The sequence below is a fragment of the Hyperolius riggenbachi genome, chromosome 6 (genome assembly GCF_040937935.1).
Source record: "Hyperolius riggenbachi isolate aHypRig1 chromosome 6, aHypRig1.pri, whole genome shotgun sequence".
NCBI lineage: Eukaryota > Metazoa > Chordata > Amphibia > Anura > Hyperoliidae > Hyperolius > Hyperolius riggenbachi.
Genome location: NC_090651.1, coordinates 388,639,226 through 388,711,024, shown reverse-complemented (window position 1 = coordinate 388,711,024; position 71,799 = coordinate 388,639,226). Strand labels below are relative to the sequence as shown.

General features: G+C 50.8%; 1 protein-coding gene across 1 annotated transcript; it reads left to right on the top strand.

Moving 5' to 3' along the window:
* Positions 1-11,818: 11,818 nt before the first annotated feature.
* Positions 11,819-40,299, top strand: LOC137522001 (zinc finger protein 107-like). The gene is made up of 4 exons (XM_068242004.1): positions 11,819-11,832; positions 13,102-13,172; positions 21,499-21,616; positions 35,518-40,299. The coding sequence occupies exons 3-4, from the start codon at positions 21,533-21,535 to the stop codon at positions 38,074-38,076; spliced, it is 2,643 nt and encodes an 880-aa protein (XP_068098105.1). The 5' UTR covers positions 11,819-11,832; positions 13,102-13,172; positions 21,499-21,532; the 3' UTR covers positions 38,077-40,299.
* The last annotated feature ends 31,500 nt before the right edge of the window (positions 40,300-71,799 follow it).

Sequence of the window (71,799 nt, the reverse complement as noted above, 5' to 3'; positions counted from 1 at the left end):
GTCCAGGCTCGCACATGCACAGTACAGATGTCTCCGTGTTCATAAGGGCCTACCTCTGCAGACACGCACGTCCAGGCTCGCACATGCGCAGTACAGATGCATCCGTGTTCAGAAGGGCCTACCTCTGCAGACACGCACGTCCAGGCACATGCGCAGTACGGATGCATCTGTGTTCAAAAGGGCCTACCTCTGCAGACACGCACGTCCAGGCACATGCGCAGTACGGATGCATCTGTGTTCAAAAGGGCCTACCTCTGCAGACACGCACGTCCAGGCACATGCGCAGTACAGATGCCTCCTTGTTCAGAAGGGCCTACCACTGCAGACGCGCACGTCCAGGCTCGCACATGTGCAGTACAGATGCCTCCGTGCTCAGAAGGGCCTACCTCTGCAGACACGCACGTCCAGGCTCGCACATGCGCAGTACAGATGCATCCGTGTTCAGAAGGGCCTACCTCTGCAGACACGCACGTCCAGGCTCGCACATGTGCAGTACAGATGCATCCGTGTTCAGAAGGGCCTACCTCTGCAGACACGCACGTCCAGGCTCGCACATGTGCAGTACAGATGCCTCCGTGTTCAGAAGGGCCTACCTCTGCAGACACGCACGTCCAGGCTCGCACATGTGCAGTACGCATGCATCCGTGTTCAGAAGGGCCTACCTCTGCAGACACGCACGTCCAGGCTCGCACATGTGCAGTACGCATGCATCCGTGTTCAGAAGGGCCTACCTCTGCAGACACGCACGTCCAGGCTCGCACATGTGCAGTACGCATGCATCCGTGTTCAGAAGGGCCTAACTCTGCAGACACGCACGTCCAGGCTCGCACATGTGCAGTACGCATGCATCCGTGTTCAGAAGGGCCTACCTCTGCAGACACGCACGTCCAGGCTCGCACATGTGCAGTACAGATGCCTCCGTGTTCAGAAGGGCCTACCTCTGCAGACACGCACGTCCAGGCTCGCACATGTGCAGTACGCATGCATCCGTGTTCAGAAGGGCCTACCTCTGCAGACACGCACGTCCAGGCTCGCACATGTGCAGTACGCATGCATCCGTGTTCAGAAGGGCCTAACTCTGCAGACACGCACATCCAGGCTCGCACATCTGCAGTACAGATGCCTCCGTGTTCAGAAGGGCCTACCTCTGCAGACACGCACGTCCAGGCTCGCACATGTGCAGTACGCATGCATCCGTGTTCAGAAGGGCCTAACTCTGCAGACACGCACGTCCAGGCTCGCACATCTGCAGTACAGATGCCTCCGTGTTCAGAAGGGCCTACCTCTGCAGACACGCACGTCCAGGCTCGCACATGTGCAGTACAGATGCCTCCGTGTTCAAAAGGGCAGAGGGAAGCGACTACCTCTGCAGGCAGCCCAAAGACTACGAAATTGTTACTGACTTGTGGTTACAAATGCTCCCATCGGGCTGCATTACTCGGCAGACAACTGAGCCGATAAATGGCTGTTACAGTCACAGTGTGTTCGTGCATCATGGCCATGTTGTAGCGCATGCATTACACATGCTGTCAATTTATCCTACACTCAGGGTCTCCCGCCATGTGGCTGCAGTGCTCTGCCCTGCAATGGGGGGTGGTAATCACCAGCACTCATAGGCTCTCATAAACATTGATGTATTTATTTTTTTCGTATTAAAAAGCTTTATTGAGCATATCAACAAATATACAAAGCTTTTGAAAGCAGAACAGATAAAACATAAGGTATAAGCATACCAACTAAACATCAAGAAAATATGGGGGAGCATCTAGAGGACATAGTGTAGATAGTTGGGCCGTCCGGCCTGGGAAATGGGGTACTCGGAACCTCCTTCTGAGATCCCAGGGGTCAGTCCATCCTACCTGTTTTGGTGTAAGATTATATTGCTCCCTCTAACACATACATAAAACTTAAAAAAAAAGAGAAAAAACCACATACATAAAAATAAGAAACAGGATAAAAAGAAAGAATGAACTATCAAGATACATTCCTGCATAAGGTATTTGGTTACAGGAGTCCTGAATAAATCCAAACCTGAACATCATACTATAATGAATAAACACATATGTCCGAGGGAAATTAAGCACTCCTATATGTTTTCCAGGATTCCCAAATGAGATCAAATCTTGCCATATTTTCAATACTATAAAAATAAACCCGATCCATTATCATCATTAGGTCCAGGCGTTGGGTAACCAGTGATAACTCTAGTTCTGTGGTTTTCCATTTGAAGGCTATTGACCACTGAGCGGCTAGTAGCATGTATCTATATAAAGGTCTAAATCTGCCTGGCACATCATCATTAAAAGTATATAACAGGGCCTGGGAGGCGGATAACGAGACCGGAAAGCCAAACACTTCTCGGATCATGGTTTTCCATGCGTTCCAGAACCGCTGTGCTCTGGGGCAGTCCCAAAAGACATGCAGTATCGTTCCTTCCAATCCACATCCTCTAAAACAAGTCGATGGGACCGAGGGATATATTTTATGAATTTTTGCCGGGGTGTAATACCAGCGGAATAAGATCTTGAGTGCCGTGTCTTTGACCATATTAGATTTGACTACACCAGAGACAGCGGTCCGGATATAAGACCAATCTGTTGGCTCAAATTGAGTACCTAAGTCGCGCTCCCAAGCTCTCATATATATCAGTTTATTCTCACTGTCACAACCTATCAGCTGGGCATATAAAGATGAGATTAATCCTTTTTGTCGTGAAGATCCAAAATAGAGTGACTCAAACAGTGAGGGTTCAAACTCTGGGGGTGAAGAAAAGATGGAGGAGAAGTAATGTTTTATCTGACAAAAGCGAAAAACCTCCTCTGGGGGGGCATTTTGACTAAATCTGAGCATATTAAAGGTAACTGGAACATCTCTGATCCAAAATGTATTGGCAGTTGAACGGCCTTTATCTCTCCACCAGGAAAACAACTGTGGGTTCCTAAAAGCCGGAATAAAGCGAGGATTTCCAAAGATGGAGATCCTGGAGGAGGGAAAGGTCATAAGCTTATATGATGAGGCAATCGAGATCCATAGCTTAGTCAGTGACGAAACAATCCTGTTCCTGCCAGCAAGAGTTGATGTATCTCTTTTAGTTACAACCGTGACCAAAGTAGATAGGTAAAATGGGAAAATTGTGGTAGATTCAAATTGGTACCAGGTGGGAGGGTTAGATTTTATTCCCCAATCTAAGATTTGACTGAGCTTAGAGGCTAAGTAATAATGCCATAGGCTGGGTAAACCGATACCACCCTGTAAAGGGGGTCTGTACAGGACTTGTGCTCGAATTCTGGCTGGTTTGCCGTCCCAAATAAACTTGTTAATTTGTGACTGTATGCTAGATAATGATTTTTTAGTAATAGTTATTGGGAGCATGCGAAACAAATATAACAATTTGGGGAGAATAATCATTTTACATGCTACACATCTGCCTAGCCATGAAACCTGAAATGAGGACCATGTTTTCAGAAGTTGAGTAATATTATTGACCGTATGTGAGAAGTTAGTTCCGTATAGATCCCCATAGTTGGGTGTAAGAAAGACTCCCAAGTATTTAAATTTAGTTTTACTCCATTTGAACCCGTAAGTAGAGTCTAACCATTTAATTGTATGTGGATAGAGATTAATCGGGAGGGCTGTGGATTTAGAGGGATTTACCTTAAGGCCAGAAAATTTTGCGAATTTATCTAATAGTTGGAATAAGTTGGGCATGGTTGTTATAAGTCTAGTCAAGAACAGGAGAGCATCGTCCGCATACAGAGTTAATTTGATGTTGTCGATTCCATAACCATGGATGTCAGGATGTCGCCTAATCGCCACCGCCAGAGGCTCTAAAGCAAGAGCGAATAGCAATGGGGAGAGAGGGCAACCCTGACGGGTCCCACGTTTGAGCTGAACAGGAGCGGATGATGCACCAGGGATGCGGATCACTGTAGATGGGGAGTCATACAATGCTGAAACTGCTGTAATTATAGGGCCAGTTAGGCCAAAGCCTTCCAAAGCAGCGGTCAGATACTGCCAACCCACTGAATCGAATGCCTTGCTAATGTCTAAACCCAACATCATAAATCTAGAGTTTTTGAGTTCAGCATCCTGTAATATGTTAACAGCTAACCTAACATTATCAGAGCCTTGCCTACCTGGGATGAATCCAGTTTGGGTGGGAGCGACAAGATCCTGCACCATAGAGCCTAATCTAGTAGCCAGGATTTTAGCAAAAAGTTTGATGTCATTGTTAAGGATAGATATGGGTCTGAATCCTGCCGGGGTAGAGTGATCAGTATCTGGTTTAGGAATCAGGGTCATATTGGCCAATAGCATATCTGAGGGGAGTTTTTCACCTTGGAGAACAGCATTAAACATAGAGGTCAGAGGGTGCAATAGTGTGTCAGCAAATTTTTTATAATATAAGGGTGAAAACCCGTCAGGGCCCGGGGCAGTAGAGGATTTAAGCAGCTTAATTGATGCTAATACTTCTATGGGGGTGATCGGAGCATTAAGAGTATGCAACTGATCTGGTGAAAGGGAGGGCAACTGCAGAGTATCCAACCATGCTTTAAGTTCACATTGATGTATTTATTAGGTGATGGTCCGGCGTTGCCCAGGTATGCATTTGGCTGGTGTTGGCTCCGCCCACTTTTTCTAGCCCTTTGGCAGGGAACACACTTGTCTTTCAGTTTTCTGCGCACGTTTTTCTGCACACCAAATGTGTTTTTATGCAGTTTCACAGCAGCTGATGTAATTTATAGAGAAAACTGACAAAATGTGCAGAATCAGGATGCAGAATGTCAGTTTTTTTTCTGCGTGCGAACAACATATTGAGTGTGTACTAGCCCACTGATTAACATGAGTTCTCAGTTTTTCTGTGCAGAAAACGTTCACGAAAACAGTCAAGTGGGTTCCCTGCCTGACACACAATTACTCAATGACCAAGTTTGTGAGCTTTGCGGTTTTTGGCATCAATAATTTGCATTGAAATGAAACACATCTGATTGGCTGTTTGTGGCTCTGTCTCCTTTTCTGAATTTGAACCCCAGTCACGCAATGATCAACTGTACCAGGTTTGAGGCTTGTGCCATTAACAGTGCAAGAATGGCAGCAATTACATATTCTCCATGAAAATCAATAGGTGAATTTTGATTGTTTTTTTTTTGGGTTTTTTCCACCCACTTCTCTGAATATTAATCCCAGTCACCCAGTGATCAACTGTGCAAAGTTTGAGAACCCTGCCATTAAAAAGACACTGAAACAAAAACAAAAAATGATGATATAATGAATTGGTTTTGTAGTATGGATAATTACTGGAACATTAGAAGCAAAGAAAATATTCTCATATTTTTATTTTCCGTTATAAAGTGTTTTTTATAACATTGCATCATTCTCTAATATTTGCAGTTTACACACTACTCAGCATTCTAAATGATTTTACAGAGCAGGTTAGTGAACTTTTGACTTGTCCTCTGGAGAGAACAAGAAAATCCTTGACTGACAGTTGAGATAACAAGCTTCAGAAGACAGAGCTCTCTGCGACTTTGAAAGTCATGGAGCTCAATGACTCTTTTGCATAGATAACAACTGGAGTTTCTTAAACGCTTCCTGTACTGGAAACGATATTAGTCTCATGTCTCTGCTCCTAATGTTTTATTTCTTAGCTGTACTACACATACAAATCATTATATTGCATACATTTGAAATCGGCGCAGCCGGTATATGGCTGATTCTGCTGCACCAGTCCCGGCCGCGGTAATTACTATTCCCCCTCCAGGCCGCCATGGATAGTTGGCTGATGGTGTAATGGTTAAGGGCTCTGCCTCTGACACAGGAGACCTGGGTTCGAATCTCGGCTCTGCCTGTTCAGTAAGCCAGCACTAATTCAGTAGGAGACCTTTGGCAAGTCTCCCTAACACTGCTACTGCCTATAGAGCGCGCCCTAGTGGCTGCTGCTCTGCTCTGGCGCTTTGAGTCCGCAAGGAGAAAAGCGCAATATAAATGTTATTTGTCTTGTCTTGTCTAATTCAGCTTCCAGTGATTGCTGGAGCCCGAATTATTGTGTTTTTGTAAGCAACTTCAGCTCAGTCTTCTGACAGCGCCGACGTTACTCACTGAGCGCCGTTATAGCTGTGATTCCCTTTATAGTCTAAAAGCACTGCTCCACATTATATCATATTATTATTATTTCGCTTCAGTGTCTCTTTAACAGTGTAAGAATGGCTGCTGTTTACATTTCCCAGTGAAATTTGTATTTGTCTCCGCCCCCTTTTTGGTTATGGGAATAAAAAGTATCCTATACTTTATTCCAGGTAATGTACTATGTGTGTGCCAAATTTCATTCAAATCCGTTCAGCCGTTTTTGCGTGATCGAGTAACAAACATCCAAACATCCAAACATCCGAACTTTCCCATTTATTATATTAGTAGGATTAGTTGGATTTGTTATTTGACCTCCCAGCAGGGAAGAGGTCAATTATCCCAGCAGAGCAGGAAGCTGCACAGCCAGCCACATGTCTGCTGCATGCTGGGTGATATAGTTCTCCCTGCAGGCTGTGGGATCCCTCACTTCCTGTGGCAAAGCCTGTTGCATGCTGGGTAATGTAGTTCTCCCTGCAGTATGTGCTGTGGCATGCTGGGTATTGTAGTTCTCCCTGCAGTATGTGCTGTGGCATGCTGGGTATTGTAGTTCTCCCTGCAGGATGTGCTGTGGCATGCTGGGTAATGTAGTTCTCCCTGCAGGATGTGCTGTGGCATGCTGGGTAATGTAGTTCTCTTTGCAGGATGTGCTGTGGCATGCTGGGTAATGTAGTTCTCTTTGCAGGCTGTGCTGTGGCATGCTGGGTAATGTAGTTCTCTTTGCAGGCTGTGCTGTGGCATGCTGGGTAATGTAGTTCTCCCTGCAGGATGTGCTGTGGCATGCTGGGTAATGTAGTTCTCTTTGCAGGATGTGCTGTGGCATGCTGGGTAATGTAGTTCTCCCTGCAGGCTGTGCTGTGGCATGCTGGGTATTGTAGTTCTCCCTGCAGGATGTGCTGTGGCATGCTGGGTATTGTAGTTCTCCCTGCAGTATGTGCTGTGGCATGCTGGGTATTGTAGTTCTCCCTGCAGGATGTGCTGTGGCATGCTGGGTAATGTAGTTCTCCCTGCAGGATGTGCTGTGGCATGCTGGGTAATGTAGTTCTCTTTGCAGGATGTGCTGTGGCATGCTGGGTAATGTAGTTCTCTTTGCAGGCTGTGCTGTGGCATGCTGGGTAATGTAGTTCTCTTTGCAGGCTGTGCTGTGGCATGCTGGGTAATGTAGTTCTCCCTGCAGGATGTGCTGTGGCATGCTGGGTAATGTAGTTCTCTTTGCAGGATGTGCTGTGGCATGCTGGGTAATGTAGTTCTCCCTGCAGGCTGTGCTGTGGCATGCTGGGTAATGTAGTTCTCTTTGCAGGCTGTGCTGTGGCATGCTGGGTAATGTAGTTCTCCCTGCAGGCTGTGCTGTGGCATGCTGGGTAATGTAGTTCTCCCTGCAGGATGTGCTGTGGCATGCTGGGTATTGTAGTTCTCCCTGCAGGCTGTGCTGTGGCATGCTGGGTAATGTAGTTCTCCCTGCAGGCTGTGCTGTGGCATGCTGGGTAATGTAGTTCTCCCTGCAGGATGTGCTGTGGCATGCTGGGTAATGTAGTTCTCCCTGCAGGCTGTGCTGTGGCATGCTGGGTAATGTAGTTCTCTTTGCAGGCTGTGCTGTGGCATGCTGGGTAATGTAGTTCTCTTTGCAGGATGTGCTGTGGCATGCTGGGTAATGTAGTTCTCTTTGCAGGTTGTGCTGTGGCATGCTGGGTAATGTAGTTCTCTTTGCAGGATGTGCTGTGGCATGCTGGGTAATGTATTTCTCTTTGCAGGTTGTGCTGTGGCATGCTGGGTAATGTAGTTCTCTTTGCAGGATGTGCTGTGGCATGCTGGGTAATGTAGTTCTCCCTACAGGATGTGCTGTGGCAGAGCCTGTGGCATGCTGGGTAATGTAGTTCTCTTTGCAGGTTGTGCTGTGGCATGCTGGGTAATGTAGTTCTCTTTGCAGGCTGTGCAGCATGTGGGATCCATCACTCCCTGTTGCAGAGCCTGTGGCATGCTGGGTAATGTAGTTCCCCCAGCAGGCTGTGCAGGATGTGTTGTGGCAGAACATGTTGCATGCTGGGTAATGTAGTTCTCCTAGAAGGCTGTGTTGTGCAGAGCCTGTGGCATGCTGGGTAATGTAGTTCTCCCAGCATGCTGTGCAGGCAGGATGTGGGATCCCTCACTTCCTGTTGCAGAGCTCAGGCTGTTAGAGTCACATGCTGCTGCTGCTTGGAGTTCTGGTTCCCCATGAGCTTGCTGTAGTGCTGCTGAGGTTGGGGGAGGCTTGCAGCTGAGGTGAGTATTGGGGGGGTGCAGCTGCTCTAGTGTGATTATTATGGGGTGTATGTGGGCAGGAGGTGGCAGAGGCTGCTGGTGTCACATGCTGCTGCTGGGAAAGCTGCCTGGGCTCTGTAGTGCTGCTGAGGTTGGGGGAGGCTTGCAGCTGAGGTGAGTATTGGGGGGGGGGGGGGGTGCAGCTGCTCTGGTGTGATTATTATGGGGTGTATGTGGGCAGGAGGTGGCTGAGGCTGCTGGGAGAGCTGGCTGGGCTCTGTAGTGCTGCTGAGGTTGGGGGAGGCGTGCAGCTGAGGTGAGTATTGGGGGGGGGGGGGGGGATGCAGCTGCTCTAGTGTGATTATTATGGGGTGTATGTGGGCAGGAGGGAGCAGAGGCTGCTGGAGTCACATGCTGCTGCTGGGAGAGCTGGCTGGACTCTGTAGTGCTGCTGAGGTTGGGGGAGGCTTGCAGCTGAGGTGAGTATTGGGGGGGTGCAGCTGCTCTAGTGTGATTATTATGGGGTGTATGTGGGCAGGAGGGAGCAGAGGCTGCTGGAGTCACATGCTGCTGCTGGGAGAGCTGGCTGGACTCTGTAGTGCTGCTGAGGTTGGGGGAGGCTTGCAGCTGAGGTGAGTATTGGGGGGGTGCAGCTGCTCTAGTGTGATTATTATGGGGTGTATGTGGGCAGGAGGGGGCAGAGGCTGCTGGAGTCACATGCTGCTGCTGGGAGAGCTGGCTGGACTCTGTAGTGCTGCTGAGGTGTGGGGAGGCTTGCAGCTGAGGTGAGTATTGGGGGGGTGCAGCTGCTCTAGTGTGATTATTATGGGGTGTATGTGGGCAGGAGGGAGCAGAGGCTGCTGGAGTCACATGCTGCTGCTGGGAGAGCTGGCTGGACTCTGTAGTGCTGCTGAGGTTGGGGGAGGCTTGCAGCTGAGGTGAGTATTGGGGGGGTGCAGCTGCTCTAGTGTGATTATTATGGGGTGTATGTGGGCAGGAGGGAGCAGAGGCTGCTGGAGTCACATGCTGCTGCTGGGAGAGCTGGCTGGACTCTGTAGTGCTGCTGAGGTTGGGGGAGGCTTGCAGCTGAGGTGAGTATTGGGGGGGTGCAGCTGCTCTAGTGTGATTATTATGGGGTGTATGTGGGCAGGAGGGAGCAGAGGCTGCTGGAGTCACATGCTGCTGCTGGGAGAGCTGGCTGGACTCTGTAGTGCTGCTGAGGTTGGGGGAGGCTTGCAGCTGAGGTGAGTATTGGAGGGGTGCAGCTGCTGTGGTGTGATTATTATGGGGTATATGTGGGCAGGAGGGGGCAGAGGCTGCTGGAGTCACATGCTGCTGCTGGGAGAGCTGGCTGGACTCTGTAGTGCTGCTGAGGTTGGGGGAGGCTTGCAGCTGAGGTGAGTATTGGGGGGGTGCAGCTGCTCTAGTGTGATTATTATGGGGTGTATGTGGGCAGGAGGGAGCAGAGGCTGCTGGAGTCACATGCTGCTGCTGGGAGAGCTGGCTGGGCACTCTGTAGTGCTGCTGAGGTTGGGGGAGGCTTGCAGCTGAGGTGAGTATTGGGGGGGTGCAGCTGCTCTAGTGTGATTATTATGGGGTGTATGTGGGCAGGAGGGAGCAGAGGCTGCTGGAGTCACATGCTGCTGCTGGGAGAGCTGGCTGGACTCTGTAGTGCTGCTGAGGTTGGGGGAGGCTTGCAGCTGAGGTGAGTATTGGAGGGGTGCAGCTGCTGTGGTGTGATTATTATGGGGTATATGTGGGCAGGATAGGGCAGAGGCTGCTGGAGTCACATGCTGCTGCTGGGAGAGCTGGCTGGACTCTGTAGTGCTGCTGAGGTTGGGGGAGGCTTGCAGCTGAGGTGAGTATTGGGGGGGTGCAGCTGCTCTAGTGTGATTATTATGGGGTGTATGTGGGCAGGAGGGAGCAGAGGCTGCTGGAGTCACATGCTGCTGCTGGGAGAGCTGGCTGGGCACTCTGTAGTGCTGCTGAGGTTGGGGGAGGCTTGCAGCTGAGGTGAGTATTGGGGGGGTGCAGCTGCTCTAGTGTGATTATTATGGGGTGTATGTGGGCAGGAGGGGGTAGAGGCTGCTGGAGTCACATGCTGCTGCTGGGAGAGCTGGCTGGGCTCTGTAGTGCTGCTGAGGTTGGGGGAGGCTTGCAGCTGAGGTGAGTATTGGGGGGGTGCAGCTGCTGTGGTGTGATTATTATGGGGTGTATGTGGGCAGGAGGTGGCTGAGGCTGCTGGGAGGGCTGGCTGGGCACTCTGTAGTGCTGCTGAGGTTGGGGGAGGCTTGCAGCTGAGGTGAGTATTGGGGGGGGGGGGGGTGCAGCTGCTCTGGTGTGATTATTATGGGGTGTATGTGGGCAGGAGGGGGCAGAAGCTGCTGCAGTCACATGCTGCTGCTGGGAGAGCTGGCTGGGCACTCTGTAGTGCTGCTGAGGTTGGGGGAGGCTTGCAGCTGAGGTGAGTATTGGAGGGGTGCAGCTGCTCTAGTGTGATTATTATGGGGTGTATGTGGGCAGGAGGTGGCTGAGGCTGCTGGGAGGGCTGGCTGGGCTCTGTAGTGCTGCTGAGGTTGGGGGAGGCTTGCAGCTGAGGTGAGTATTGGGGGGGTGCAGCTGCTCTAGTGTGATTATTATGGGGTGTATGTGGGCAGGAGGGGGTAGAGGCTGCTGGAGTCACATGCTGCTGCTGGGAGGGCTGGCTGGGCTCTGTAGTGCTGCTGAGGTTGGGGGAGGCGTGCAGCTGAGGTGAGTATTGGGGGGGGGGGATGCAGCTGCTCTAGTGTGATTATTATGGGGTGTATGTGGGCAGGAGGTGGCTGAGGCTGCTGGGAGGGCTGGCTGGGCTCTGTAGTGCTGCTGAGGTTGGGGGAAGGTGTGCAGCTGAGGTGAGTATTGGGGGGGGTGCAGCTGCTGTGGTGTGATTATTATGGGGTATATGTGGGCAGGAGGGGGCAGAGGCTGCTGGGAGGGCTGGCTGGACTCTGTAGTGCTGCTGAGGTTGGGGGAGGCTTGCAGCTGAGGTGAGTATTGGGTGGGCTGCAGCTGCTCTGGTGTGATTATTATGGGGTGTATGTGGGCAGGAGGGGGCAGAGGCTGCTGGAGTCACATGCTGCTGCTGGGAGGGCTGGCTGGGCTCTGTAGTGCTGCTGAGGTTGGGGGAGGCGTGCAGCTGAGGTGAGTATTGGGGGGAGGGGTGCAGCTGCTGTGGTGTGATTATTATGGGGTGTATGTGGGCAGGAGGGAGCAGAGGCTGCTGGAGTCACATGCTGCTGCTGGGAGAGCTGGCTGGGCTCTGTAGTGCTGCTGAGGTTGGGGGAGGCTTGCAGCTGAGGTGAGTATTGGAGGGGTGCAGCTGCTGTGGTGTGATTATTATGGGGTGTATGTGGGCAGGAGGTGGCTGAGGCTGCTGGGAGAGCTGGCTGGACTCTGTAGTGCTGCTGAGGTTGGGGGAGGCTTGCAGCTGAGGTGAGTATTGGGGGGGGGGGGGGGTGCAGCTGCTGTGGTGTGATTATTATGGGGTGTATGTGGGCAGGAGGGAGCAGAGGCTGCTGGAGTCACATGCTGAGTCATCAGAGTCAGTGGGGAGTGAGGGCACCTGATCAGCCTGTTCCTGGTGAGAAGATCTTTTGGGCTGCTGTGTGTCCTGATTGGCTGCTGCTGCTGCTGCCCTGGAGGTGGGGGGTGGAGCTACAGTGGGTTTTCTGTCCAGTATGCCATACAGCTTTATAACTCTCACTAGCCTTCCAGGTGAGGCCCAGTAATTCACTTTATTCCAGCTGATCTCTAGTTGAGGGCTGGATCTGGTTCAGCCTCTGTTAGTTCTGATCCCGATGCCGTCATTCATACACAGCATGTAACGTTCACTTCACATTCTATTCACCCACAAGAAAATGGATCAGGTTAAAAAATAATACAGCCTATTGATTGCCAGCGACCATTCCCAGCTCACAATCAGTCTCTCTCGATTGGAAGTAAATCAGATGTGCTGGGAAATATTGGCTGTCCTTCTGTGTGTATATCCTTCCGATTCATTTTCAATCCGAATTTGAACAATCATGTACCTGCGTGTGCTTGTTTTCTTCTATTTATGATAGATGTTAGATCTGAATATCGATCTGATCATCACTTGCTTGAATAGGATCTGAAGTGAAGATTGCATGCTGTGCACCCACCTTCATAGACTGTCGATGTATAATACAGAGCTAGCAGGAAGTGATGATTATTGAGATGCTACTAATTTCATTCTTATGCTTAAAGGACACCTGAGGTGACATGTGACATGATGAGATAGACATGGGTATGTACAGTGACTAGCACACAAATAACTATGCTGTGTTCCTTTTTTTCTTTCTCTGCCCCTTTTTACCCCTTTCTTGCTCTCAGAAGCCATTTTCTGCTAGGAAAGTGTTTTATAGTTGGAATTTCTTATCAGTGAGGGTCACACTGTAGTCACTTCCTGTCTGAGTCAGGACTGAGTCAGCCACTTACATACCTGATATTTAACTCTTTCAGGCAGAGAAAGGAAAAAAGGAACACAGCATAGTTATTTGTGTGCTAGGCACTGTACATACCCATGTGTATCTCATCATGTCACCTCGGTTGTCCTTTAATTTGGAAATGGACCATTTGAAGGCAGCATCAGCCAGACCCCGGCCAGGAAATCCTTGCATTAGAGTTGAGTAATCTCTTTTCTATGCTGGTGTTTGACATGAGCTGCGCTCTGCTCTCTTTCAGATCTCACATTTAGGATGGTCCCGCCTCCAGCTCCCCTGCGGGTCACATGACTGCTGCAGACAGTGCAGGAGGTAAGTGACTCTATAACTTTGTACCTGTGGCTGGGAGAGGGATACCGGCTGAGATTTGACCTGACATCTAATGGGGGGAGGTGGGAAAGGAGGGGTATCTGGTAGAGATTGATTAGTTATTACTATTTTCAGTGTCCGGTTGTAGACTTGTGGCTGCCTGAAGCAAACGTGTGAGGAACTCCCCCTAATCCATGCTCTGCCCCCCAAGCATGAGCAAAGACCATGTGATCAGTCCTCTTTTTAAAGGGAAGATCCACAGTTGGTTAAAAAAATAAAAATACTAATCCACTTACCTGGGTCTTCCACCAGCCCGTGGCAGGCAGGACGTGCCCTCGACGCCGCTCCGCAGGCTCCCGGTCTTCTCCGGTGGCTCACCTGACCCGGCCGGCTTCCAGGTTGGGCTCTTCTGCACTGACGTCAGCATATCTCTCTCTCTCTCTCTCTCCTAAATCTAATGGAAATAAATAAATAAAAGTAGTTACAAACACCTGCAGCAGAGAGGAGCAACTTGTATAGCAACTGTGTGCAGCAGCTGAATCTAAAGCACCCCTGACATGCAGGTACTCTGCAGCACTGCGTGTCTAGCATGGTCAGTTCCATTAGCCTTTCATGGTCAACGCTGGACCAGAGAGGAGACTCATCTATCTGGCTGTACCCGGCCTGCACCGTTCTGGCTGTACCCCGACCTGCACCACAGCCAGCCTTAGTAGAGACACATTGCAGGCACTGGGCTGCCACTACTTACTTAGCTTCCTCCAAGACAGCTTAAAAAATACTCCAAAAAACCATGCAAAAATTGCTTCCAAAAGCGATCAGCAATTGCCATAACAATTTATGCGTTCTAGTGGTTCCCAGCCCTAAGCGGAGCTCATTGCCATGCGAGCTGACAATCGAGAGTGTAGTGGGTTGGAGACTGTAAGGAAATGGGAGTTAGTGAGCCTCAACATCTGAATATGACAAATTATAAGCTTGTCTGAAGAGTAGATGTGAAGGTTTCCAGGCTCAGAGCATGACGGATAGGTTGGTGGAGAGAGTTCCATAGGAGAGGTAACACTCGTGAGAAGTCCTGGATGTGGGAGTGAGAGGGCGGGGTGGTTTCTGGAGAATGAGATGGACACAGGGAACTACGTCTGGAAGTTTTGTATGACAGGGTTAGGGGTGTGAAGTGGATCCTTTGGGCTGCTGGCAGAGAGGATCAGCTTCAGAGGAGCGTCTGCTTCTCATTTTATGGAAAGCGCTACATTCCATTCTCTCTACATTAATCAGAATATACTTAGATTTAAAATAGCATTTTGTTTTGCTTAAATTGTAAACTTTCCATAAGTGAACCAGAGATGAAGCACCCTCTTGTATTGTACCATAAATATCAGTGGGGACATTAGAGAAAACACCTACCCTGCTCTCTGTTTCATCCTTCACTGCTCAGCCTGCTTCTTATCAGCCCTGATAAGAATCCCTGACTGAGCATTCAGTCTGGCTTTGCTCAGGAATCATTATAGCTGAGTCCTTCTTGCAGAGCCACAAGGGGGCAGGCTTGGGCTTGGAGAGACTCAGCTATAATCATTCCGGGCAAAGCCAGACTGAATGCTCAGTCGGGGATTCTTATCAGGGCTGATAACAGGCAGATTTAGCAGAGAAGAATGAAACAAAGAGCAGATTAGGTGTTTACTGTCATGTTCCCACTGATTTATAAGGTAAAATACATGCGGGTGCTTCCTCTCTGGTTCTCTTTGTGTTCCACTGATGCTCCCACCTCCCATCCCCCCCATGCATCCCTCTATTCCTCCCCCAAACTCCCCTGAGGGGCCCCCAGACAGCCTCCCACAACCTCCTTTTTCTGCATCCCAGAAGATGTAAGTTCTCAGTGACTGACAGGTGCCTGCTCAGGCCGAGGGGAAAAAATGAATTCCACACAAAAGTACACAACCCGTTTTATGGTTCTTATGGCTGCTTATCAAATGCAGAGTGCCTGGAATGGCAGGACTGACGGTGAGAACCTCTCCCTTACTGTAACAATGGCGTGTGTCAGATGGTAACCGCTCCAAGGCCTGCTGCAGGTTTCTGAGGACCAGTGCTAATCATACAAGCTCTGAGACAGATGTGGCGGCATGCAAGCTCTGAGACAGATGTGGCGGCATGCAAGCTCAGAGACAGATGTGGCGGCATGCAAGCTCAGAGACAGATGTGGCGGCATGCAAGCTCAGAGACAGGTGTGGCGGCATGCAAGCTCTGAGACAGGTGTGGCGGCATGCAAGCTCTGAGACGGATGTGGCGGCATGCAAGCTCAGAGACGGATGTGGCGGCATGCAAGCTCAGAGACGGATGTGGCGGCATGCAAGCTCAGAGACGGATGTGGCGGCATGCAAGCTCAGAGACGGATGTGGCGGCATGCAAGCTCTGAGACGGATGTGGCGGCATGCAAGCTCTGAGACGGATGTGGCGGCATGCAAGCTCTGAGACGGATGTGGCGGCATGCAAGCTCTGAGACGGATGTGGCGGCATGCAAGCTCTGAGACGGATGTGGCGGCATGCAAGCTCTGAGACGGATGTGGCGGCATGCAAGCTCTGAGACGGATGTGGCGGCATGCAAGCTCTGAGACGGATGTGGCGGCATGCAAGCTCTGAGACGGATGTGGCGGCATGCAAGCTCTGAGACGGATGTGGCGGCATGCAAGCTCTGAGACGGATGTGGCGGCATGCAAGCTCTGAGACGGATGTGGCGGCATGCAAGCTCTGAGACGGATGTGGCGGCATGCAAGCTCTGAGACGGATGTGGCGGCATGCAAGCTCTGAGACGGATGTGGCGGCATGCAAGCTCTGAGACGGATGTGGCGGCATGCAAGCTCTGAGACGGATGTGGCGGCATGCAAGCTCTGAGACGGATGTGGCGGCATGCAAGCTCTGAGACGGATGTGGCGGCATGCAAGCTCTGAGACGGATGTGGCGGCATGCAAGCTCTGAGACAGATGTGGCGGCATGCAAGCTCTGAGACAGATGTGGCGGCATACAAGCCCTGAGACGGATGTGGCGGCATACAAGCTCTGAGACGGATGTGGCGGCATGCAAGCTCTGAGACGGATGTGGCGGCATGCAAGCGCTGAGACGGATGTGGCGGCATACAAGCGCTGAGACAGATGTGGCGGCATACAAGCTCAGAGACAGATGTGGCGGCATGCAAGCGCTGAGACGGATGTGGCGGCATGCAAGCTCAGAGACAGATGTGGCGGCATACAAGCTCTGAGACAGATGTGGCGGCATGCAAGCTCTGAGACGGATGTGGCGGCCTGCAAGCTCTGAGACGGATGTGGCGGCCTGCAAGCTATGAGACAGATGTGGCGGCATGCAAGCGCTGAGACAGATGTGGCGGCATGCAAGCGCTGAGACAGATGTGGCGGCATGCAAGCGCTGAGACAGATGTGGCGGCATGCAAGCGCTGAGACAGATGTGGCGGCATGCAAGCGCTGAGACAGATGTGGCGGCATGCAAGCGCTGAGACAGATGTGGCGGCATGCAAGCTCTGAGATAGATGTGGCGGCATGCAAGCTCTGAGACGGGTGTGGCGGCATGCAAGCTCTGAGACGGATGTGGCGGCATGCAAGCTCAGAGACAGATGTGGCGGCATACAAGCTCAGAGACAGATGTGGCGGCATACAAGCTCAGAGACAGATGTGGCGGCATGCAAGCTCTGAGACAGATGTGGCGGCATGCAAGCTCAGAGACAGATGTGGCGGCATGCAAGCTCAGAGACGGATGTGGCGGCGTGCAAGCTCAGAGACGGATGTGGCGGCATGCAAGCTCAGAGACGGATGTGGCGGCATGCAAGCTCAGAGACGGATGTGGCGGCATGCAAGCTCAGAGACGGATGTGGCGGCATGCAAGCTCAGAGACGGATGTGGCGGCATGCAAGCTCTGAGACGGATGTGGCGGCATGCAAGCTCTGAGACGGATGTGGCGGCATGCAAGCTCTGAGACGGATGTGGCGGCATGCAAGCTCTGAGACGGATGTGGCGGCATGCAAGCTCTGAGACGGATGTGGCGGCATGCAAGCTCTGAGACGGATGTGGCGGCATGCAAGCTCTGAGACGGATGTGGCGGCATGCAAGCTCTGAGACGGATGTGGCGGCATGCAAGCTCTGAGACGGATGTGGCGGCATGCAAGCTCTGAGACGGATGTGGCGGCATGCAAGCTCTGAGACGGATGTGGCGGCATGCAAGCTCTGAGACGGATGTGGCGGCATGCAAGCTCTGAGACGGATGTGGCGGCATGCAAGCTCTGAGACGGATGTGGCGGCATGCAAGCTCTGAGACGGATGTGGCGGCATGCAAGCTCTGAGACGGATGTGGCGGCATGCAAGCTCTGAGACGGATGTGGCGGCATGCAAGCTCTGAGACGGATGTGGCGGCATGCAAGCTCTGAGACGGATGTGGCGGCATGCAAGCTCTGAGACAGATGTGGCGGCATGCAAGCTCTGAGACAGATGTGGCGGCATACAAGCCCTGAGACGGATGTGGCGGCATACAAGCTCTGAGACGGATGTGGCGGCATGCAAGCTCTGAGACGGATGTGGCGGCATGCAAGCGCTGAGACGGATGTGGCGGCATACAAGCGCTGAGACAGATGTGGCGGCATACAAGCTCAGAGACAGATGTGGCGGCATGCAAGCGCTGAGACGGATGTGGCGGCATGCAAGCTCAGAGACAGATGTGGCGGCATACAAGCTCTGAGACAGATGTGGCGGCATGCAAGCTCTGAGACGGATGTGGCGGCCTGCAAGCTCTGAGACGGATGTGGCGGCCTGCAAGCTATGAGACAGATGTGGCGGCATGCAAGCGCTGAGACAGATGTGGCGGCATGCAAGCGCTGAGACAGATGTGGCGGCATGCAAGCGCTGAGACAGATGTGGCGGCATGCAAGCGCTGAGACAGATGTGGCGGCATGCAAGCGCTGAGACAGATGTGGCGGCATGCAAGCGCTGAGACAGATGTGGCGGCATGCAAGCTCTGAGATAGATGTGGCGGCATGCAAGCTCTGAGACGGGTGTGGCGGCATGCAAGCTCTGAGACGGATGTGGCGGCATGCAAGCTCAGAGACAGATGTGGCGGCATACAAGCTCAGAGACAGATGTGGCGGCATACAAGCTCAGAGACAGATGTGGCGGCATGCAAGCTCTGAGACAGATGTGGCGGCATGCAAGCTCAGAGACAGATGTGGCGGCATGCAAGCTCAGAGACGGATGTGGCGGCGTGCAAGCTCTGAGACAGATGTAGCGGCATGCAAGCTCTGAGACAGATGTGGCGGCATGCAAGCTCTGAGACGGATGTGGCGGCATGCAAGCTCTGAGACGGATGTGGCGGCATGCAAGCTCTGAGACGGATGTGGCGGCATGCAAGCGCTGAGACGGATGTGGCGGCATGCAAGCTCTGAGACAGATGTGGCGGCATGCAAGCTCTGAGACAGATGTGGCGGCATGCAAGCGCTGGGACGGATGTGGCGGCATGCAAGCGCTGAGACGGATGTGGCGGCATGCAAGCGCTGAGACAGATGTGGCGGCATGCAAGCTCTGAGACAGATGTGGCGGCATGCAAGCGCTGAGACAGATGTGGCGGCATGCAAGCGCTGAGACAGATGTGGCGGCATGCAAGCGCTGAGACAGATGTGGCAGCATGCAAGCGCTGAGACAGATGTGGCGGCATGCAAGCGCTGAGACAGATGTGGCGGCATGCAAGCGCTGAGATAGATGTGGCGGCATGCAAGCTCTGAGACGGGTGTGGCGGCATGCAAGCTCTGAGACGGGTGTGGCGGCATGCAAGCTCTGAGACAGATGTGGCGGCATGCAAGCTCTGAGACAGATGTGGCGGCATACAAGCTCAGAGACAGATGTGGCGGCATACAAGCTCAGAGACAGATGTGGCGGCATACAAGCTCTGAGACAGATGTGGCGGCATGCAAGCTCTGAGACAGATGTGGCGGCATGCAAGCTCAGAGACAGATGTGGCGGCATGCAAGCTCAGAGACAGATGTGGCGGCATACAAGCTCTGAGACAGATGTGGCGGCATGCAAGCTCTGAGACAGATGTGGCGGCATGCAAGCTCTGAGACGGATGTGGCGGGATGCAAGCTCTGAGACGGATGTGGCGGCATGCAAGCTCTGAGACGGATGTGGCGGCATGCAAGCTCTGAGACGGATGTGGCGGCATGCAAGCTCTGAGACGGATGTGGCGGCATGCAAGCTCTGAGACAGATGTGGCGGCATGCAAGCTCTGAGACAGATGTGGTGGCATGCAAGCTCTGAGACGGATGTGGCGGCATGCAAGCTCAGAGACGGATGTGGCGGCAGGCAAGCTCTGAGACAGATGTGGCGGCATGCAAGCTCTGAGACAGATGTGGCGGCATGCAAGCTCTGAGACAGATGTGGCGGCATGCAAGCTCTGAGACAGATGTGGCGGCATGCAAGCTCTGAGACAGATGTGGCGGCATGCAAGCTCTGAGACAGATGTGGCGGCAGTGACATCACAGGGACTGACTGCCGCCGGCTCACCTACCACAGAGGCAGCCATGTTTATTTACAAGCAGAGCCCTACAGGGGGCAGGGGAGGCACTAAGGGCATTTTTCCAGTGCACAGCTCAATCACAAAATGGCAAATTGCTAGTGCTTTTTATATTTGCAAGGGTTGCTACTGTATCATAGAAATCATGAGAAGTATTTTCCACTATAGTGATTCGATTTGTAAATCGCCAATCACAATCGCTCTCTGGAGCAATTTTTAGAGTGATAATGCAAATGAAAAATCGCAGTCGCATAACCAAATTAATGAAAAATCGCAATCGCCGGCGTTTGTAATTGCTAGTGGAAAAGGGCCCTAAGGAGACTTGGGCTCTTACTGGTGTGGAAGAAGAAGGCCTATGTGTCACAGGACCCCTCGTGGCCAGACCGCAAATTGCCTTCCAATCGGTTTCAGCACACAGACCATGCAAGCTGTGGTCGCATTCGATGCGCAGAAACCGTCGGAATTTGGGCAGCAGACCGACCAGAAGGGAACCTGTGAGGTTACGGTACTTACAAATTACACACTATTTCAGGGTATAACTGCCACCACCTCTGCTTTCCTGGGCCAGAAGCACCCACTGACTGGCTATTTCTAGACCTGCAAATAAAACGGTTAAACACTCTATTCTGTCTAGCTAGCGACAATAGTAGCGTCTCTTCAGAGGTCTGGGTTCAGTTTCTGTGTATAGCTGAATAATAGGGTAGCTGAATTAGCAAAGGACGTTTTGAACGTCGTTTATTAAATATGCAATATGAATAATTAATATATTCAGAAAATCGTTAAAATCAACAATTATAGAGACAAAGGATAACACAGTATAGAAAATAAAAATGAGGAAAAAACGGATACTTAAAGTTCATGGAAAGGTGTCCTTTCTGGGAAAATCTGAGCACATGGAAAATGTGCTTTGTTTCAGTCCAGGAGCAAAGTTCAGACAAGATGGCCGCCACTTTTCCTCAAAGTGGCAGCAGCTCTCATGAAGGTGGAAAATGGAGGAATGAGGTCCGCCTGCTGGCCATGTGCTTTTGATGAAGCTGGCTCGTGGGTGTGGCCGTGCCGGCCCCCCTCTGAATTACCCACCAATGACAGTTCATTCCCTCTGAGAGATTTTAGGGTTAAACTTATAAAATGCCGTAACTCATAAACGATACATGTCATATTTAGGTGGATAGCAGATTTATACTTGTCGGAAAATACAGATTAATATATCAGACGTGACTAGGGTAGCTTCTCAGATTCCTGAGAAGATTCATACCTCAATAACTGGACGAGATATTGCCATGAATTTTATATCCGCACGTTGGGCAGACTTTAATGAATAAGACTATATGAATTTCATAGCTGTGCGATGTACGGTCTTCGTATACCGACAAGAAATCATACAACACATGCATTGAGATCTGCCCTCCATCGGTGCCATGGAGTCTTGGGGGAAAGCAGGTTTTGAATAGGCCTCCTGCTGTGAGGGAAGCCTTTCTCTGAATAGAGTCACCATTTGGTGACTAGGGACATCTCCCTCTCTGCTGAGAAAAGAGAGAGCCCAGATTGACTGCAGATGCTCCTACACAACCAATCTAGATTCTATCGATCTTAATCGCAATCAATGTAGAGAATCTATTGCGATCGCATGTTGTTCACGGGCGGTTCAAGGACGCGGCTGCGGCCATGCAACCGTCCGTCACAGTATGCATAGATTATTTCTCTTATTCTTTGTGAGTAAAGTGTTTCACTGTACAGTTGTTAGTATGTATTCTTTAGTGTGTGTTTTTGTTGTCAGGTTGCAGGGTTCCGGGTCCAGAGAATTTCTTACCATGGACCAAGTCCAAGAGGTTGGCGCTGAGGTGGAGCTCAATGAAGGCAGCTCAGCTGGAGAGGACTCCGCTGTGGTGAAACTGGTGGGTACTGGTGGGACTCTCTCTAACCTACGCATGCAAATTCTGAATCACTTTATACAATGTCTTTATCCAGGATTAGATTATTAAAGGACACCCGAGGTGAGAGAGATATGGAGGCTGCCATATTTTTTCCATGTTAGACCATACCAGTTGCCTGGCTGTCCTGCTGATCTCTCTGGCTGCAGTAGTGTCTGAATCACACAACTGAAACAAGCATGCAGCTAATTCAGTCACACTTCAGGCACCTGATCTGCTGCATGCTTGTTCAGGGGCTGTGGGTAAATGTATTAGAAGCAGAGGATCATCAGGACAGCCAGGCAATCTGCATTGTTTTAAAGGAAATAAATGCCACACTGGCAGTGTGAACAAGGCAAATAATTACCACACAGGGTGTAACTACAAATCATAGGGACCCCTTAATGTTCAGCCCTTCCCTAGCCATCAGGATCCTCACACCCATAACAAGCATAGCTATAGAACACCTGGAGTATCAGAGGGAGGGAAGGTTGGTAGTTGCCCCCTCCCCCCCCCCCCCCCCCACACACACACACACCTCTGGGCCCCTCTGCAGTTGCAGGAGCCGCTTCCCTGTAATTACACCCTTGGTACCACCTCCACATGTTCCTCATCTATAGCAACATGCTTCACTTGCAATGAGGCGAGCACATTACTGATGGGTGAGATGCTGGATTCTTCTGCTCCTATTAGGAGGGACTGTGTATGCAGTTCACAGACCAGGCCCTGCATCAGGTTTAGGCTGGGTTTTCAAGCCGCTCAACACTGTCAATGAATGCAGCTTAGAATCCGCGCTCTGCCTTTTACAGTGTGTGCAGTCTTTTATTTTCTTCTTACTTACCTACAGGGTGCTGCTCCTCTGACCCCCGGCCTCTGCGACATCCACCATCTACTTCACCTGACCGCAGCTTCTGCCGGTGTTTGTAATGCCTGGTGGGGTCACACACGATGCATGCTGGGAGATGTAGTCTGGTGGGGTCACACACGATGCATGCAGTAGTGTCTGAATCACACACCAGAAGCAATCATGTAGCTAATCCAGTCTCACTTCAGTCACCTGATCTGCTGCATGATTGTTCAGGGGCTGTAGCTAAAAGTATTAGAGGCAGAGGATCAGCAGGACTGCCAGGCAACTGGTATTGCTTATAAGCAAATAAATATGACAGCCTCCATATCCCTCTCATTACAGTTGTCCTTTAAGCTGCCATACACCTCTAGATTTCCTCCCAATGTTTCAAAATGACCAATTCCTTTCTGAAGGGAATCAAATCAACGAGGGAGCGCGGGCAGCGGCGGGAGGTGCGGATATCTCTGTCCCTGGGGGTGAAAGGATGGAAAAAGGGACAGAGATATCCGTACGGCTGGGGGGAAAGTGGTTAATATTGATGATTTTGGCATACAGCTCATGAAAGCCCAAATTTCCTATCTCATAAAATTAGCATATTTCATCCGACCAATAAAAGAAAAGTGTTTTTAAAACAAAAAAAGTCAACCTTCAAATAATGATGTTCAGTTATGCACTCAATACTTGGTCGGGAATCCTTTTGCAGAAATGACTGCTTCAATGCGGCGTGGCATGGAGGCAATCAGCCTGTGGCACTGCTCAGGTGTTATGGAGGCCCAGGATGCTTCGATAGCGGCCTTAAGCTCATCCAGAGTGTTGGGTCTTGCGTCTCTCAACTTTCTCTTCACAATCTCCCACAGATTCTCTATGGGGTTCAGGTCAGGAGAGTTGGCAGGCCAATTGAGCACAGTAATACCATGGTCAGTAAACCATTTACCAGTGGTTTTGGCACTGTGAGCAGGTGCCAGGTCGTGCTGAAAAATGAAATCTTCATCTCCATAAAGCTTTTCAGCAGATGGAAGCATGAAGTGCTCCAAAATCTCCTGATAGCTAGCTGCATTGACCCTGCCCTTGATAAAACACAGTGGACCAACACCAGCAGCTGACATGGCACCCCCGACCATCACTGACTGTGGGTACTTGACACTGGACTTCAGGCATTTTGGCATTTCCCTCTCCCCAGTCTTCCTCCAGACTCTGGCACCTTGATTTCCAAATGAAATGCAAAAGTTGCTTTCATCCGAAAAAAGTACTTTGGACCACTAAGCAACAGTCCAGTGCTGCTTCTCTGTAGCCCAGGTCAGGCGCTTCTGCCGCTGTTTCTGCACTTGTAGCCCATTTCCTGCACATTCCTGTACACGGTGGCTCTGGATGTTTCTACTCCAGACTCAGTCCACTGCTTCCGTAGGTCCCCCAAGATCTGGAATCGGCCCTTCTCCACAATCTTCCTCATGGTCCGGTCACCTCTTCTCGTTGTGCAGCGTTTTCTGCCACACTTTTTCCTTCCCACAGACTTCCCACTGAGGTGCCTTGATACAGCACTCTGGGAACAGCCTATTCGTTCAGAAACTTCTTTCTGTGTCTTACCCTCTTGCTTGAGGGTGTCAATGATGGCCTTCTGGACAGCAGTCAGGTCAGCAGTCTTACCCGCGGTTTTGAGTAATGAACCAGGCTGGGAGTTTTTTTTTTTTTTTTTTTTTTTTTTCAACTTTAACTTCTTTATTAAATTTTTTTTACAACATACAGATTTAGTGGCAATTTAACAGTCTTACATCATAACATAGTTCACAAAATTCACCTAACAGTGTTTTAGCAAATAAAGGTAGCAATCACCAATGTCGTATAAGCGGCACACTGCCAGGATTTAGGGCCTCAAGACAGTAATATATACTATATCTACCTTTTGGCATTGTCAAGCTGCACATAATGTAAACATAAACGTCTGAGGAACCTACTCTATAGCTATGTAGCTATCAGCTAACTTATCAAAACCGCCCTAAGGAGGGCACAGTACAGATAAAGAAAAGAGAACTATCCCACCAGAGATCTTATGATAATACCTTACCAATAGTTTTTGTTTATTGTTAGGTAGTAAAAGTTTTGGAGAAGAGGTGTTTTGGGGTCTGACTCCTGGGGTTAGAGTGGAATAAGCATAATCAGCGTAGTTTCTGTCAAGTTATATTTGTTTCTTAAAATGCTCTCTAACTGCAGGTTGTATTTTGTAGCTTGTGTTATTTGGGCTAATGTTGGAGTTTCAGAGCTTTTCCATTGGCTACATATCAGATGCCTGGTTGTAGCTAATATATGAAAAAATAGTAGCCTGTATTTCAGAGGGATAAGATCAAGACCTATATTGAGTAAGGCTAATTGAGGCTTTAATATAAAGGAAGTTTTTAAGATTTTTATTAAGAGGTTCTGAACCTCCATCCAAGTTTGAGTGAGTTTGGGACATTCCCAAAAAATATGGAGTAAGGTTCCTACCGAACCACAACCTCTCCAACAGAGATTCGTGGCTGAGAGGTCGAAGGTGGCCACTTTGCGGGGTGTCAAGTAGGTTTTTAAAAAGATTTTTTGTAGGGATTCCCAGTGTGATAAACACAACGAGTATCTGGAGGCCAATTTTAACGCATTACGTATCTCGTCTGTAGATATTTGTTTCCGTAAGTCATATGACCATACATTTAAGTACCTATTGAGTCTTGTGTCAAAGTGCTTAGTAAGTTCATGATACCAGATTGATATACCCCGTTTTAAGGCTAGTTTACTATTTAGAAAGGAGAATAAAGATTGGGGCAATGTAGGAAGGGGGTTTCGGATGGTTTTAGTCCAGTGAGCTACTCTTAAGTAAGAAAAAATTTGTGTATCATTTACCTGAAATTTTTGTTTGATCTTGCTAAAAGGCAAAATATTATGGTTTGAACATATTTGAGATAAATGAGTTATTCCAGCTTTAGCCCAAGCTGAGAGGTCTATGGCCTCGATTCATCATTCTCTTTGAGATAACTTTTTCCAGTTTGTTAAATTACCGAATTCGAAGTTTAGCGATTTCTAGTTGTATTCATCAAGGTTTTTCCTCATTCGGTGTGAATTCGATAACAATTCGGTAACCATTCGGTAACGTGTCGATATTTCCATTTTACAGTGGTACTTTAACACAAGGCCATAAGATTCCCATGGAATTGTGGGTAAAAGGCAGTCCTTTGAGCACTACGTAGCAACATTCTGAATAGGGCTTTACACCTGGACCAGGATTCTGAAAGTGGTTGGGACAATCCCACAATTTGATAGGAGCCTTTTCTAAAAAATTATAGTGCAGCTAGCATATTAGTTAACCCTGGCACTGCCTGTGTTCTCTTACAAGATGTTTCAAGAGAAATGCAGATGTCCTGTTATAGCAAATAAATCTATTCTCTTACAAAGTGATCTGGTTCTAGACCTTATTCTGGCCCTTCTGCGCCTTTGAATCACTCTCAGCTGATTCATAACCACTTCAAATGGCTCCATCTTCTCTGTCAGCAATGATCTGACAGGAATAACGACAGAGCAGTGAAGGAGATAACTAATCCTAAATGTAACGCTAAACCACGCCCACTTTCTTTTTCATGAATTGCACTTTATTCCGTTTTAGCGAATCGTTACCGAATCGTTACCGAATGCTCGCTAACAGCTGTAGATAACTTTGATGAATCCTGAAATGAAGTTAACAAATTCGGTATTTTACCAAACTGTTGTTAACAAATTTGCTAAGTGTTGATGAATCGAGGCCATTTTATCCCCTATCAGGGAGGCTACAGAATGAAGAGGAATTTGTATAGCAGGTTGATCAGTTCTGGCAATACTGAGATATTTTTTTAATTGTTGCCAAGCTCGGGTTGTGGCGATACAGGATGGCTGAGTTAATGTGGGAATTTTCGTATCCAATAAAATTCCTAATAATATATCCTTAAGTGGGAGTTTAGCAAGATTCTCTTCTATACTTGCCCAAGGTTTCCCAGGTGTATTTTCCCACCAAAATTTGGATTGATCTAAAATACATGCATAATAATACGCCTCTATGTCTGGAAGACCTAAGCCCCCTAATTTCTTAGGTATGTACAAAATATCCCTTTTAATACGAGATTTTTTCCCTGCCCAGATAAATTTGCCTATCATTCCGTTTAGATTGGTAAAAAATGATTTTTTCAGGGAAATTATTACCGATCTAAAAATATATAAAATTTTTGGTAATGTTACCATTTTGAATACGTTCATTCTGCCCGCCCATGATAGTTCATATTTCCCAAGATATTTTAGTTCTTCTTTTATATTCCGTAGTAATGGGGAATAGTTAGTGTCAAATAATTTAGCCGACGCGTTGGGAATTTGTATTCCTAGATAAGGTACACTTTTTTTTGCCCATGTGAAGGGATACAACCCTGAGATCTGTTTTTTTTACTGGTTCTGGTAAATGTATATCCAACATTAAGGACTTATTAGGATTGACTTTATAATAGGATACTCTAGAGAATGTGTCCAACGAATTTTTGATTTGAGCCAGTGAGCGTACAGGATCTGTGATTATTAAGATTACATCGTCGGCAAAAAGACCTATCTTGTGTGTTTGGCTTCCTATTTGAGCTCCCGCTATTGCCTTATTACTCCGAATGGACTCGGCAAGGGTTTCCATCAATAGTGTAAATAACAAGGGGGATAGCGGACACCCCTGCCGAGTACCATTCGAGAGGGAAAAGGCCTCAGAAAAGTAACCAGAAGCGTTGATCCTTGCCGAGGGTGTAGTATACAATGCCATTATACCTTTCAGTACAGGGCCTTGAAAGTCGAACTTTGACAAAGTATGATCCAAGAATGACCAGTGGACCCGGTCGAACGCCTTCTCTGCATCCAAAGTAAGGAACAGAGAAGGCGTCCGACCGGTCTCCAAGCTATGCAAAATAGAAAGCATTCTCCTGGTGCCATCTGTAGAGAGACGTCCCTTAGTAAATCCCACTTGGTCACTTCCAATTAACGTAGGCAAAATACGTATTAATCTCCTGGCTAAAACCTTCGCGTACAGCTTAGTGTCTGAGTTAAGTAAAGAAATGGGTCGGAAACTAGCAGGGTCACTAATATCTTTACCTGTTTTCGGTATGACTGTTATGGTGGCCTCTAAGAACTCTTTTGGGATGTGGCCTGTTGTCATGAAGCAATTAAATACTTCTGCAATATGTTGTGACAAGGTAGTTGCAAAGGTTTTAAAATACTCATTTATGAACCCATCCGGGCCTGGGGCCTTGTTGATCTTGAGGGTATTAATAGCATTCAAAACTTCCAGTGGGGTTATTTCTGAATTCAAGCTATTTAGTTGTTCTTCCGATAAAGAAGGTAGTTTTAATGAGTTTAAGAACCACTGTATTTGAGAATCTGTGGGTTGCGGAGTAGTACTATGTTGCTTCAGATTATACAGGTCACAGTAGAACTGTTGAAAAACATTTGCTATTTCTTTTGGATTAGTGATCCTTTGGCCAGATTTAGGATCCGTTAGAAAGGGGATACGTGTTTTAGATTGTTTTTGTTTAACTTTTTGTGCTAGTAAAGATCCTGCCTTATTGTTTTGCGAGTAATATTTAGATCTGGTTCTTGTCAGATTGAATTCATATTGATGAATTAATAATGTACGGAGGTCTTGACGTGCTACAAATAGCTCCTCCAGTTGTGCAGAGTGAGGATTATTTTTATGGATTCTTTCTAAAGTGGCAACTTTCTGTAGTGCCTCTGCTAACTTATTCTGTCTCTGCTTTTTACGTTGAGCACCAATTTTGATCAGCACTCCTCTAATAAATGCCTTGTGGGCACACCAAGTAGTGACCCTGCTAGTTTCCTCTCCACCGTTCCAATCAAAAAAGTTCCGGATGTTGGATCTAATAAATTCTTTATCCCTTTCTGTGTATAAAAGGGAAACATTTAACCTCCATGGTCTGAAGTTGTCCGTTACTCGCCCACATTGCACCGTGAAGGTGACTGGGGCATGGTCAGACCATGTAATTGATCCTATCTTGGCCTCAGACACTTTTTGTAACAATACATCCGAGAGCAGGAAAAAATCAATCCTAGTGTAAGACCGATGGACCGCAGAATAAAAAGAATAGTCCCTCTCGGAACCGTGGAGGGCTCTCCACGGGTCATAAAGGGACTCTTTATGTATTAATTTTCCTAGTGTAGAAAGCTGATTTGGATTAACTTTAACTGATTTTAGGGATGCATCAAGATATGGGATCAGACAGCTATTGAAGTCCCCTCCATAAATCACCTCCCCCTTTTTTATCGTAGCTACTTTGCGAAATAGCTTTTTAATAAATGATAGCTGACCAGTATTGGGTGCATACAGGTTCACAAGTGTAAAGGGGTGGTCATTAATGGAACACACAACAATAAGAGATCTGCCCTGTGTATCCCGAATGGTTTCATGGACATCTATTATTAAGTCCTTGTGAAAAGATATGAGGACTCCACGCTTTTTTTTGTATAATTATTAAATATTGTGGAACCATATCTAGGATGCTTACAATATTGTGATGTAGAATCAAGGAGATGCGTCTCTTGAGCAAATAAAATGTCGATTCGTGCCAGTTCAGCTTCCTTCCATAACATACTTCTTTTGAAAGGAGTGTTCAGACCCCTAACATTTAACGACATAAATTTAAGAGCCATGTGCTAATATACTCATCTGGATATCCATATCAGGTATTTGTCGTGTGGTGAATTTCAATAGCAACATATAGATCAATGGTGGGAAAACAGACGAACAAACACTAAAAGTCCTCATGGAGAAACAGTTCCCTAGAGGATTTAGTAAGGGGCCCAGTCCATGCCCTTGGATATTTTTCCTCCAAGGGTAGTACATGGAACCAAGTTCAGCCATGAAGAAGATAATGAAAGTTGTGGCTATTCACTACTTACGAGTGACCCTATGCCAGTCCTGTTTCAGCTTGGAGGAACCAACGGATGTTGCAGGATTGGTTAGATCTTGCGGCAGAGGAATTTTCAATCTTTGCAAGGCAACAAGTCCATTATCCAAGGATGTAATATTGAACTTGTTACTCCCATAAGAGATTAGGATCTTTGTCGGGTAGCCCCATCTGTATGGAATTCCATGATTCCTCAGTGCTTTTGTTATGGGTAATAAAGTCCTGCGCTGCTGGAGTGTAGCTTGGGAAAGATCCGCATATAGATGGATGTGTTGGTAAGGAGTGGGGAGTGTTCCCTTTTCTCTTATATGAGATAGCAGTGCTTCTTTTGTTTGATAAAAGAGAAAGCGGACAATGACGTCTCTGGGGACCTCATCTGGCAGAAATTTGGGCTTCGGCAGACGGTGGGCCCGATCAATCGTTATTTCGATATCTGCCAGTGTAGGGAGAGTTGCTTTAGTTAGGGAGAAGACATAACTTCTGAGGTCCTCAGCAGATATTGATTCTGCAATGCCCCTTAGCTTCAGATTGTTCCGCCTATTCCTGTCTTCTGCGTCTGCAGCTTTCATCTTTAGCCATGTAATATCCTCTGCTTGAGAGTCCATAGTGTCAACCACCTTATTGTGTTCCTGTGTTAGCTCTGCAATCCTTTCTTCTGAGTAGGAAACTCTTTCACCCAGGGAGCACATAGAGCTTTGTACAGCCTCTGTTAGTGAGTTGATCTGTGTGGAGATGGCGTCACTAAATGTGGTCAGTATGCCCTTAAGGTATTCCTGCGTTATAGCTTGCTCCGCTGCTGCTGGGAAATGCTCTATGTCAATACTTATGTTGTGGGGAAAATTTTGATCCCGGTTTGGTTTTAGGCCTACCTCCTCTTCTGGCGCATCCGAGTCCTGGAGTCTCAGCCGAGACTTTGCTGGGCTTCTTGAGTTCGGAGTGTTGGGGGTTGAAGCATTCCCCTCGGAATTCCGCCGCTCTGTGCCAGCATTAGGTACATCCTCCTTCTCTGTACTGTTAGGGTCCGGAGGGGGACTGGGTCTGGCGCCATCTTGGATCGTGGCCCGCGGCTTCCCCGCAAAGAAATCAGTCAATTTTTGCGGCCGCATCGCTCCTTTCTTACGCTTTTTTTGTAGCGTCCACTTCCATCCTGCTATCCTCTGCCATTCTCGGCCCTCTATCTCCGCTGAAATCTGCCGCTTTTCGTCGCTTTAGATAGGGTGACTCGGGAGCTCCTGAATCATGCAGCCATTAGCCACGCCCCCCCCAGGCTGGGAGTTTTTAAAAGCCTCAGGAATCTTTTGCAGGTGTTTAGAGTTAATTAGTTGATTCAGATGATTAGGTTATTAGCTCGTTTAGAGAACCTTTTCATGATATGCTAATTTTTTGAGGTAGGAATTTGGGGTTTTCATGAGCTGTATGCCAAAATCATCAATATTAAAACAATAAAAGGTTTTCAACTACTTCAGCTGTGTGTAATGAATCTAAAATATATGAAAGTCTAATGTTTATCAGTACATTACAGAAAATAATGAACTTTATCACAATATGCTAATTTGTTGAGAAGGACCTGTATATACCTGCCCACCCCCTCTGGTCCTCCAATGATCTCCGCCTGACCTCGCTCCAGTGCATGCCTTCAGGACTATGCAAGAGCCGCCCCCACCCTATGGAACCCCCTTCCACTCCCCCCTCAGACTCGTTCCTTTCCTTCAACACCTTCAAGCAAGTCATCAAAACACACCTCTTTAAGATGGCCTCACCCCCCACCAACACACCTCAACTCTCAACTGAACACCTGATCTGCAGCTCCACCTAGTGTGTCCCTCTCCCCTCACCATTTCCATCCATGCTCTGTACACACGCTGCTGCTCCATGCTCTGTACACACACTGCTGCTCCATGCTCTGTACACACACTGCTGCTCCGTGCTCTGTGCACACGCTGCTGCTCCGTGCTCTGTGCACGCTGCTGCTGCTCCGTGCTCTGTACACGCTGCTGCTGCTCCGTGCTCTGTACACGCGCTGCTGCTCCGTGCTCTGTACACGCGCTGCTGCTCCGTGCTCTGTACATGCGCTGCTGCTCCGTGCTCTGTACACGCGCTGCTGCTCCGTGCTCTGTACAGACGCTGCTGCTCCGTGCTCTGTACAGACGCTGCTGCTCCGTGCTCTGTACACGCTGCTGCTGCTCCGTGCTCTGTACACTCGCTGCTGCTCCGTGCTCTGTACACGCGCTGCTGCTCCGTGCTCTGTACACGCGCTGCTGCTCCGTGCTCTGTACACTCGCTGCTGCTCCGTGCTCTGTACACTCGCTGCTGCTCCGTGCTTTGTACAGACGCTGCTGCTCCGTGCTCTGTACACACGCTGCTGCTCTGTGCTCTGTACACACGCTGCTGCTCCGTGCTCTGTACACACGCTGCTGCTCCATGCTCTGTACACACGCTGCTGCTCCATGCTCTGTACACACGCTGCTGCTCCATGCTCTGTACACACGCTGCTGCTCCATGCTCTGTACACACGCTGCTGCTCCATGCTCTGTACACACGCTGCTGCTCCATGCTCTGTACACACGCTGCTGCTCCATGCTCTGTACACACGCTGCTGTTCAGTGCTCTGTACACACGCTGCTGCTCCGTGCTCTGTACACACGCTGCTGCTCCGTGCTCTGTACACACGCTGCTGCTCTGTGCTCTGTACAGACGCTGCTGCTCTGTGCTCTGTACAGACGCTGCTGCTCCGTGCTCTGTACAGACGCTGCTGCTCCGTGCTCTGTACAGACGCTGCTGCTCCGTGCTCTGTACACGTGCTGCTGCTCCGTGCTCTGTACACGTGCTGCTGCTCCGTGCTCTGTACAGACGCTGCTGCTCCGTGCTCTGTACACGTGCTGCTGCTCCGTGCTCTGTACAGACGCTGCTGCTCCGTGCTCTGTACACGTGCTGCTGCTCCGTGCTCTGTACAGACGCTGCTGCTCCGTGCTCTGTACACACGCTGCTACTGCTCCATGCTCTGTACACCCTCTGCTGCTCCATGCTCTGTACACCCTCTGCTGCTCCATGCTCTGTACACACGCTGCTGCTGCTCCACGCTCTGTACACACGCTGCTGCTGCTCCACGCTCTGTACACACGCTGCTGCTGCTCCACGCTCTGTACACACGCTGCTGCTGCTCCACGCTCTGTACACACGCTGCTGCTCCACGCTCTGTACACACGCTGCTGCTGCTGCTCCACACTCTGTACACACGCTGCTGCTCCACGCTCTGTACACACGCTGCGGCTGCTGCTCCACGCTCTGTACACACGCTGCTGCTCCACGCTCTACACACGCTGTTGCTGCTCCACGCTCTGTACACACGCTGCTGCTGCTGCTCCACGCTCTGTACACACGCTGCTGCTGCTGCTGCTGCTCCACACTCTGTACACACGCTGCTGCTCCGTGCTCTGTACACGCGCTGCTGCTCCGTGCTCTGTACACGCGCTGCTGCTCCGTGCTCTGTACACGCGCTGCTGCTCCGTGCTTTGTACAGACGCTGCTGCTCCGTGCTCTGTACACACGCTGCTGCTCCGTGCTCTGTACACACGCTGCTGCTCCGTGCTCTGTACACACGCTGCTGCTCCGTGCTCTGTACACACGCTGCTGCTCCGTGCTCTGTACAGACGCTGCTGCTCCGTGCTCTGTACAGACGCTGCTGCTCCGTGCTCTGTACAGACGCTGCTGCTCCGTGCTCTGTACACGTGCTGCTGCTCCGTGCTCTGTACACGTGCTGCTGCTCCGTGCTCTGTACAGACGCTGCTGCTCCGTGCTCTGTACAGACGCTACTGCTCCGTGCTCTGTACAGACGCTGCTGCTCCGTGCTCTGTACACGTGCTGCTGCTCCGTGCTCTGTACAGACGCTGCTGCTCCGTGCTCTGTACACACGCTGCTACTGCTCCATGCTCTGTACACCCTCTGCTGCTCCATGCTCTGTACACCCTCTGCTGCTCCATGCTCTGTACACACGCTGCTGCTCCATGCTCTGTACACACGCTGCTGCTCCATGCTCTGTACACACGCTGCTGCTGCTCCACGCTCTGTACACACGCTGCTGCTGCTCCACGCTCTGTACACACGCTGCTGCTCCACGCTCTGTACACACGCTGCTGCTGCTGCTCCACACTCTGTACACACGCTGCTGCTGCTGCTCCACGCTCTGTACACACGCTGCTGCTGCTGCTCCACGCTCTGTACACACGCTGCTGCTCCACGCTCTGTACACACGCTGCGGCTGCTGCTCCACGCTCTGTACACACGCTGCTGCTCCACGCTCTGTACACACGCTGTTGCTGCTCCACGCTCTGTACACATGCTGCTGCTGCTGCTCCACGCTCTGTACACACGCTGCTGCTGCTGCTCCACGCTCTGTACACACGCTGCTGCTGCTGCTCCACGCTCTGTACACACGCTGCTGCTGCTGCTCCACGCTCTGTACACCCGCTGCTGCTGCTCCACGCTCTGTACACCCGCTGCTGCTGCTCCACGCTCTGTACACCCGCTGCTGCTGCTCCACGCTCTGTACACCCGCTGCTGCTGCTCCACGCTCTGTACACACGCTGCTGCTGCTCCACGCTCTGTACACACGCTGCTGCTGCTCCACGCTCTGTACACACGCTGCTGCTGCTCCACGCTCTGTACACACGCTGCTGCTGCTGCTCCACGCTCTGTACACACGCTGCTGCTGCTGCTCCACGCTCTGTACACACGCTGCTGCTCCACGCTCTGTACACACACTGCGGCTGCTGCTCCACGCTCTGAACACACGCTGCTGCTCCACGCTCTGTACACACGCTGTTGCTGCTCCACGCTCTGTACACACGCTGCTGCTCCACGATCTGTACACACGCTGCTGCTCCACGATCTGTACACACGCTGCTGCTCCACGATCTGTACACACGCTGCTGCTCCACGCTCTGTACACACGCTGCTGCTGCTGCTCCACGCTCTGTACACACGCTTCTGCTGCTGCTGCTGCTCCACGCTCTGTACACACGCTGCTGCTCCACGCTCTGTACACACGCTGCTGCTGCTGCTCCACGCTCTGTACACACGCTGCTGCTGCTGCTCCACGCTCTGTACACCCGCTGCTGCTGCTGCTCCATGCTCTGTACACCCGCTGCTGCTGCTCCACGCTCTGTACACCCGCTGCTGCTGCTCCACGCTCTGTACACCCGCTGCTGCTGCTCCACGCTCTGTACACCCGCTGCTGCTGCTCCACGCTCTGTACACCCGCTGCTGCTGCTCCACGCTCTGTACACCCGCTGCTGCTGCTCCACGCTCTGTACACACGCTGCTGCTGCTCCACGCTCTGTACACACGCTGCTGCTGCTCCATGCTCTGTACACGCTGCTGCTGCTCCATGCTCTGTACACGCTGCTGCTGCTCCACGCTCTGTACACACGCTGCTGCTGCTCCACGCTCTGTACACACGCTGCTGCTGCTCCACGCTCTGTACACACGCTGCTGCTCCATCCAAAGTCGGCTGTAGCAGGGAAAGAAAGGGGGCGGTGCTGTGAGCTGCAGGATACCTGTAGATATTCTGGTGCCTCAACTTGTGCCTGTCCCCAGACACTGCACCGGCCCTGGTCTGGGGTGGGGGGGGGGGGGGGGGATTCTGGGCAGCTGTAATCCCCCTGCGTTTGCCTATGGCCTATAAATATACTTTTCATAGGATGCTACATAATCAAATACACCTCCCCTCTCAAAAAAAGAAAAAAATCTTCCAAAGGCTATCCTAACTTATGGAAGACAATTACAGACTACGATTATTTCTTTACTGCATGCTACCCGCTGAAATACCTCCATGTTTTACCTCATGTTTTACCTCACTTTATGCATTTACCTCACGTTTTACCTCATGTTCGGAAATGGAGAAAAATCTTTCAGAATTGCTAAAAAAACAAACAAACAGGAAAATACCTCATGAGGTATCTTGCCTACAAAAAAATATTTACCTCCCATAGCTACCAGAATTGAGGCCAGTGTGTGGCTGGGATTTTGTTTGTTGTTTGTAATACTTCAGTTCCAGAGTTGACAGCTTTGTTTTCTTGTTTCCCGATTGCTTCTTTCAGGAGAATAAACGTGACTTGCCGCAGTGGACGGACCTCCATTGCTTTGACTCCAGCAGTGATGACAGCTTGGGCTACGAGCCTTTCAACTCTACACCTCCAAAGATCAAGAGACTGGAAATTCCCAAACATGGTCCTGACATCAAGCGCAAACATGAGACAAAAGATGCACTGGAGAACATCTATGTGTTGTCAACCACAGAGGACCTGCAAACAGGATGTGTACTCGTCAATGAAACACCAGGCCAAAAACAATCCTTCACCATGAACAACGTGCACAACCAGCTTCTGGATCAAGTTTACCATCTGGAGCCCAGTTTTGAAGAAAATGAAGTCTCTTGCATTGAAGTCATCCCATCTTCAGAATTTGGCCAGCTGATATCCTATTCACCGGAGGTCTACACAGAAACCGCTTTGTCCCGTGAGGAAAATCCCAGGCAGACTTTAGGAAAATACAGCTACTTTGACACCAGAACCCAGTGTACTAGGTCAGTCAACCCAATGGAGAGAATCCACAAATGTGAGCGATGTGGGCGACAGTTTGGTCGCCTCTACAATCTGGAGAAACATATGTGCATAAACATGGCTGTAGGCCCTCCACAGCAGCATAGCATAGAGACCATGAATAGGTTGGAGAAGATGTGTGCTGAGGCCCAGGAAGAGCTCCAGAACTTACAAGGACATCATAAGAATCATGATATGGGTACTCTGATCCACGTGGCAACCAAGTGTGGTTCCCCTGATATCCAAGTCTGGAGTCAGGAGGCATTCTCAGGAGTAGAAAACATCGATCCAACAAACCGAAGTGCTGTGACTTGTGACCGCTGTGGTGGCAAATTTAAAAGCGCACACAATTTACAGTTTCATGTTTGTAATGAAAATGCAAAGAGTTTTGTCTCACAAAACTTGACTTCCCCTGAAGATACTATTGTCTTTGATTTGACTGATTCCCATCCGATATCTTGTGTAGCCAACCAGGAACAGGTCTGGACGGGACAAACGGAGTGTATTCCACTAGTAGATCAAGGGAACGGAAAATTGGCTTCTATGTCATCCTTGAACAGTGAAGAGAACTTTTATTACACACAATTTTCCGTTGAAGGTGCTCCATTTTACCAGTGTCAAGAGTGTGGCAAGGTTTACAATAAGCGCTGCTCAATCACCAACCACATGCGGTGGCATTTGAAGGAGAAGAACCTGATCTCCTCTGTGGTGAATGCATTTGCTGGGGACCAAGAGCCAGAAAAGAGTACCCACCTTGGTGGAGCAACTCCTGTTGACACGAAAGCAGACTTGGTGAAATCTGTCATACCAAGTCAAACTTTCTTTTGTGAATATTGTGGTGAAACGTTTAACAAGCACTGTTCTTATGCTACTCACACTTGCTGGCATTTCAATAACAAAGACCACATGACTAACGGAAGTAACGGGACCGACAGTGAAACAGGACAAGTGGTTTCCATATCTGTCAGTGAGCAAGAAGGTGATAACGCATGCACTAGTCCTGCCCAGGGTTTCACATGCGACTGTTGTGGAAGAGTCTTTAACAAGCAATGTGCCTATATTTCTCATACTTGTTGGCAAGTAAAGCAACAAGAGTCCAAGAAGAGAGCTGTAGCCAAATCTTTTTCTATAACAAATGCAGAATACTTGAATGGAGTTGACACCAAAGTCTCAGTCAATAAATCCAATATGATTCCTGCTGTAGAGAATGGTGAAAGTGGACTCTACTCCAGCTCACTTAATGGTGATATTCAGGGTTATGTCGGGCAACTAAGTCTAGATGAGAGGCCCAACCTCTCTCCAACGGAACCTCCTGCTCAGTCACGAGAGGAACGCAGAAGCAGCCCATTGCTCGTACTAATGGAACCTAACCAGAAGAGTACAGCTGAGGATCTACAATCTGTGCCTGAACTTTTAGAAGACACAGCAACGGTCTCTACTTGTGTTGCTGGACCTCATGAACATGTTTCTCAATATGCTGAAGATAATGGAAATGTGAAGGATGTCATCCAAGATCTTGTTATAGTCCCTCAAGCAAAGTTGGAGATCATCCAAGGTCTTGTTCAGGTCCCTCAAGCAAAGTTAGAACCATCACGTCAACCACCTCCTACGCCATTCATTTTGCCCAAAAAATTGGTGACACGGCTTCTAAACCGGTATAGAGCTCCACACCGATGCCGTGATTGTGGCGTCCGCTTTTGTCAGCCATGGCGTTTAAGGCTACATCGGTTTAAGGTCGATAGGAACAAAGGCTCTTTGCGGAAACACTATTGTGATTGTGGACGAACTCCAATTGGTTCTCTACACTTCTTGCTGCACCAGCTTCAGCATTTGAGCGACACGGCCTTTATCTGTGCAGTGTGCGCCAAAGCGCTACATGGCTATCGCCAGCTTCAGGCCCACAGCTGGGTGCATCCGCTTGCATCGCAGTTCCAGTGCAGGTGCGGAGCCCGGTTTACCAAGCTGCCCAAATACCTCTGGCATTCCTTACGGCACAAGCCAAAACCTGGACAGAAACCTCAACTCGGAATCGGTACTGAAGTGCTGTTGTCACTATGATCGTGGCAGCACATGGGTATCTGCTCACTAGACTGTTAGTTATAAAAAATGTGCTATTATAGTTGCCTATGTAAAGAGAAGATGTATATTTCATTACATAAAAAATATATATATTTTGAGCTTTCTTAAGATTGTGAGAACTCCAGTCAAAACCTCAACATTTCACAGTTGTCCCAAGAATCTGGCTTACAGTGCATCTTCGGTAAGGATTGTGGCTGCTATGAGGCCCAATAGCAGCATGGCCGGGTTTTTCCTAACCATTTGCCTGCCCTTTATTTTTTGAATGTGTTTGTTCCTTAGCTGTGACCAGCAGACACTGCACATCAATATTGCGGCATTGCCGGGGATGGATGTGCAGATATTTAGCAAGTTAATGGCCACATACAGATGCAGAGCTTTGCAGGGAAGCTGTGATGAGTACCTGAGTGTTTCAGCCTCTCTCCTGACCATTCTAGATAGAGCAGTCTGATGTTATTATCCTTCAGGCGATGACCCTGCAGGAGAGTTACATTATTTCCAAGATGGCGTTTGGGAGACATGATACCCAACACAACTTTCATGCAGGTTCTGCATCTGGACATCTTTTTGTGAAAGCGTCTTCTAATATTTCTCAGGTAAGGTTCCATACTTGCCTGGGGCTTCCTCCAGCCCCCTTGAGGCCGCTTGGTCCCTCACCGTCTCCCCAAGCTGCTCCTGTCCCCTGCTGGACAATCCGATACACTGGCCGAGCTGCGCTTCGTCGACTCAGAACACTGACGTGGAAGCTTGCGTAGTCAGGCCGCGCATGTGCGAATCCAGCGGTGGACAGGAGAGGCCCAGCAAGACGGTGAGGGACTGAGCGGCCTCAAAGGAGCTGGAGGAAGCCCTAGGTAAGTATGGAACCTGAGACTTCTTTCATCTCAGGTTCCCTTTAATGTGGCCATACACGTATCATGTTTAATTGCATCCATATCTGGGTAATTTGATCATTTTATCGAATCTTCTTGAATTCTGTATGACAAAAATTTTCTGCTAAAATCAGTTGATTATGCAGGATAGAAAATTTTGGTTGATTGGCGGCGTGTTGGGAACGCGCCGCTAGTGGCATTCCATCCGACGAGTGACAAAGCTGTTCTCACCTGTCCATGGCGCAGTTCTGGTCTCTTCTTTCCTGCCGGCTGCTCCTTCCAGTCTCTTCTCTTTCGAGTCACGGGGCGCCTGTGTGACGTACCAAATGCCAGAGGCCTCTAGTGGCCATGTAAGGTATGTGCCATGGTGTCCCTGGTGTCTGGCCTCTATCTTATTACCATACAAGTGTCCCGGGGACTTGAGTGAGGAGACCAGAAGGAGCAGCTGGCGGGGAGAGAAGACATGGGAACTGCACCATGGACAGGTGAGAGCAAGCTGTCCCTATATGCTTGGGGGGGAGGGAGGCAGGACAGCTTTTCATTAGATTCCATGCTGAAATCTATTGAAAATCTGTGTGTAGTATGTGGAGGGATGCGATCGGATAGATTATGATTCCCACATGGTTGGCATTTTCAACTTCCTGTAGTCTCTAGAACAGGAAGTTGGGGGGACCATCTCCCGTGTAAAGGCAGATTCTGTAGCTAGATCCCTGCAATATTTGATGCTGACATCGGTTTGGGGAGGAGACCTGCACAGACACGCCTATCCTGGTTGAGCAGATTTGGGGAGGAGCCCTGCACAGACACGCCTCTCCTGGTTGAGCAGGTTTGGGGAGGAGACCTGCACAGACACGCCTCTCCTCCTGGTTGAGCAGGTTTAGGGAGGAGCCCTGCACAGACATGCCTCTCCTCCTGGTTTAGCAGGTTTGGGGAGGAGCCCTGCACAGACACGCCTCTCCTCCTGGTTGAGCAATGTCCACTTCGTTTTCTGGAGAGGGAAGACACGTGAAATGCACCATGTAACGGAAACATACTTTGCAGTTCCTCTAAGAACAAAAGGAATGGGTGGGTGATCCAGGCGGGAGAGGCGGTGATGTCTGGGGACACCTGCACATGCTTCCTGTGTTCTGTCTGAGACGATCAGGAATGGTTTATCATGGTTGAGGAACATCTAAAGTCTGTACTTGCCACTTCCTCACCCCACGCTTTATAAAGACGCAAACACTCCAAACCGCAAGGGGTTCTGACTGGCGTTCCACTTTATTTTCTGTAAACTGGATGTTTCTATAAAATCTAAAGAAAAGTTTTTGAAATAAATCTAGTTGTTTAAAATGGTCACTAGTGTCATTTCCTGAATCAATGCCTCCAAAATCTACAAGACGGTAGCGGTCCTTAAAGGGACGCAGAACTCTAAAATTAAAAAAAGATTTTATACATACCCTGGAATTCCTCCAGCCGCATCCGCTCCGATCGCTCCCGCGCCGCCATCCTCCACTGCCGGCAGCTGTGGGTCCCGTAACTGATGTCAGTCGCGGCCAGCTACGCAGGAGAAGTGCGCTCTTTGCGTATCTCTGCAGCGGCTGCTGGAGAGAGACGGAAACAGCGCACTTCTCTTATGCCCGACTGGCTCCGACTGACGGAAGTGCGGGGACCTGGTTCCTGAAGCTGCAGGCAGTGGAGGACGGCAGCGTGGGAGCGAACCAGGCGGATGGGGCTGGAGGAAGCCCCAGGTATGTATAAAATCTTTTTTAATTTTAGAGCTCTGGTGTACTTTAAAGGGAACCCGAGGTGAAAGTGATATGGAGGCTGCCATATTTATTTCCCTTTAAACAATACCAGTTGCCTGCCTGGCAGTCCTGATCCTGTGTCTCAAATACTTTTAGCCATAGCCCCTGAACAAGCATGCAGCAAATCAGGTACTCCGACTCAGCCGACTCTTAGTCTCTCTTGTTTCAGGGTTTTGACTCACTACTTACGCCAGGAGATCAGCAGGACAGCCAGGCAACTGGCATTGTTTAGAGGGAAATAAATATCCCTCTCACCTCCACCTCGGGTATCCTTTAAAGTAAACCCAAACCAAAGCTCAGGTACAAAATCACATACTTGCCTAGGAAGAAGTCTTCCCTCGCTGTCCTCTGGTCTCCCAGCGCTGATTATGGACCTTCTGATCAGGGCTTGCAGTAATATGATCAGGGCCGCTCTCTTATTTTTAAAGAGGAAAATCTTAAAATGCAAAATACAAATAAGAAGTTCATTTCTTCCAGAGTAAAATGAGCCATAAATTACTTTTCTCCTATAAAAACAAGGAACACCAAGAGCCCCAATAGTGTAATATGTACTTTTAAATGGTTACTAGATAGAGTAAATATTAATACTCACAAACCAGGGTTACCATTAGGCAACCACTGTAAAGGCAGGTGGGGAGATTTTCCTGACCCCACTCAGGAATAAGAAGTCGCTCTCTGTAGATGAGAAAAAGGGGGTTTAACTCTCCACCCAGGGTGGACTCAATATTATGCAGGAGAACAGAGGCGCCAAAAGGATAAAAGGAAGCTAAATGAGCTTAAAGGATACCCGAACTGAAATGTGACATAATGAGATAGACATGTGTATGTACAGTGCCCAGCACACAAATAACTAGGCTGTGTTCCTTTTTTTCCTTCCTCTGCCTGAAAGAGTTAAATATCAGGTATGTAAGTGGCTGACTCAGTCAGGAAGTGACTACAGTGTGACCCTCACTGATAAGAAATTCCCCTTTTTTTTACCTCTTTCTTGCTCTCAGAAGCCATTTTCTGCTAGGAAAGTGTTTTATAGTTGGAATTTCTTATCAGTGAGGGTCACACTGTAGTCAGGACTGAGTCAGCCACTTGCATACCTTATATTTAACTCTTTCAGGCAGAGAAAGAAAAAAAGGAACACAGCATAGTTATTTGTGTGCTAAGCACTGTACATACACATGTCTATCTCATTATGCCACATTTCAGTTTGGGTATCCTTTAAAAACCAAATTCTTGGTAAATAAAGGAGGTAGTGGTGGACTTACCACCTCCAAGTAGATACACAACGACTGTAGTAAACACAGTCAATATATTTTATTTATGAACTCCAAATATGCAATGCGTTTCGCAGGTTTGATCCCGCTTCATCAGGCAATAACAACGAAACAATAGCATATGTGGTCAATAGAAGAAACAGGCACCTCTGTGTGACACACAGTTTCTACACACCCATGATGCGAATCCACGTTTGACCACATCATGGCGTGAACACTGCTTTCTTATGCCTCGCTGTTACATTATCATGCTAGCTCCGCCCATACAATGGCATGACCACGCAATTTTTGGTGCGCCGCGCGCACTGCAGCCCCCCCATTTTTCGGCGTGCCCGGCAGACCATCCCCATAGCAACGTCTGCACTGACACTGCGCTGTTACTGAAATATGTGCTGTGAGCTGCAGCAGATGTCATTACACTGTACCGGCAGACCATCCCCATAGCAACGTCTGCACTGACACTGCGCTGTTACTGAAATATGTGCTGTGAGCTGTAGCAGATGTCATTACACTGTACCGGCAGACCATCCCCATAGCAACGTCTGCACTGACACTGCGCTGTTACTGAAATATGTGCTGTGAGCTGTAGCAGATGTCATTACACTGTACCGGCAGACCATCCCCATAGCAACGTCTGCACTGACACTGCGCTGTTACTGAAATATGTGCTGTGAGCTGTAGCAGATGTCATTACACTGTACCGGCAGACCATCCCCATAGCAACGTCTGCACTGACACTGCGCTGTTACTGAAATATGTGCTGTGAGCTGCAGCGGATGCTATTACACTGTACCGGCAGACCATCCCCATAGCAACGTCTGCACTGACACTGCGCTGTTACTGAAGTATGTGCTGTGAGCTGCATCGGATGCCATTACACTGTACCGGCAGACCATCCCCATAGCAACGTCTGCACTGACACTGCGCTGTTACTGAAGTATGTGCTGTGAGCTGCAGCGGATGCCATTACACTGTACTGGCAGACCATCCCCATAGCAACGTCTGCACTGACACTGCGCTGTTACTGAAGTATGTGCTGTGAGCTGCAGCGGATGCCATTACACGGTACTGGCAGACCATCCCCATAGCAACGTCTGCACTGACACTGCGCTGTTACTGAAGTATGTGCTGTGAGCTGCAGCAGATGTCATTACACTGTACCGGCAGACCATCCCCATAGCAACGTCTGCACTGACACTGCGCTGTTACTGAAGTATGTGCTGTGAGCTGCAGCGGATGCCATTACACTGTACCGGCAGACCATCCCCATAGCAACGTCTGCACTGACACTGCGCTGTTACTGAAGTATGTGCTGTGAGCTGCAGCGGATGCCATTACACTGTACCGGCAGACCATCCCCATAGCAACGTCTGCACTGACACTGCGCTGTTACTGAAGTATGTGCTGTGAGCTGCGGCGGATGCCATTACACTGTACTGGCAGACCATCCCCATAGCAACGTCTGCACTGACACTGCGCTGTTACTGAAGTATGTGCTGTGAGCTGCAGCAGATGCCATTACACTGTACCGGCAGACCATCCCCATAGCAACGTCTGCACTGACACTGCGCTGTTACTGAAAAATGTGCTGTGAGCTGCAGCAGATGCCATTACACTGTACCGGCAGACCATCCCCATAGCAACGTCTGCACTGACACTGCGCTGTTACTGAAGTATGTGCTGTGAGCTGCAGCGGATGCCATTACACTGTACCGGCAGACCATCCCCATAGCAACGTCTGCACTGACACTGCGCTGTTACTGAAGTATGTGCTGTGAGCTGCAGCGGATGCCATTACACTGTACCGGCAGACCATCCCCATAGCAACGTCTGCACTGACACTGCGCTGTTACTGAAGTATGTGCTGTGAGCTGCGGCGGATGCCATTACACTGTACTGGCAGACCATCCCCATAGCAACGTCTGCACTGACACTGCGCTGTTACTGAAGTATGTGCTGTGAGCTGCAGCAGATGCCATTACACTGTACCGGCAGACCATCCCCATAGCAACGTCTGCACTGACACTGCGCTGTTACTGAAGTATGTGCTGTGAGCTGCAGCAGATGCCATTACACTGTACCGGCAGACCATCCCCATAGCAACGTCTGCACTGACACTGCGCTGTTACTGAAGTATGTGCTGTGAGCTGCAGCGGATGCCATTACACTGTACCGGCAGACCATCCCCATAGCAACGTCTGCACTGACACTGCGCTGTTACTGAAGTATGTGCTGTGAGCTGCAGCAGATGCCATTACACTGTACCGGCAGACCATCCCCATAGCAACGTCTGCACTGACACTGCGCTGTTACTGAAGTATGTGCTGTGAGCTGCAGCGGATGCCATTACACGGTACCGGCAGACCATCCCCATAGCAACGTCTGCACTGACACTGCGCTGTTACTGAAATATGTGCTGTGAGCTGCAGCGGATGCCATTACACTGTACTGGCAGACCATCCCCATAGCAACGTCTGCACTGACACAGCGCTGTTACTGAAGTATGTGCTGTGAGCTGCAGCAGATGCCATTACACTGTACTGGCAGACCATCCCCATAGCAACGTCTGCACTGACACAGCGCTGTTACTGAAGTATGTGCTGTGAGCTGCAGCAGATGCCATTACACGGTACCGGCAGACCATCCCCATAGCAACGTCTGCACTGACACTGCGCTGTTACTGAAGTATGTGCTGTGAGCTGCAGCGGATGCCATTACACTGTACCGGCAGACCATCCCCATAGCAACGTCTGCACTGACACTGCGCTGTTACTGAAGTATGTGCTGTGAGCTGCAGCGGATGCCATTACACTGTACCGGCAGTCCATCCCCATAGCAACGTCTGCACTGACACTGCGCTGTTACTGAAGTATGTGCTGTGAGCTGCAGCGGATGCCATTACACTGTACTGGCAGACCATCCCCATAGCAACGTCTGCACTGACACTGCGCTGTTACTGAAATATGTGCTGTGAGCTGCAGCGGATGCCATTACACTGTACTGGCAGACCATCCCCATAGCAACGTCTGCACTGACACTGCGCTGTTACTGAAGTATGTGCTGTGAGCTGCAGCAGATGCCATTACACTGTACCGGCAGACCATCCCCATAGCAACGTCTGCACTGACACTGCGCTGTTACTGAAATATGTACTGTGAGCTGCAGCGGATGCCATTACACTGTACCGGCAGACCATCCCCATAGCAACATCTGCACTGACACTGCGCTGTTACTGAAGTATGTGCTGTGAGCTGCAGCGGATGCCATTACACTGTACCGGCAGACCATCCCCATAGCAACGTCTGCACTGACACTGCGCTGTTACTGAAGTATGTGCTGTGAGCTGCAGCGGATGCCATTACATTGTACCGGCAGACCATCCCCATAGCAACGTCTGCACTGACACTGCGCTGTTACTGAAGTATGTGCTGTGAGCTGCAGCGGATGCCATTACACTGTACCGGCAGACCATCCCCATAGCAACGTCTGCACTGACACTGCGCTGTTACTGAAGTATGTGCTGTGAGCTGCAGCGGATGCCATTACACTGTACCGGCAGACCATCCCCATAGCAACAGGTGCACTGACACTGCGCTGTTACCGAAGTATGTGCTGTGAGCTGCAGCGGATGCCATTACACTGTACTGGCAGACCATCCCCATAGCAACGTCTGCACTGACTCTGCGCTGTTACTGAAGTATGTGCTGTGAGCTGCAGCGGATGCCATTACACTGTACTGGCAGACCATCCCCATAGCAACGTCTGCACTGACACTGCGCTGTTACTGAAGTATGTGCTGTGAGCTGCAGCAGATACCATTACACTGTACTGGCAGACCATCCCCATAGCAACGTCTGCACTGACACTGCGCTGTTACTGAAGTATGTGCTGTGAGCTGCAGCGGATGCCATTACACTGTACCGGCAGACCATCCCCATAGCAACAGGTGCACTGACACTGCGCTGTTACTGAAGTATGTGCTGTGGCGGATGCCATTACACTGTACTGGCAGACCATCCCCATAGCAACGTCTGCACTGACACTGCGCTGTTACTGAAGTATGTGCTGTGAGCTGCAGCGGATGCCATTACACGGTACTGGCAGACCATCCCCATAGCAACGTCTGCACTGACACTGCGCTGTTACTGAAGTATGTGCTGTGAGCTGCAGCGGATGCCATTACACTGTACCGGCAGACCATCCCCATAGCAACGTCTGCACTGACACTGCGCTGTTACTGAAATATGTACTGTGAGCTGCGGCGGATGCCATTACACTGTACTGGCAGACCATCCCCATAGTAACGTCTGCACTGACACTGCGCTGTTACTGAAGTATGTGCTGTGAGCTGCAGCGGATGCCATTACACTGTACTGGCAGACCATCCCCATAGCAACGTCTGCACTGACACTGCGCTGTTACTGAAGTTTGTGCTGTGAGCTGCAGCGGATGCCATTACACTGTACCGGCAGACCATCCCCATAGCAACGTCTGCACTGACACTGCGCTGTTACTGAAATATGTGCTGTAAGCTGCAGCGGATGCCATTACACTGGACCGGCAGACCATCCCCATAGCAACGTCTGCACTGACACTGCGCTGTTACTGAAATATGTTCTGTGAGCTGCAGCGGATGCCATTACACTGGACCGGCAGACCATCCCCATAGCAACGTCTGCACTGACACTGCGCTGTTACTGAAGTATGTGCTGTGAGCTGCAGCAGATGCCATTACACTGTACTGGCAGACCATCCCCATAGCAACGTCTGCACTGACACAGCGCTGTTACTGAAGTATGTGCTGTGAGCTGCAGCAGATGCCATTACACTGTACTGGCAGACCATCCCCATAGCAACGTCTGCACTGACACTGCGCTGTTACTGAAATATGTGCTGTGAGCTGCAGCGGATGTCATTACACTGTACCGGCAGACCATCCCCATAGCAACGTCTGCACTGACACTGCGCTGTTACTGAAGTATGTGCTGTGAGCTGCATCGGATGCCATTACACTGTACCGGCAGACCATCCCCATAGCAACGTCTGCACTGACACTGCGCTGTTACTGAAGTATGTGCTGTGAGCTGCAGCGGATGCCATTACACGGTACTGGCAGACCATCCCCATAGCAACGTCTGCACTGACACTGCGCTGTTACTGAAGTATGTGCTGTGAGCTGCAGCAGATGCCATTACACTGTACCGGCAGACCATCCCCATAGCAACGTCTGCACTGACACTGCGCTGTTACTGAAGTATGTGCTGTGAGCTGCAGCGGATGCCATTACACTGTACCGGCAGACCATCCCCATAGCAACGTCTGCACTGACACTGCGCTGTTACTGAAGTATGTGCTGTGAGCTGCATCAGATGCCATTACACTGTACCGGCAGGCAGACCATCCCCATAGCAACGTCTGCACTGACACTGCGCTGTTACTGAAGTATGTGCTGTGAGCTGCAGCGGATGCCATTACACGGTACCGGCAGACCATCCCCATAGCAACGTCTGCACTGACACTGCGCTGTTACTGAAGTATGTGCTGTGAGCTGCGGCGGATGCCATTACACTGTACTGGCAGACCATCCCCATAGCAACGTCTGCACTGACACTGCGCTGTTACTGAAGTATGTGCTGTGAGCTGCAGCGGATGCCATTACACTGTACTGGCAGGCCATCCCCATAGCAACGTCTGCACTGACACTGCGCTGTTACTGAAGTATGTGCTGTGAGCTGCAGCAGATGCCATTACACTGTACCGGCAGACCATCCCCATAGCAACGTCTGCACTGACACTGCGCTGTTACTGAAGTATGTGCTGTGAGCTGCAGCAGATGCCATTACACTGTACTGGCAGACCATCCCCATAGCACCGTCTGCACTGACACTGCGCTGTTACTGAAGTATGTGCTGTGAGCTGCAGCGGATGCCATTACACTGTACCGGCAGACCATCCCCATAGCAACGTCTGCACTGACACTGCGCTGTTACTGAAGTATGTGCTGTGAGCTGCAGCAGATGCCATTACACTGTACCGGCAGACCATCCCCATAGCAACGTCTGCACTGACACTGCGCTGTTACTGAAGTATGTGCTGTGAGCTGCAGCGGATGCCATTACACGGTACCGGCAGACCATCCCCATAGCAACGTCTGCACTGACACTGCGCTGTTACTGAAATATGTGCTGTGAGCTGCAGCGGATGCCATTACACTGTACTGGCAGACCATCCCCATAGCAACGTCTGCACTGACACAGCGCTGTTACTGAAGTATGTGCTGTGAGCTGCAGCAGATGCCATTACACTGTACTGGCAGACCATCCCCATAGCAACGTCTGCACTGACACAGCGCTGTTACTGAACTATGTGCTGTGAGCTGCAGCAGATGCCATTACACGGTACCGGCAGACCATCCCCATAGCAACGTCTGCACTGACACTGCGCTGTTACTGAAGTATGTGCTGTGAGCTGCAGCGGATGCCATTACACTGTACCGGCAGACCATCCCCATAGCAACGTCTGCACTGACACTGCGCTGTTACTGAAGTATGTGCTGTGAGCTGCAGCGGATGCCATTACACTGTACCGGCAGACCATCCCCATAGCAACGTCTGCACTGACACTGCGCTGTTACTGAAGTATGTGCTGTGAGCTGCAGCGGATGCCATTACACTGTACTGGCAGACCATCCCCATAGCAACGTCTGCACTGACACTGCGCTGTTACTGAAATATGTGCTGTGAGCTGCAGCGGATGCCATTACACTGTACCGGCAGACCATCCCCATAGCAACGTCTGCACTGACACTGCGCTGTTACTGAAGTATGTGCTGTGAGCTGCAGCAGATGCCATTACACTGTACCGGCAGACCATCCCCATAGCAACGTCTGCACTGACACTGCGCTGTTACTGAAATATGTACTGTGAGCTGCAGCGGATGCCATTACACTGTACCGGCAGACCATCCCCATAGCAACGTCTGCACTCACACTGCGCTGTTACTGAAGTATGTGCTGTGAGCTGCAGCGGATGCCATTACACTGTACCGGCAGACCATCCCCATAGCAACGTCTGCACTGACACTGCGCTGTTACTGAAGTATGTGCTGTGAGCTGCAGCGGATGCCATTACATTGTACCGGCAGACCATCCCCATAGCAACGTCTGCACTGACACTGCGCTGTTACTGAAGTATGTGCTGTGAGCTGCAGCGGATGCCATTACACTGTACCGGCAGACCATCCCCATAGCAACGTCTGCACTGACACTGCGCTGTTACTGAAGTATGTGCTGTGAGCTGCAGCGGATGCCATTACACTGTACCGGCAGACCATCCCCATAGCAACAGGTGCACTGACACTGCGCTGTTACCGAAGTATGTGCTGTGAGCTGCAGCGGATGCCATTACACTGTACTGGCAGACCATCCCCATAGCAACGTCTGCACTGACTCTGCGCTGTTACTGAAGTATGTGCTGTGAGCTGCAGCGGATGCCATTACACTGTACTGGCAGACCATCCCCATAGCAACGTCTGCACTGACACTGCGCTGTTACTGAAGTATGTGCTGTGAGCTGCAGCAGATACCATTACACTGTACTGGCAGACCATCCCCATAGCAACGTCTGTACTGACACTGCGCTGTTACTGAAGTATGTGCTGTGAGCTGCAGCAGATACCATTACACTGTACTGGCAGACCATCCCCATAGCAACGGGTGCACTGACACTGCGCTGTTACTGAAGTATGTGCTGTGAGCTGCAGCGGATGCCATTACACTGTACCGGCAGACCATCCCCATAGCAACGTCTGCACTGACACTGCGCTGTTACTGAAGTATGTGCTGTGAGCTGCAGCGGATGCCATTACACTGTACCGGCAGACCATCACCATAGCAACGTCTGCACTGACACTGCGCTGTTACTGAAGTATGTGCTGTGAGCTGTAGCGGATGCCATTACACTGTACCGGCAGACCATCCCCATAGCAACAGGTGCGCTGACACTGCGCTGTTACTGAAGTATGTGCTGTGAGCTGCAGCGGATGCCATTACACTGTACTGGCAGACCATCCCCATAGCAACGTCTGCACTGACACTGCGCTGTTACTGAAGTATGTACTGTGAGCTGCAGCGGATGCCATTACACTGTACCGGCAGACCATCCCCATAGCAACAGGTGCACTGACACTGCGCTGTTACTGAAGTATGTGCTGTGAGCTGCGGCGGATGCCATTACACTGTACTGGCAGACCATCCCCATAGCAACGTCTGCACTGACACTGCGCTGTTACTGAAGTATTTGCTGTGAGCTGCAGCGGATGCCATTACACGGTACTGGCAGACCATCCCCATAGCAACGTCTGCACTGACACTGCGCTGTTACTGAAGTATGTGCTGTGAGCTGCAGCGGATGCCATTACACTGTACCGGCAGACCATCCCCATAGCAACGTCTGCACTGACACTGCGCTGTTACTGAAATATGTACTGTGAGCTGCGGCGGATGCCATTACACTGTACTGGCAGACCATCCCCATAGTAACGTCTGCACTGACACTGCGCTGTTACTGAAGTATGTGCTGTGAGCTGCAGCGGATGCCATTACACTGTACTGGCAGACCATCCCCATAGCAACGTCTGCACTGACACTGCGCTGTTACTGAAGTATGTGCTGTGAGCTGCAGCGGATGCCATTACACTGTACCGGCAGACCATCCCCATAGCAACGTCTGCACTGACACTGCGCTGTTACTGAAATATGTGCTGTAAGCTGCAGCGGATGCCATCACACTGGACCGGCAGACCATCCCCATAGCAACGTCTGCACTGACACTGCGCTGTTACTGAAGTATGTGCTGTGAGCTGCAGCGGATGCCATTACACTGTACTGGCAGACCATCCCCATAGCAACGTCTGCACTGACACAGCGCTGTTACTGAAGTATGTGCTGTGAGCTGCAGCAGATGCCATTACACTGTACTGGCAGACCATCCCCATAGCAACGTCTGCACTGACACAGCGCTGTTACTGAAGTATGTGCTGTGAGCTGCAGCAGATGCCATTACACTGTACTGGCAGACCATCCCCATAGCAACGTCTGCACTGACACTGCGCTGTTACTGAAGTATGTGCTGTGAGCTGCAGCGGATGCCATTACACTGTACCGGCAGACCATCCCCATAGCAACGTCTGCACTGACACTGCGCTGTTACTGAAGTATGTGCTGTGAGCTGCAGCAGATGCCATTACACTGTACTGGCAGACCATCCCCATAGCAACGTCTGCACTGACACTGCGCTGTTACTGAAATATGTGCTGTGAGCTGCAGCAGATGCCATTACACTGTACCGGCAGACCATCCCCATAGCAACGTCTGCACTGACACTGCGCTGTTACTGAAATATGTGCTGTAAGCTGCAGCGGATGGCATTACACTGTACCGGCAGACCATCCCCATAGCAACGTCTGCACTGACACTGCGCTGTTACTGAAATATGTGCTGTGAGCTGCAGCGGATGCCATTACACTGTACCGGCAGACCATCCCCATAGCAACGTCTGCACTGACACTGCGCTGTTACTGAAGTATGTGCTGTGAGCTGCATCAGATGCCATTACACTGTACCGGCAGACCATCCCCATAGCAACGTCTGCACTGACACTGCGCTGTTACTGAAGTTTGTGCTGTGAGCTGCAGCGGATGCCATTACACGGTACCGGCAGACCATCCCCATAGCAACGTCTGCACTGACACTGCGCTGTTACTGAAGTATGTGCTGTGAGCTGCAGCAGATGCCATTACACTGTACTGGCAGACCATCCCCATAGCAACGTCTGCACTGACACTGCGCTGTTACTGAAATATGTGCTGTGAGCTGCAGCGGATGCCATTACACTGTACCGGCAGACCATCCCCATAGCAACGTCTGCACTGACACTGCGCTGTTACTGAAATATGTGCTGTGAGCTGCAGCGGATGCCATTACACTGTACCGGCAGACCATCCCCATAGCAACGTCTGCACTGACACTGCGCTGTTACTGAAGTATGTGCTGTGAGCTGCAGCAGATGCCATTACACTGTACTGGCAGACCATCCCCATAGCAACGTCTGCACTGACACTGCGCTGTTACTGAAATATGTGCTGTGAGCTGCAGCAGATGCCATTACACTGTACCGGCAGACCATCCCCATAGCAACGTCTGCACTGACACTGCGCTGTTACTGAAATATGTGCTGTAAGCTGCAGCGGATGGCATTACACTGTACCGGCAGACCATCCCCATAGCAACGTCTGCACTGACACTGCGCTGTTACTGAAGTATGTGCTGTGAGCTGCAGCGGATGCCATTACACTGTACCGGCAGACCATCCCCATAGCAACGTCTGCACTGACACTGCGCTGTTACTGAAGTATGTGCTGTGAGCTGCAGCGGATGCCATTACACTGTACCGGCAGACCATCCCCATAGCAACGTCTGCACTGACACTGCGCTGTTACTGAAGTATGTGCTGTGAGCTGCAGCGGATGCCATTACACTGTACTGGCAGACCATCCCCATAGCAACGTCTGCACTGACACTGCGCTGTTACTGAAATATGTGCTGTGAGCTGCAGCGGATGCCATTACACTGTACCGGCAGACCATCCCCATAGCAACGTCTGCACTGACACTGCGCTGTTACTGAAGTATGTGCTGTGAGCTTCAGCAGATGCCATTACACTGTACCGGCAGACCATCCCCATAGCAACGTCTGCACTGACACTGCGCTGTTACTGAAATATGTACTGTGAGCTGCAGCGGATGCCATTACACTGTACCGGCAGACCATCCCCATAGCAACGTCTGCACTGACACTGCGCTGTTACTGAAGTATGTGCTGTGAGCTGCAGCGGATGCCATTACACTGTACCGGCAGACCATCCCCATAGCAACGTCTGCACTGACACTGCGCTGTTACTGAAGTATGTGCTGTGAGCTGCAGCGGATGCCATTACATTGTACCGGCAGACCATCCCCATAGCAACGTCTGCACTGACACTGCGCTGTTACTGAAGTATGTGCTGTGAGCTGCAGCGGATGCCATTACACTGTACCGGCAGACCATCCCCATAGCAACGTCTGCACTGACACTGCGCTGTTACTGAAGTATGTGCTGTGAGCTGCAGCGGATGCCATTACACTGTACCGGCAGACCATCCCCATAGCAACAGGTGCACTGACACTGCGCTGTTACCGAAGTATGTGCTGTGAGCTGCAGCGGATGCCATTACACTGTACTGGCAGACCATCCCCATAGCAACGTCTGCACTGACTCTGCGCTGTTACTGAAGTATGTGCTGTGAGCTGCAGCGGATGCCATTACACTGTACTGGCAGACCATCCCCATAGCAACGTCTGCACTGACACTGCGCTGTTACTGAAGTATGTGCTGTGAGCTGCAGCAGATACCATTACACTGTACTGGCAGACCATCCCCATAGCAACGTCTGCACTGACACTGCGCTGTTACTGAAGTATGTGCTGTGAGCTGCAGCAGATACCATTACACTGTACTGGCAGACCATCCCCATAGCAACGGGTGCACTGACACTGCGCTGTTACTGAAGTATGTGCTGTGAGCTGCAGCGGATGCCATTACACTGTACCGGCAGACCATCCCCATAGCAACGTCTGCACTGACACTGCGCTGTTACTGAAGTATGTGCTGTGAGCTGCAGCGGATGCCATTACACTGTACCGGCAGACCATCACCATAGCAACGTCTGCACTGACACTGCGCTGTTACTGAAGTATGTGCTGTGAGCTGTAGCGGATGCCATTACACTGTACCGGCAGACCATCCCCATAGCAACAGGTGCGCTGACACTGCGCTGTTACTGAAGTATGTGCTGTGAGCTGCAGCGGATGCCATTACACTGTACTGGCAGACCATCCCCATAGCAACGTCTGCACTGACACTGCGCTGTTACTGAAGTATGTACTGTGAGCTGCAGCGGATGCCATTACACTGTACCGGCAGACCATCCCCATAGCAACAGGTGCACTGACACTGCGCTGTTACTGAAGTATGTGCTGTGAGCTGCGGCGGATGCCATTACACTGTACTGGCAGACCATCCCCATAGCAACGTCTGCACTGACACTGCGCTGTTACTGAAGTATGTGCTGTGAGCTGCAGCGGATGCCATTACACGGTACTGGCAGACCATCCCCATAGCAACGTCTGCACTGACACTGCGCTGTTACTGAAGTATGTGCTGTGAGCTGCAGCGGATGCCATTACACTGTACCGGCAGACCATCCCCATAGCAACGTCTGCACTGACACTGCGCTGTTACTGAAATATGTACTGTGAGCTGCGGCGGATGCCATTACACTGTACTGGCAGACCATCCCCATAGTAACGTCTGCACTGACACTGCGCTGTTACTGAAGTATGTGCTGTGAGCTGCAGCGGATGCCATTACACTGTACTGGCAGACCATCCCCATAGCAACGTCTGCACTGACACTGCGCTGTTACTGAAGTATGTGCTGTGAGCTGCAGCGGATGCCATTACACTGTACCGGCAGACCATCCCCATAGCAACGTCTGCACTGACACTGCGCTGTTACTGAAATATGTGCTGTAAGCTGCAGCGGATGCCATCACACTGGACCGGCAGACCATCCCCATAGCAACGTCTGCACTGACACTGCGCTGTTACTGAAGTATGTGCTGTGAGCTGCAGCGGATGCCATTACACTGTACTGGCAGACCATCCCCATAGCAACGTCTGCACTGACACAGCGCTGTTACTGAAGTATGTGCTGTGAGCTGCAGCAGATGCCATTACACTGTACTGGCAGACCATCCCCATAGCAACGTCTGCACTGACACAGCGCTGTTACTGAAGTATGTGCTGTGAGCTGCAGCAGATGCCATTACACTGTACTGGCAGACCATCCCCATAGCAACGTCTGCACTGACACTGCGCTGTTACTGAAGTATGTGCTGTGAGCTGCAGCGGATGCCATTACACTGTACCGGCAGACCATCCCCATAGCAACGTCTGCACTGACACTGCGCTGTTACTGAAGTATGTGCTGTGAGCTGCAGCAGATGCCATTACACTGTACTGGCAGACCATCCCCATAGCAACGTCTGCACTGACACTGCGCTGTTACTGAAATATGTGCTGTGAGCTGCAGCAGATGCCATTACACTGTACCGGCAGACCATCCCCATAGCAACGTCTGCACTGACACTGCGCTGTTACTGAAATATGTGCTGTAAGCTGCAGCGGATGGCATTACACTGTACCGGCAGACCATCCCCATAGCAACGTCTGCACTGACACTGCGCTGTTACTGAAATATGTGCTGTGAGCTGCAGCGGATGCCATTACACTGTACCGGCAGACCATCCCCATAGCAACGTCTGCACTGACACTGCGCTGTTACTGAAGTATGTGCTGTGAGCTGCATCAGATGCCATTACACTGTACCGGCAGACCATCCCCATAGCAACGTCTGCACTGACACTGCGCTGTTACTGAAGTTTGTGCTGTGAGCTGCAGCGGATGCCATTACACGGTACCGGCAGACCATCCCCATAGCAACGTCTGCACTGACACTGCGCTGTTACTGAAGTATGTGCTGTGAGCTGCAGCAGATGCCATTACACTGTACTGGCAGACCATCCCCATAGCAACGTCTGCACTGACACTGCGCTGTTACTGAAATATGTGCTGTGAGCTGCAGCGGATGCCATTACACTGTACCGGCAGACCATCCCCATAGCAACGTCTGCACTGACACTGCGCTGTTACTGAAATATGTGCTGTGAGCTGCAGCGGATGCCATTACACTGTACCGGCAGACCATCCCCATAGCAACGTCTGCACTGACACTGCGCTGTTACTGAAGTATGTGCTGTGAGCTGCAGCAGATGCCATTACACTGTACTGGCAGACCATCCCCATAGCAACGTCTGCACTGACACTGCGCTGTTACTGAAATATGTGCTGTGAGCTGCAGCAGATGCCATTACACTGTACCGGCAGACCATCCCCATAGCAACGTCTGCACTGACACTGCGCTGTTACTGAAATATGTGCTGTAAGCTGCAGCGGATGGCATTACACTGTACCGGCAGACCATCCCCATAGCAACGTCTGCACTGACACTGCGCTGTTACTGAAGTATGTGCTGTGAGCTGCAGCAGATGCCATTACACTGTACTGGCAGACCATCCCCATAGCAACGTCTGCACTGACACTGCGCTGTTACTGAAGTATGTGCTGTGAGCTGCAGCGGATGCCATTACACTGTACCGGCAGACCATCCCCATAGCAACAGGTGCGCTGACACTGCGCTGTTACTGAAATATGTACTGTGAGCTGCAGCGGATGCCATTACACTGTACCGGCAGACCATCCCCATAGCAACGTCTGCACTGACACTGCGCTGTTACTGAAATATGTGCGTCATGCCGACTTCCTCAGCAAAACAAAGGCCCATATCCACATAATGACACAATGGCCAGTAACGTGCGATGAATGAGGGATTGTTCCAATAATGGCTGCTGGATACAGTTGCTGCACGCCCGACGCACTGCAAGACACCATTATTCTTGCGCTAAATTTTTGTTTGTGTTTGTTAAGCAACTGCCAAGACAAATTCCTTGTAGGTGCAAACTTACTTGGCGAAAATAAATTGATTCTGATTCTGATAGTAAAAAGCTGACAGATCTGATACATACTAGTCCATCTCCTCATGGTGGATCTCCTTTATTCTTCACAAAACCACTCCCTGTCTGCTAGCCTCCCTTCTCATTTGCACACTATTCTGGCAGTCGGACTGGGCAACTGCCATTCAGCCAGTGCTTTTGTCCATGAACAAACAACTGAGAATCCTCCATGAAGCAAAAAAAAAAAAAAAAAAAAAAAAATTCAAAATCTTAGCAAAGGTAGCCAGGCTCATCATGCCGGGATCGGGGTCTTAAAGCGGAATATAACCCTGCATTTCAACTTTGCTCTAAAACATTATTTACAGTATATTATATGCAACCAGAATTTTTTTTTTTACTAGACCAGCATTGGAAGGGTTACACAGAGTTTTAAAGTTCCTGGAGAAGCTGACATAGATACATTTATGTAAACAAAATGTATCTAAGTGTTGAATGTGACTCATCTCTCTCACTGAGAAAGAGCTGGAGGACAGCCAAAGAGTGTGTAACATTTCTCAATAGATACATTTTACTAAATAGAATGTAACAATCTGAACTTCTGCATATCTCTCCACCGAACTTTAAACCTCTGTGTTTAACCCTTCCAATGCTGGTCTAGTAAAAAAAAAAATGCTTTTTGCATATAATATGCTGTAAATAATGTTTTAGAGCAAAGTTGAAATGCAGGGTTATATTCCGCTTTAAGAGGAAGGCAGGTGCTGAGGGGAGTGGCCAATTTACATACAATTAGGAACCCTCCGCACTCAAATCACACTTGCAGCAAGCTGGAACTCCTGTAGCAATAACCTGGGTTGCAAAATTATATTCAGTCGCAAAAATGGAGGTCAGTAGCTGGATTGCATGCAACAACATTCTGTGCTGGACCACCGCACCAGCATTGAGGTGCCCTCCATAGAAATGGTCACTACTCTACCTAGACACACCAGGTTCCATTTCTATGGAGGAAACCTCAGTGCTGGTGAAATGGTCCAGCACAGAGTCCATTTAAAATCTAATATTCTCCATTTTTGAAACCAAATAGCATTTTACAACCTTGGTGTAATTATTACTTCTCGCTATGACCACACCCATCAGCACCTGCTCTCCCCTTACAAGTCCTAGCACAATGAGTATTTATGTGTATGTTTTAGCAGCCATTGTGGTCTGGCTGCCGGCTGCAGCTCTCCTGTCCCCTATGCTAGTGCAGCAGCCCATTTATATAATGGTGTAAGTACAGTTTGTCTCTCCCTGGAGATTGTACACTGATTTACTTGCATGTGTGTTTCCTAGAATTGGTAGAACCTGACTGTGCCTAGGCGTGGTATCTCAGATTCATGAGCATGAAGTGTTTGCTTGCTGACTGGTGTAAGTACAGTATGGGCCCAGTACAGGGGAAACCTCAACGCTGGTGAAAGGGTGAAGTACAGAATGTTCTTGCATGCAATCCATTTTGGAAGCTAATATCTTCCATATTTGAAACCGAATGCAGTTTTGCAACCTATCAAATATTTCCTGTACTTCCTGCAAGTGACGGTGATGTAGGTAAAAATAGTTATCCTTTAATGTGTGCTCGAGATGGTGGAAATATTTCTATTTAACTCGCCTGGAGCTTCACCGCCCCTCTAAAGGGGCCCCGAGTGGGGCAGTCGCGGGCCACTACGCATGCCCATATGCTGCCTTGATCACGCATCTGTGGCTGGGAGAATTCTGTGCACACCCATAATGCTCTTGGCGATGGGAGCATGGTGAGAAGGTGTCTGGGCGGAGCATGCAGAGTCGCCCGCTACTGGCAATTTTTCCAGAGGGACACATCGGCACACGGAGCAGATCGGCAGGAAACAGAGAGACCTGGAAGGCTGGAAGGGGCTGGGAGAAGCTCCAGGTAAGTTACACAGAACTTGTCCCCCCAAAAGAGTGTGAATGAACAGATAGTACTCCAGTGGTGTGGTAGAAGCATCTTCTGCAGGATATCATGTATTTATTTTAGACAATGTTTATCATTTCGTCTTTATTAGGTTTTCTATTCAAACCTACAAAGTCACATAAAACTCTCCCACCCACAAATCTCGAGAGAAAATACAAATTTTGCAGCACTAAAAAAATATTAAAAATATATCTCTGTCCATTTAAAAGTGGGTCCGGTGCAGACTGCACAAACACCGCAGCCAGGCTCTGCCAGTAGGAAGGCCAGCCAATCAGGGGCTTCTACTGTGCCAGTTGGAAGGCCAGCCAATCAGGGGCTCCGCTCTGCCAGTAGGAAGGCCAGCCAATCAGGGGCTCCGTTCTGCCAACAGGAAGACCAGCCAGTCAGGGCCTCCGCTCTGCCAATAAGAAGGCCAGCCAATCAGGGCCTCTGCTCTGCCAGTAGGCATGCCAGCCAATCAGGGGCTCCGCTCTGCCAGTAGGAAGGCCAGCCAATCAGGGCCTCTGCTGTGCCAGTTGGAAGGCCAGCCAATCAGGGCCTCCGCTCTGCCAGCAGGAAGACCAGCCAATCAGGACATCTGCTGTGCCAGTAGGAAGGCCAGCCAATCAGGGCCTCTGCTGTGCCAGTTGGAAGGCCGGCCAATCAGGGGCTCTGCTCTGCCAGTAGGAAGACCAGCCAATCAGGGGCTCCGCTCTGCCAGTAGGAAGACCAGCCAATCAGGGCCTCCGCTCTGCCAGTAGGAAAGCCAGCCAATCAGGGCCTCCGCTCTGCAGGTAGGAAGGCTAGCCAATCAGGGCCTCCGCTCTGCCAGCAGGAAGGCCAGCCAGTCAGGGCCTCCGCTCTGCCAGTAGGAAGACCAGCCAATCAGGGCCTCTGCTCTGCCAGTAGGAAGGCCAGCCAATCGGGACCTCCGCTCTGCCAGTAGGAAGGCCAGCCAATCAGGGCCTCCGCTCTGCCAGTAGGAAGGCCAGCCAATCAGGGGCTCCGCTCTGCCAGCAGGAAGGCCAGCCAGTAAGGGCTTCCGCTGTGTCATGGAGCCCTGGTTGAATATAAAGTCCATCAGTCCATTCTTTGGTTTTCAGACACTGCTTCAGAATTTCGGCAGTTATGTTAAAAGCCGCAACCCGAGAGAGAAAATGGTGCAATACATAACAGCAGCCAATCCGGCTTCATCCAGCGTATCACACAGGAATGACCGGCTACTAAATGCACTGATTCTAGTTTTATTTTGCTCTAAATTTATGAAAATGCAGATGAAACCACAGTCCTTACATTCATTGCTGAATAGTAAAACTGAAACTCCAGCCATTGAAACCGTCGGACAAAATGATGACTGGTTAGAGCAGGTCAGATTATTCCAGCTATATTTTCTATGAAGAACTTGGAATGTTTTCTGTCTCTTCCTCCCACATGATCAGGCATGGGCACAGAACACATCCTCATTCACAATCATCTCCCACACACAGCTGCAGGACTTTTTTGGGGCTGCCCCCATTCAGTGGAATCCTGTTCCTCATCCTGTAGGACTTCTACCTCACTTTCAAAAAGTCCTTCTAAACCTACCAATTAAAAACGGTGTATTTTCCTCTCTGTCTTAACATTTCTCTAACTAACAACTACTTCCAGCCATTGGTACCTCCCTTACCTATATATTGGGCTGTTCTATCACTTAGAGGACACCCGAGGTGACATGTGACATGATGAGATAGACATGTGTATGTACAGTGCCAAGCACACAAATAACTATGCTGTGTTCCTTTTTTCCTTCTCTGCCTGAAAGAGTTAAAGCGGAACTGTAATCTGCTTTAACCACCCTGGCGTTCTGATTAAATCGCCAGGGTGGCTGCGGGAGGGTTTTTTTTAAATAAAAAAAAAACTATTTCATGCAGCCAACTGAAAGTTGGCTGCATGAAAGCCCACTAGAGGGCGCTCCGGAGGCGATCTTCCGATCGCCTCCGGCGCCCAGAATAAACAAGGAAGGCCGCAATGAGCGGCCTTCCTTGTTTTGCTTATATCGTCGCCATAGCGACGAGCGGAGTGACGTCATCGACGTCAGCCGACGTCCTGACGTCAGCCGCCTCCGATCCAGCCCTTAGCGCTGGCCGGAACTTTTTGTTCCGGCTACGCTGGGCTCAGGCGGCTGGGGGGACCCTCTTTCGCCGCTGCTCGCGGCGGATCGCCGCAGAGCGGCGGCGATCAGGCAGCACACGCGGCTGGCAAAGTGCCGGCTGCGTGTGCTGCTTTTTATTTGATGAAAATCGGCCCAGCAGGGCCTGAGCGGCGACCTCCGGCGGTGTTGGACGAGCTGAGCTCGTCCAGACCGCTCAGGAGGTTAAAACAAATAAGAGTTTCACTTATCTGGGGCTTCTGCCAACGCCCTGCAGCCGTCCTGTTCCCACGCAGCCACTCACTGATGCTCTGGTCCCACACCGCGGCTCACTTTCACTTCGCGCATTTCGGGGGAACTGTGCGGATCTGGCTCCGTGCGCCCTCGTTCACATTCCTGTAGCCGGACGCAAACTGTGCTGGCGCAGAGCACTCTTGGCTACAGGAACGCGCACTAGGATAAGCGTGGCCAGGGCGCAATGGAGGTTGACTTAGAAATCGACCTCCATTACGGGAAAAAAACTGAGCAGCGGCAGGACTGCACGGGCACAGGTCAGCTGCCGGGGGCTGGCAGAAGCCCCAGGGAAGTGAAACTCGTATTTTTTTTAAGTGGATTTCAGTTCCGCTTTAAACATCAGGTATGTAAGTGGCTGACTCAGACAGGAAGTGACTACAGTGTGACACCTGATAAGAAATTCCAACTATAAAACACTTTCCTTGCAGAAAATGGCTTCTGAGAGCAAGAAAGGGGTAAAAAGGATCAATAGTTCATAGATTTTAGCTCTGGCGTACTTCAGTGAATGTGTCATTGAATAAAAACAGTAAAAACTTAAATAGTAGTTTTAAATATAAAGTATAACTATGGAATATATTAGAAAGTCATTTTTAGAAGAAGGAGGATAGATACAATTGTTTGTTTCATTAGTTTATTTTCACCTCGGGTGTCCTTTAAGGCCTGTACACATGCTAGATAAAAATTGGCCGATAATGACCGCCAGTGTGCAGCCCCCGTCTCCTGACAGCTGCCTGGCGAGCTTTCGGCTGAGTGACTGCCAAGGGCTTTGTTCTCCGCAATTACGCCATGTGACATCACAAACTGCGCGCTCTGTCCGAAGTACATAAAATGCACTATAAATTACTTTTCTCCTATGTTGTTGTCACTTACGGAAAGCAGTAAAAATCTGACAGGTTTTGGACTAGTCCATATCCTCATGGGATATTTCCTTTATTAGTTGCAAAATCACTCCCTGGAAAAGATCTATAGCCAGCCTTCCTACGCATTTGTGCACTATTTTGGCAGTAGGACCAAGCAAGTGGTTTGGAAAAAAGAAGAAAACCCTCAAAATCCTGTATGAGGAGATGAACTAGTCCAAAACCTGTCAGATTTTTGCAAGCTATTGTAAGTGACAGCGTCATAGGAAAAAATACATTTATGATGCATTTACTGTGGAGCAAATGTAGATATTACACATGTGCATACACATGCACTTTAAATATTACCATTGTTCCGGATAGTGGTCCTGCCAGTCCCTTGTAGGCGGGATTTGCTGATCTAAGATTACTGAAATTGCAGATGGGAGGGGTGCAGACCTGGCAAACAGTTCAGTGATAGAACAATGTCTCTACAGTGTGTCATAGCTTATCCATTTATTTTTACTATCAAAAGAGAAAAATGGCAACCAAAATAATCCCCACACTCTTCCTAGGTATAAAGTGCAGCACAAATTGTCACCCCCCAGTGAGAGACTGCGCACAACATTGCAGCTTATTACACTGAAGATTTGAAATCGGAACGTGATGTCACAGCCAGGCCCGGATTTACATCACAGGAGCCTATAGGCACAGATGTCCTGACACCCTAGACTCCGCCCTCCATGCATGCAGGCCTGGATTTACATCACAGGAGCCTATAGGCACAGATGTCCTGGCACCCTAGACTCCGCCCTCCATGCATGCAGGCCTGGATTTACATCACAGGAGCCTATAGGCACAGATGTCCCGGCACCCTAGACTCCGCTTTCCATGCATGCAGGCCCGGATTTACATCACAGGAGCCTATAGGCACAGATGTCCTGACACCCTAGACTCCGCCCTCCATGCATGCAGGCCCGGATTTACATCACAGGAGCCTATAGGCAGATGTCCTGGCACCCCAGACTCCACCCTCCATGCATGCAGGCCTGGATTTACATCACAGGAGCCTATAGGCACAGCTGTCCTGGCACCCTAGACTCCGCCCTCCATGCATGCAGGTCCGGATTTACCTCACAGGAGCCTATAGGCACAGATGTCCTGGCACCCTAGACTCCGCCCTCCATGCATGCAGGCCCGGATTTACATCACAGGAGCCTATAGGCACAGATGTCATGGCACCCTAGACTCCGCCCTCCATGCATGCATGCAGGCCCGGATTTACATCACAGGAGCCTATAGGCACAGATGTCCTGGCACCCTAGACTCCGCCCTCCATGCATGCAGGCCCAGACTTACATCACAGGAGCCTATAGGCACAGATGTCCTGGCACCCTAGACTCCACCCACCATGCATGCAGGCCTGGATTTACATCACAGGAGCCTATAGGCACAGATGTCCTGGCACCCTAGACTCCGCCCTCCATGCATGCAGGCCCGGATTTACATCACAGGAGCCTATAGGCACAGATGTCCTGGCACCCTAGACTCCGCCCTCCATGCATGCAGGCCAGGATTTACATCACAGGAGCCTATAGGCACAGATGTCCCGGCACCCTAGACTCCGCCCTCCATGCATGCAGGCCCGGATTTACATCACAGGAGCCTTTAGTCACAGATGTCCTGGCACCCTAGACTCCGCGCTCCATGCATGCAGGCCCAGATTTACATCACAGGAGCCTATAGGCACAGATGTCCTGGCACCCTAGACTCCGCCCTCCATGCATGCAGGCCAGGATTTACATCACGGGAGCCTATAGGCACAGCTGTCCTGGCACCCTAGACTCCGCCCTCCATGCATGCAGGCCCAGATTTACATCACAGGAGCCTATAGGCACAGATGTCCTGGCACACTAGACTCCGCCCTCCATGCATGCAGGCCCAGACTTACATCACAGGAGCCTATAGGCACAGATGTCCTGGCACCCTAGACTCCGCCCTCCATGCATGCAGGCCCAGACTTACATCACTGGAGCCTATAGGCACAGATGTCCTGGTACCCTAGACTCCGCCCTCCATGCATGCAGGCCAGGATTTACATCACAGGAGGCTATAGGCACAGATGTCCCGGCACCTCAGACTCTGCCCACCATGCATGCAGGCCCGGATTTACATCACAGGAGCCTATACGCACAGATGTCCTGGCACCCTAGACTCCGCCCTCCATGCATGCAGGCCTGGATTTACATCACAGGAGCCGTTTTGCCAGCAATTTTGCTACTTCCGTCACCTTGTGCTGCCATAGTGTGTAAGTCTCCATAGACTTACATTGGCCCTTGTGATGAGCTGCGGCAGGGGAGAGTACTGTGAAGCATGGCGGTGCTGTAAGTATGACAGTAGCCCTACTCCCCCCTGTGAAATAGTGGCATGGCTATAGTGTGCGAGTCTCCATAGACTTACATTAGCCCTTGCGATGACCTGCGGCAGGGGAGAGTACTGTGAAGCATGGCGGTGCTGTAAGTATGACAGTAGCCCTACTCCCCCCTGTGAAATTGTGGCATGGCTATAGTGTGCGAGTCTCCATAGACTTACATTAGCCCTTGTGATGAGCTGCGGCAGGGGAGAGTACTGTGAAGCATGGCGGTGCTGTAAGTATGACAGTAGTCCTACTCCCCCCTGTGAAATAGTGGCATGGCTATAGTGTGCGAGTCTCCATAGACTTACATTAGCCCTTGTGATGAGCTGCGGCAGGGGAGAGTACTGTGAAGCATGGCGGTGCTGTAAGTATGACAGTAGCCCTACTCTCCCCTGTGAAATAGTAGCATGGCTATAGTGTGCGAGTCTCCATAGACTTACATTAGCCCTTGTGATGAGCTGCGGCAGGGGAGAGTACTGTGAAACATGGCGGTGCTGTAAGTATGACAGTAGTCCTACTCCCCCCTGTGAAATAGTGGCATGGCTATAGTGTGCGAGTCTCCATAGACTTACATTAGCCGTTGCGATGAGCTGCGCCAGGGGAGAGTACTGTGAAGCATGGCGGTGCTGTAAGTATGACAGTAGTCCTACTCCCCCCTGTGAAATAGTGGCATGGCTATAGTGTGCGAGTCTCCATAGACTTACATTAGCCCTTGTGATGAGCTGCGGCAGGGGAGAGTACTGTGAAGCATGGCGGTGCTGTAAGTATGACAGTAGCCCTACTCTCCCCTGTGAAATAGTAGCATGGCTATAGTGTGCGAGTCTCCATAGACTTACATTAGCCCTTGTGATGAGCTGCGGCAGGGGAGAGTACTGTGAAGCATGGCGGTGCTGTAAGTATGACAGTAGTCCTACTCCCCCCTGTGAAATAGTGGCATGGCTATAGTGTGCGAGTCTCCATAGACTTACATTAGCCGTTGCGATGAGCTGCGCCAGGGGAGAGTACTGTGAAGCATGGCGGTGCTGTAAGTATGACAGTAGCCCTACTCCCCCCTGTGAAATAGTGGCATGGCTATAGTGTGCGAGTCTCCATAGACTTACATTAGCCGTTGCGATGAGCTGCGCCAGGGGAGAGTACTGTGAAGCATGGCGGTGCTGTAAGTATGACAGTAGCCCTACTCCCCCCTGTGAAATAGTGGCATGGCTATAGTGTGTAAGTCTCCATAGACTTACATTAGCCCTTGTGATGAGCTGCGGCAGGGAAGAGTACTGTGAAGCATGGCGGTGCTGTAAGTATGACAGTAGCCCTCCTCCCCCCTGTGAAATAGTGGCATGGCTATAGTGTGTAAGTCTCCATAGACTTACATTAGCCCTTGTGATGAGCTGCGGCAGGGGAGAGTACTGTGAAGCATGGCGGTGCTGTAAGTATGACAGTAGCCCTACTCCCCCCTGTGAAATAGTGGCATGGCTATAGTGTGTAAGTCTCCATAGACTTACATTAGCCCTTGTGATGAGCTGCGGCAGGGAAGAGTACTGTGAAGCATGGCGGTGCTGTAAGTATGACAGTAGCCCTCCTCCCCCCTGTGAAATAGTGGCATGGCTATAGTGTGTGAGTCTCCATAGACTTACATTAGCCCTTGTGATGAGCTGCGGCAGGGGAGAGTACTGTGAAGCATGGCGGTGCTGTAAGTATGACAGTAGCCTTCCTCCCCCCTGTGAAATAGTGGCATGGCTATAGTGTGCGAGTCTCCATAGACTTACATTAGCCCTTGTGATGAGCTGCGGCAGGGGAGAGTACTGTGAAGCATGGCGGTGCTGTAAGTATGACAGTAGCCCTCCTCCCCCCTGTGAAATAGTGGCATGGCTGTAGGGAATCTCTCAGCGGGGCGTACAGCAGCGCCTTACTCTGCAGTCTGCAGTACCGCTGTAAATACAGGAATAATAGAAAGGGAAATCGCCAATCTAATACAAAAAGGGGCCCCTTCTTTTCCTGGACCTGTCCCAGCATCGATGGCTATCACTGGGCCCCTGGCTGCATAACTATACACATTGCATCATAGAGAGCCTTAATCACACGCACCTGCTCTCAGGACAGTCTCACCAGACATGGATTAATGGGGTCCTAGGCAATGTAGTTCATTTTATGCCCCCTTGTGGTCCTTTTGGTAAGCTGAAATAAAGAGCAACCAAAGATGGTGGCAGGTGGGCCCCCCATTAGGCCCCAGGTACATGTCTAGTATGCCTGGTGGATGATCCTGCTCTGAGTCTGACTCATGTGGGTGTTGGGTGTTCAGTTTTCTCCAGTGTCCAGTACATCATATGTAACTCTCTTCCTCATTGCATTATAACAAGTAAACCTGGCAGTTTCCTCACTACATACCGTACACTTGCTGCAAACCATACATTCATCTCTCGCTACCAACAGCCAAAGCCTCAACAATGCTACATGAACAGTCTACCCATTGTGTCATCTCTGAAAAGGACTAACCTGCTGCTTTATGCAGTAAAGGCACAATGAGGGGTGTAACTATATTGTGCCGGCCCCCAAGCCCATCACGGGAGCCCGGGGGCTAGGGAGGCCCACCCCTGTACATGCAGAGCAGCAGCGGACCCCTAAGCCCATCATGGGAGCCCGGGGACTAGGGAGGTCATGGTGACATGTATTGGGAGCCGCATGCTGTGATGACGGTGCGGCTCCCGTCTCTACAGGTCATGTGACATGCATTGGGAGCCGCATGCTGTGATGACTGTGCGGCTCCCGTCTCTACAGGTCACGTGACATGCATTGGGAGCCGCATGCTGTGATGACTGTGCGGCTCCCGTCTCTACAGGTCACGTGACATGCATTGGGAGCCGCATGCTGTGATGACTGTGCGGCTCCCGTCTCTACAGGTCACGTGACATGCATTGGGAGCCGCATGCTCTGATGACTGTGCGGCTCCCGTCTCTACAGGTCACGTGACATGCATTGGGAGCCGCATGCTGTGATGACTGTGCGGCTCCCGTCTCTACAGGTCACGTGACATGCATTGGGAGCCGCATGCTGTGATGACTGTGCGGCTCCCGTCTCTACAGGTCACGTGACATGCATTGGGAGCCGCATGCTGTGATGACTGTGGGGCTCCCGTCTCTACAGGTCACGTGACATGCATTGGGAGCCGCATGCTCTGATGACTGTGCGGCTCCCGTCTCTACAGGTCACGTGACATGCATTGGGAGCCGCATGCTGTGATGACTGTGCGGCTCCCGTCTCTACAGGTCACGTGACATGCATTGGGAGCCGCATGTTGTGATGACGGTGCGGCTCCCGTCTCTACAGGTCACGTGACATGCATTAGGAGCCGCATGTTGTGATGACTGTGGGGCTCCCGTCTCTACAGGTCACGTGACATGCATTGGGAGACGCATGTTGTGATGACTGTGCGGCTCCCGTCTCTACAGGTCATGTGACATGCATTGGGAGCCGCATGCTCTGATGACTGTGCGGCTCCCGTCTCTACAGGTCACGTGACATGCATTGGGAGCCGCATGCTGTGATGACTGTGCGGCTTCCATCTCTACAGGTCACGTGACATGCATTGGGAGCCGCATGCTGTGATGACGGTGCGGCTCCCGTCTCTACAGGTCACGTGACATGCATTGGGAGACGCATGTTGTGATGACTGTGCGGCTCCCGTCTCTACAGGTCACGTGACATGCATTAGGAGCCGCATGTTGTGATGACTGTGCGGCTCCCGTCTCTACAGGTCACGTGACATGCATTGGGAGACGCATGTTGTGATGACTGTGCGGCTCCCGTCTCTACAGGTCACGTGACATGCATTAGGAGCCGCATGCTGTGATGGCTGTGTGGCTCCCGTCTCTACAGGTCATGTGACATGCATTGGGAGCCGCATGCTGTGATGGCTGTGTGGCTCCCGTCTCTACAGGTCATGTGACATGCATTGGGAGCCGCATGCTGTGATGACTGTGCGGCTCCCGTCTCTACAGGTCACGTGACATGCATTGGGAGCCGCATGCTGTGATGACTGTGCGGCTCCCGTCTCTACAGGTCACGTGACATGCATTGGGAGCCGCACGCTGTGATGACTGTGCGGCTCCCGTCTCTACAGGTCACGTGACATGCATTGGGAGCCGCACGCTGTGATGACGGTGCGGCTCCCGTCTCTACAGGTCACGTGACATGCATTGGGAGCCGCATGCTGTGATGACTGTGTGGCTCCCGTCTCTACAGGTCACGTGACATGCATTGGGAGCCGCATGCTGTGATGACTGTGCGGCTTCCGTCTCTACAGGTCACGTGACATGCATTGGGAGCCGCATGCTGTGATGACTGTGCGGCTCCTGTCTCTACAGGTCACGTGACATGCATTGGGAGCCGCATGCTGTGATGACTGTGCGGCTCCTGTCTCTACAGGTCATGTGACATGCATTGGGAGCCGCATGCTGTGATGACTGTGCGGCTCCCGTCTCTACAGGTCACGTGACATGCATTGGGAGCCGCATGCTGTGATGACTGTGCGGCTCCCGTCTCTACAGGTCATGTGACATGCATTGGGAGCCGCACGCTGTGATGACTGTGCGGCTCCCGTCTCTACAGGTCACGCGACATGCATTGGGAGCCGCATGCTGTGATGGCTGTGCGGCTCCCGTCTCTACAGGTCACGTGACATGCATTGGGAGCCGCATGCTGTGATGACTGTGCGGCTCCCGTCTCTACAGGTCACGTGACATGCATTGGGAGCCGCATGCTGTGATGACTGTGCGGCTCCCGTCTCTACAGGTCACGTGACATGCATTGGGAGCCGCATGCTGTGATGACTGTGCGGCTCCCGTCTCTACAGGTCACGTGACATGCATTAGGAGCCGCATGTTGTGATGACTGTGCGGCTCCCGTCTCTACAGGTCACGTGACATGCATTGGGAGCCGCATGCTGTGATGACTGTGCGGCTCCCGTCTCTACAGGTCATGTGACATGCATTGGGAGCCGCATGCTGTGATGACGGTGCGGCTCCCGTCTCTACAGGTCATGTGACATGCATTGGGAGCCGCATGCTGTGATGACTGTGCGGCTCCCGTCTCTACAGGTCACGTGACATGCATTGGGAGCCGCATGCTGTGATGGCTGTGCGGCTCCCGTCTCTACAGGTCATGTGACATGCATTGGGAGCCGCATGCTGTGATGACTGTGCGGCTCCTGTCTCTACAGGTCACGTGACATGCATTGGGAGCCGCATGCTCTGATGACTGTGCGGCTCCCGTCTCTACAGGTCACGTGACATGCATTGGGAGCCGCATGCTGTGATGACTGTGCGGCTCCCGTCTCTACAGGTCACGTGACATGCATTGGGAGACGCATGTTGTGATGACTGTGCGGCTCCCGTCTCTACAGGTCACGTGACATGCATTGGGAGCCGCATGCTGTGATGACTGTGCGGCTCCCGTCTCTACAGGTCACGTGACATGCATTGGGAGCCGCATGCTGTGATGACTGTGCGGCTCCCGTCTCTACAGGTCACGTGACATGCATTGGGAGCCGCACGCTGTGATGACTGTGCGGCTCCCGTCTCTACAGGTCACGTGACATGCATTGGGAGCCGCATGCTGTGATGACTGTGCGGCTCCCGTCTCTACAGGTCATGTGACATGCATTGGGAGCCGCACGCTGTGATGACTGTGCGGCTCCCGTCTCTACAGGTCACGTGACATGCATTGGGAGCCGCACGCTGTGATGACTGTGCGGCTCCCGTCTCTACAGGTCACGTGACATGCATTGGGAGCCGCATGCTGTGATGACTGTGCGGCTCCCGTCTCTACAGGTCATGTGACATGCATTGGGAGCCGCACGCTGTGATGACTGTGCGGCTCCCGTCTCTACAGGTCACGTGACATGCATTGGGAGCCGCACGCTGTGATGACTGTGCGGCTCCCGTCTCTACAGGTCACGTGACATGCATTGGGAGCCGCATGCTGTGATGACTGTGCGGCTCCCGTCTCTACAGGTCATGTGACATGCATTGGGAGCCGCACGCTGTGATGACTGTGCGGCTCCCGTCTCTACAGATCACGTGACATGCATTGGGAGCCGCATGCTGTGATGACTGTGCGGCTCCCGTCTCTACAGATCACGTGACATGCATTGGGAGACGCATGTTGTGATGGCTGTGTGGCTCCCGTCTCTACAGGTCATGTGACATGCATTGGGAGCCGCATGCTGTGATGACTGTGCGGCTCCCGTCTCTACAGGTCACGTGACATGCATTGGGAGCCGCATGCTGTGATGACTGTGCGGCTCCCGTCTCTACAGGTCATGTGACATGCATTGGGAGCCGCACGCTGTGATGACTGTGCGGCTCCCGTCTCTACAGATCACGTGACATGCATTGGGAGCCGCATGCTGTGATGACTGTGCGGCTCCCGTCTCTACAGGTCACGTGACATGCATTGGGAGACGCATGCTGTGATGGCTGTGTGGCTCCCGTCTCTACAGGTCATGTGACATGCATTGGGAGCCGCACGCTGTGATGACTGTGCGGCTCCCGTCTCTACAGGTCACGTGACATGCATTGGGAGCCGCACGCTGTGATGACTGTGCGGCTCCCGTCTCTACAGGTCATGTGACATGCATTGGGAGCCGCACGCTGTGATGACTGTGCGGCTCCCGTCTCTACAGATCACGTGACATGCATTGGGAGCCGCATGCTGTGATGACTGTGCGGCTCCCGTCTCTACAGGTCACGTGACATGCATTGGGAGCCGCATGCTGTGATGACTGTGCGGCTCCCGTCTCTACAGGTCATGTGACATGCATTAGGAGCTGCATGTTGTGATGACTGTGGGGCTCCCGTCTCTACAGGTCACGTGACGTGCATTGGGAGCCGCATGTTGTGATGACTGTGCGGCTCCCGTCTCTACAGGTCACGTGACGTGCATTGGGAGCCGCATGTTGTGATGACTGTGCGGCTCCCGTCTCTACAGGTCACGTGACATGCATTGGGAGCCGCATGCTGTGATGACTGTGCGGCTCCCGTCTCTACAGGTCACGTGACATGCATTGGGAGCCGCATGCTGTGATGACTGTGCGGCTCCCGTCTCTACAGGTCACGTGACATGCATTGGGAGCCGCATGCTGTGATGACTGTGCGGCTCCCGTCTCTACAGGTCACGTGACATGCATTGGGAGCCGCATGCTGTGATGACTGTGCGGCTCCCGTCTCTACAGGTCACGTGACATGCATTGGGAGCCGCATGCTGTGATGACTGTGCGGCTCCCGTCTCTACAGGTCACGTGACATGCATTGGGAGCCGCATGCTGTGATGACTGTGCGGCTCCTGTCTCTACAGGTCACGTGACATGCATTGGGAGCCGCATGCTGTGATGACTGTGCGGCTCCCGTCTCTACAGGTCACGTGACATGCATTGGGAGCCGCACGCTGTGATGACTGTGCGGCTCCCGTCTCTACAGGTCACGTGACATGCATTGGGAGCCGCACGCTG

Excerpts from the sequence above, each read along its gene's own strand:
- LOC137522001 (XM_068242004.1), top strand. The coding sequence starts at position 21,533 with ATGGACCAAGTCCAAGAGGTTGGCGCTGAGGTGGAGCTCAATGAAGGC. Across the intron at positions 21,617-35,517 it reads ACTCCGCTGTGGTGAAACTG|GAGAATAAACGTGACTTGCC; the intron begins GTGGGTACTGGT and ends TGCTTCTTTCAG.